The 60,948-nt window shown below is 32.8% G+C and overlaps 5 protein-coding genes across 5 annotated transcripts; all 5 read right to left on the minus strand.

The window, feature by feature from the left end:
* Positions 1-9,224: 9,224 nt before the first annotated feature.
* On the minus strand, positions 9,225-11,704 carry LOC126847686 (testis-specific serine/threonine-protein kinase 3-like). Its single transcript, XM_050588064.1, has 5 exons — positions 11,522-11,704; positions 10,373-10,542; positions 10,130-10,279; positions 9,498-9,771; positions 9,225-9,419 (listed from the first exon to the last, which is right to left on the minus strand). Exons 1-5 carry the CDS (start codon positions 11,702-11,704, stop codon positions 9,225-9,227), a joined length of 972 nt encoding a protein of 323 aa, XP_050444021.1.
* A 4,599-nt stretch (positions 11,705-16,303) lies between these two features.
* LOC126847687 (sialin-like) lies at positions 16,304-17,827 on the minus strand. The gene has a single exon (XM_050588065.1). The coding sequence runs from the start codon at positions 17,825-17,827 to the stop codon at positions 16,304-16,306; it is 1,524 nt and encodes a 507-aa protein (XP_050444022.1).
* A 698-nt stretch (positions 17,828-18,525) lies between these two features.
* LOC126847688 (uncharacterized protein DDB_G0287625-like) lies at positions 18,526-18,948 on the minus strand. The gene has a single exon (XM_050588066.1). The coding sequence runs from the start codon at positions 18,946-18,948 to the stop codon at positions 18,526-18,528; it is 423 nt and encodes a 140-aa protein (XP_050444023.1).
* Positions 18,949-35,427: 16,479 nt separating this feature from the next.
* On the minus strand, positions 35,428-39,393 carry LOC126847689 (uncharacterized). Its single transcript, XM_050588067.1, has 7 exons — positions 39,225-39,393; positions 37,633-38,089; positions 36,648-36,707; positions 36,423-36,569; positions 35,972-36,123; positions 35,637-35,910; positions 35,428-35,569 (listed from the first exon to the last, which is right to left on the minus strand). Exons 1-7 carry the CDS (start codon positions 39,391-39,393, stop codon positions 35,428-35,430), a joined length of 1,401 nt encoding a protein of 466 aa, XP_050444024.1.
* Positions 39,394-43,173: 3,780 nt separating this feature from the next.
* LOC126847690 (pre-mRNA-splicing factor CWC22 homolog) lies at positions 43,174-43,896 on the minus strand. The gene has a single exon (XM_050588068.1). The coding sequence runs from the start codon at positions 43,894-43,896 to the stop codon at positions 43,174-43,176; it is 723 nt and encodes a 240-aa protein (XP_050444025.1).
* Positions 43,897-60,948: the final 17,052 nt, after the last annotated feature.

Here is a 60,948-nt window from a genome sequence, read left to right on the forward strand (position 1 = left end):
CACATAGTCTCAGGCACAACAGTGAAGCATCAGAAGGCTAAGTATTTTATGTAGTTAAAATCACTTATTCCAATTGTTCAGTAAGTACTATTTTTAAGTACGTTATCTTTTAACTATGGACGAGTCACTGAAGATTACAAAGCTGAGTAACTCGGAAGGCTGGACACTTTGGAAATTTCAAATGAAGGTAATAATTAATTCATTTGAGATAAGCGGTATACTTACAGGAGATTATAAAAAGCCAGTATATACAATAGCAACCTCCGAGAAAGAAGAGGATGCCAAGAAAAGGTTTCAGTTAGAACGAATAGCGTGGTCAAGGGCTGATAGTAAATGTCAAAGATTAATCGTCACGTCATTGGAAAATGGACCGTTACAATATTTGCTAAATCGTAGTACAGCATATGATATGTGGAACAAATTATTAAGTATCTACGAGCAAAAATCTGAAGCAGGTATACATTTATTACAAAATAAATTTTTCAGTTATGTAAAAGAGCCTACAGATGACATTTCGACGCATATCAGCAAACTACAGAATCTTCAAAACCAACTCGCTCTATCGGGAGAGAAAATCTCTGACAATATGTTGCTAACTAAAATTCTTATGACTTTACCGCCATCTTATAAACATTTTTACAGTGCATGGGACAGTGTACCTCAAGCAAGTAAAAATTTAAATGAACTTACATCTCGGTTGAAAATAGAAGAATCGAGAATGTCTCAAGGAGGTTCAGAAGTTGAAGCAGAGGAATCCAATGCTTTGACTGTCAAAAGATTTCAAAAGAAATTTTTTAAGAAGAATGGTGGTAATGTTGGTAATGAACGTAATTTTAGTAATAATAATACTAAAAAGAAAGGTCCCTGTTTTTGGTGCAAGAAACTAGGTCATCTCAAGAAAGACTGTAGGAAGTATCAAAATTACCAGAAGGATCAGGGTGAGGCGAAATCAGATTCGCCAAGTACAAGTTTAACAGGTCAAGCGTTCTATAGTGAATCTTTGGTCTGACGGATTCAGGAGCTACTGAACACATGACAAGCAACAGAGAGTGGTTTGTGAACTATAAAAAATTCAGGTCGCCAGTGGAAATAAGGATTGGCGATGGTACAAATTTACAGGCAGAAGGTTCGGGTAATATAAACATAATATGTTATGTGGGAAATAACATGAATACAAATTATTTGTCTAATGTGTTATATGTACCAAATTTAAAGTATAATTTATTTAGTACGGGCAAAGCATTAGATAAAGGTTTGAAAATGGAATCAGATAGTAAAAAGTGTATTTTTTTGAAAAACAATAAGGTCGTTTGCACCGGTGAACGCAAAAACGGGTTATACAATATGAACATTGAGATTGTACAGCAAATAGCCGACGACATGACATTGACCGAGCAAGGTAAAACCGGAGAGTTAATTTATGCAGATTTATGCGGACCGATGGAAAAAATTTCTCTGGGCGGGTCCCAATATTTTTTATTGTTCAAGGATGATTACACACATTATCGGACGGTCTTTTACTTGAAAAATAAAAATGAGGTCAAAAATAAATTAGAGTTATTTATAAGATCTGTTAAAAATGATTCTGGGAATAAAGTAAAAGCTTTAAGAAGTGATAATGGTTTAGAGTTTGTTTCTAAAGAAGTAACAAGTATTTTGCAGAAATATGGCATTCGACATGAAAAAACAATAGCGTACACACCAGAGCAAAATTCTGGGGCGGAACGTGAAATGAGAACTATTGTGGAAGCAGCACGAACATTACTTCATTCAAAGAAGATGGACTTATCATTTTGGGCAGAAGCAGTTAATACATCAGTGTATGTACTCAATCTTACTGGTAAGAGTACTGTTGAAGGTAAAAGTCCATATGAGCTTTATTTTAACAAAGAACCAGATATAAGGCATTTAAGGGTATTTGGAACAGAAATGTATGTTCATATTCCAAAGGCCAAGAGACGAAAATGGGACGCTAAAAGTAAATTGTGTATTTTTGTCGGGTATTCTTTAGATAAACGTGGGTATAGGGCTTATTGTCCAAAAACTAAAACTATAAGAGATTATAGAGATGTTGTGTTTAAAAAAGAAATAAATACTAATGAATTAACATTTAGCGAAAGTGTAAGTCAAGATTATAATGTCGACGAGGAAACACCTCAGGCGGTAGAGGTACAACCAGAAAAACAACTCGAAGTCACGCCAACAGAACTACCAAGTTACAATCTTCGCGATCGAGGTCAATTGCGTAAACCGGCCAGATATGCATGTATTACGTCGTGTATTACAGAACCGATTAACTATAAAGAAGCTGTGAGCTGTCAGAATAAAAATGATTGGATTTTAGCCATGGACGACGAGATAAATTCATTGCATACTAATGACACCTGGACGTTGGTGCCAATTCCAGAAGGAAAGCAAGTATTAAATAATTCATGGGTTTACAAAATCAAGTACAATGGTAACGGGCAGGTTGATCGATTTAAGGCTCGATTAGTTGTTAGCGGGTCTCGACAGATACATGGGATAAATTATAACGAAACATTTTCACCTGTAGTTAGATTTGAATCTATTAGAACAATTTTAGCCATTAGTGCGGCTCAGAAATTGGAATTATGCCAATTTGATATTCGTACAGCATTTATATATGGTATGTTAGAAGACGAACTGTATATGGAACAACCGATCGGATATGACGACAATTCTGGACGGGTCTGCAAATTACGTAAGTCGTTAAATGGATTAAAACAATCTCCACGGTGTTGGAATACACGGTTTAAGAATTTCCTTTTGTAATTCAATTTAAATCAAAGTAAATATGATTCGTGTGTTTTCACTAATCATGATAATAATGAAAAATTGATTTTAGCTATTTTTTATTGATGATGGTCTTATTGCGTCAATCAATAAAACAAAAATACAGGTATTATTGTCTAAATTAGAAAAAGAATTTGAAGTTAAATATGGTAACTTAGATTATTTTCTAGGAATGGGAATTAAGAAATTAGATGATGGATCGTTATTTATTAATCAAACTAATTATTCTAGAAATATTATTAAACGATTTAACATGTTAGATGCAAAGGATATCTCAATACCCATTGATAAATCAACGACATTAGATGTTCACACGGATTCGATAGTACTAAAAGAAGGTCAAGTACCGTATCGAGAAGCAGTGGGAAGTTTATTATTCCTGTCACAATTAACAAGACTAGATTTGGCATTTGCAGTTAATTTTGCATCACGATTTTTGACAAAACCAACTAATGCTCCTTGGTCGATGGTCAAACGCATTATACGTTACGTTAAACATACAATTGATTATGGATTGGTGTATAAATCTGATAATAATTTAGATTTAAGAATATTTACAGATTCTGATTATGCTGGAGATTTAGAAACAAGGAGATCAACTTCGGGACATCTATTCATGTTGGGTTCATCTACAATCTCTTGGCAAGCTCAACGTCAAGCAACGGTCTCTCTTAGCAGTACGGAAGCGGAGTTCATTGCAGCGTCAGTCATTACGAAAGGACTAATTTGGTTTAAAAGTTTCTTACGAGAACTCACTAATAATAATATGTATGATAAACCTACATTATTCATTGATAATCAAAGTACCATTCGTTTAGTTAAAAATCCGGAGTTTCATCGAAAAACCATGCACATCGATGTACGATATCATTTCATTCGTGAAAAATATGAAGAAGGTCAATTCGAAGTTCAATACATAAACACAGAAGAAATGTTGGCAGATATCTTCACAAAAGCACTTCTAAAGGACAGATTTGGGATGATTCGATCAAGCATCGGAATACAGAAGATATCACAGTAGAATAAGTTAATTTAAGGGAATATTAATTAAGGGGGTGTATTGAATATAATTAATATTGTTTATCTGGGTCATGGAATATAAGTAATAAATATTATATAACCTTATATGGTAGTATATGTGTACACTGAAGAAATCATGAGTAATATTTAAGTTGTTTATACAAGGACCAATTACGTCTGTAACCTAGATTGTATCGTATATAAGACATAGTATTAAGGTGTTGGATTTACCATTCTATTACGGCTGCTGTTATAATTGAAACGTACGTTGTATATATATATTATTCTCTATACTGTGTGTGTTTTTTATATTTAATAGTATTGTGTTAAACATATTATTGTTGTGTTTTATTTTCTACTTAAATACTAACTTCCACCAAGATATACAGGCGTATATCGCAATATAAACAATTGCAATTAGTAGGTGATGGCAAACCTAATTGTTGTAGGGGATAGTCTAAAGCGCCAGTCGCGATAATAGCCATATCTCTTTTAACAGTAAAGTACCATATTGAGTAATACTTAAAAAAAGTTACACGACTAAACAATTATTATTCACATTATATTGTTAAACATTTAATTATGCTTTCCTAAAATTGAAAACAATTTTTTTGAATTGTGTTGAAACTTAAGAGCCATTTTATTAGGAGAGTACTTTACTCATCATCATAAAAAAGTATTATTTTTATTATATTTAAAAATATTTATTTTCCATACCTGTTTAAAATCCATTTTTTGGAAACTTGCAGAATTTTAGGATTCCCACGTGCAGATTTATTACAATCCATGTAAAAACATTTGCTTCTAAAACTACGAGACATGTTGCTTAAAGATGTGTTTGACACAAGTCACAAGTCACAAAGAAGTAGCCAGTTAATATTTACGAGTACAAGTAAAAACAAAAACACGGCAAAATGCAGTCAACACGAGGATGAGTAGGATTCACATTTATTCTTTATGGCCTACAGGTATTTGCTGATGGTAATTATACAATGGAGAGGTAAAATATTGTGATCCCTCAAAAATGTGTGACTTTGTTAAGCGTAATTTGTATTCGATATTATCGTCTGATAAGCCGATCATTTACTTTTTATCTGTTATCATCCATATTATTTTCCAACATTTTTCGTAGACTATTATTATTTTACTTTTCATTATTATACATTCATTTGTATTTGTGAATCAAGAGTAAGTACATATTAAACTTGTTAAATTTTGTTTAATTATATTTATTATTTTATTAAAAAAAAATAAAATAGTAATAATAAAACAGTTCAACAACTTGTTGATGATTTATCTAGTGTAACAGCTGGCCAGCATGAAGGCTTAGGAAAATCTTTCATTGAACCACTTTTACGATCCTCTGGCAGCACCTCATCTAAAAAAAAGTTGTAAATTCTATGTGGAATCAATGGTTTTCTCTTATCTATACTATAATTAGTTACCTCTAATCCATTTGACCAATAGCGATTTTTCGATAGTTTAATGACGCGGGCATCAGAATCGGTGGTTTTTGTGATGTTTTGTAATACCTCCGCAGTCAGAATGCTTCGGACACCACCATACATCGCACTTTAAAGTAGTTATTATTGTTTAACAATAATTTAATTATAAATTAAAATTATAACTTACGTTTTTACCTAACCTTTGTTACCGTCTTATTATTATCGAGTTTTAATACATTAATGTCCTTTATGATAAGGTCCAATTTTTTATGTATACTACAATTTAAAATGTCCTCATCATTTAAACTTTAAAATTGCTTGAATAGGAGTTTTCCAATTGTAATAATAATTTTTGTTTATAATTTTATTAACAAAACAGTTAGCCCTGGATCTCAAGCCCGATTTCCATTCTCACTTCAATAAATAGTGACTTAGGTAAACTTTTCAAGTTGTCACACAACTACAATATTATGATATAATTTGTAATATCTTAATAATTATTTACAAGCATGGAAATTGTCCATGTTATTATTTGTCCGTTAGAAAATTATAGTTTCTCAGTGCTTTACAAAAAAAAAAATCAAAAAAATTAATGACTATAATGTATCGAATTTGCATGAAAAAGATTTTTGTAAAAAAGTAAAATATTCCAAAAGATATTACATGTTAACGTTATATATGATGAATAAAAATATAAATATTAGAACTTCTAAGTAGGTAATTTCCCAACAAAAAAAGTACTGTATTTTATTTTGGCTGTCCTGTACAATTACAAAAATGTCGTTTACGACCTTTTGCCTTATATGCGTCTATATATTAAATTTAAATGAGATATGCATCGGATATAATTGAAGAAAGTGGTAAAATGTTGACTTCTAGCAGCTCACAAAACGTAATGCATCCCAGTTTTGGTAGTCGACAGCTGAACTTATTTTAAGCTCTGCCACTAATCGGTCATGGCTAAAGCCAATCTTTTTTTTCAACTATTCCTTCATCCACAATGCTTTCTTTTCTGTTTTAATTTTTTTCCCCGTCAAACAAACAATAACTATTGGGGCATCCTCTGTGTTTCACATCACGTGATATTCTTGGACAGAGTCTCAACTGAAGTTTGAACCTCCCAAATATATGGGAGGTGTATGTACTACAGTTTGCGCAGCTAATATGATAATGCACAAATATAGTAGTTGCACAAATGGCTTGATTGTGTAAAGCCAATCCTCGTTTGCATAAAAACTTAATAACATAAGTCTGATCAACATTTTTTCCAATATAGGTAATCTATATCTTGCTTCATTCTTTTTCTTAAATACAGAACGGGAATTCAATTATAATAAATTGTTTAATTGCGGGCCTTGGGAGCACCTAAAAATTTGGGGACCCGGGGCATATGCCTTTAATGCCCTCCGTCAAATCCGGCCTGATTATACTCGAAAAAAAGTAATTTAAATATAGAGCAGGAAGTTTCATTGTCAACGCAACCGACGACTGTGGTAAATATTACAAATTAAAAAAAAAAAAAGCCAGTACAGTGGGGTCGGGGCATAGTGGGGACGGAGAGGTCGCAGGTCTACAAATTGTATTATAACTGCAAGTGATAAAATCACCTTTAAATAAACGCTTCGATGCGAATCTGTGAATAGTATGTTCAAACTAGTTATAGTGGTTTAGAAGATATCGTGGGACCAGTAATAATGTACTTAAAATGTAATATTTAGTCTTGTGCAGAGTGGATACGATAAGGGTTGATCGTCTGTCTATAAAAATGTACTGTCAATATTTTCATTACCTGTTGACTGTTGATTCACTCGCGCATAGCAACCTAGAAACTGACTACGGATAAAGTGTAAATTTACCCTTTTTTTGGGGGTTTTTCTTAATAAAATAAAAATTTGACTAGATTTTTGAGAAAATTGTATATGTTATAGTTCCATTTTAGATCTACCTTTGGTCTAATTTTCAGATCTACATCTCTAAAACTCTGCTTGAAAAAGTGAAATAAAGAAAAAAATTATATCCCTTCTAAGGGAAAGGGTTTATGATATTTTTTTGGTTTGTTAATGTTTATCGATAGTACTATGTTTAAAGAACAATACATATAAATTAGAGAACATTTTCGACTATTTTTAAAAAAGTTGTAGAGCATCGTAATTTTAAGTTGAAAATGTTGTACATTTTTTAGGTGTTTTTCTCGATTTTGATGGGGAAGGGGTGACTTTTTTTAATTTTCGGCATGTTCAAGTACCTTCCAGGTATGATTTCTGACCTATAAAGTTGCTACACGAAGAAATCGGTTCAGAGGTTTACTAGATATCGTGGGTCCAGACACAAAAAAATAAAGACATATCATTGTAAAAACAATACCTTCTCAGCTCCGCATCGAAGCTAAAAGTAACAAAATATTATAAATAGAATGCGAGCGGTAAATTTTTGGGGCCATTTTATGTAAGAGTCTATGAATTCAGTTCTCAGCAACATAAAATGCCCTATTTGCCGCTGTCGAGTAAGATATTAGTAAACAAATGAAATGGTATTATTAAAACGTATTTTCTCAAAGCTTATTGAATATTTGTAAACTCGAGTAACCCCAAAATAGTTTTTATCTTTGCAGTTTCGATAAAATCCAATAAATGTATGTAATACATTTTGTAAATAAACAATAGTATAATTCACCTACATACATTGATCATTACATTATAACAATATAATATTCAGAGCAATCATCAAACAAAAATAAAAGACAAAAAGAAATTAATTTTTTTATTTTTAAACGTATGACCGGAGATTTATAAAGTGCAATTTGTTTGTTATTATAAGACGATAGTATTTTATAATAGTTGAATATTATTTTGCTACACCGTCTGGCATCAACATTTTCTTGATTAATTGTTGTGTAACGTTTTCCGGATCCGCCTAACAAAACAAACACAATATTAATACGGACTAAATAAGTATGAAAATAATGGATTATCGTACAAAATATTTATTTTTATTCATGTTATAAAAAAAAACCTTTAATTATAAAAATATTTGTTTATTATTACAAATTATAGGGTTTTTAATCATTATAAAAATGTACTCGATATTATTTTGTATTAATATTTGAATGTGTTATTGCTGTTGACAAACATTTTTTTTAAGGTTAAGCAATTAATGATAGTTATGTATTTGCTGAACTAAATAACGACACCTAATTTGTAGTAAATTTATTTAAAAAAATAATTATCCTACCTGTTGTCACGAGATAATTTTAATTTCTACTTAAATTATTATTTGTGTTTCTTCTCGCTTAACTGATTAATAATAACGAAAAAAAATAGTGAATAAATAATAATACAGTAAAGACAAAATCAAAGACAAATATACATCGTATAAATTGTAGTACTAAAGCAAATTTAGACTCAGATGTAAATAATATAACTATATTATATTTAATATGTTTTTTTACCAAAATATTAATGACATTATTTTTACGAAAATCACTTTTAATAACAATCAAATCAAGTAACAATACAAAATATGAACATAAAAAAGGTTTAGATATTTTATAATATAAAATGTTTTTAAATTATTTGATTGGTACCATAAAAGAGTGTTAAGTGTATATTATTATTTACGCGTTTAAAAAGTATAATGAAATCTGTGCAATTCACAATGTAAAATTATTCATTGAAATTAACCAAATAGTAATGAAAAAGAAAAATTTTTTTTTATTAACTTTTCATTTGTATGGCTTAGCAAAACCTTACAAGTTACTAATACATTTTGGTGGAAGACTGTTGATTGGCCGATAGAGCCGATTGATAAGAAACAAAGTTCAACTTATTGTAAGACGTGTTTTTTTGGAAGATGAAACGGAAGGCAATTCGGGTGTGCGTTGACATTCGCCCTGCAACTACCTGCGGCAATTGCCTGGCCAATGACAAATACAGATTAAATTACCTGTTACGGTACCTTTGGCGCAGCAGAAGGTTCTTTTTTCTTTTGTATTTTAACTTTGGACGTCTGACACCACGGGTCTTTTTTAATTTGCGATATCCTATAGCGCACCCGGAGCGGTGCCAGTATCTTGACGATCAGCTGTTTGACTTCCTCCGATGCCTTTATGTCTTTCGGGAACGACACTTTGTTTTGCACTTGCTGCGCACACACAAAGCAAATATAAGATGTTAAGTCGAACACAAAAGGCCACTAGTAGCCACACAAACACACACACACTTTCAATAACTTCTGGTAGTTGGTGTCGTCGAACGGAAGGGTGCCGAACACCATGGCGTACAGCACTACCCCGACGGACCAGACGTCAGAAGCGTCCGGTTGATATGGCGTGCCCTTGAGTATTTCCGGCGACGCGTACGCGTAACTTCCGCAGAACGTGTTGCTCGTGGCCATCTGACCGTTTTTGTTGAGCATGTTGGCCCGGGCGAAACCGAAATCCGACAGCTTGATGTTGTAGCCGACGTCCATCAATAAGTTTTCGCATTTGATGTCTCTGTAACCACGCGGGGGGGGGAGGGGAAGCTGTATTTAATTACATTTTGACTTTGGTAAGGGGTAAACTGAGTTCTAAGACCGAAAAAACGTGTTGCGACTAGCTCGAGGACAAGATGTGACACGTCGTGGGGGATGGTAATTATTTGGGGTTAAGACAAGGATTAAGTACTGACAAACTTACAGAGTCTGCCTGTTATTAGATAGGTACTAATGTCGTGACACCCGGGGTGCCGCAGCAACTCCACAGTGCGGGTTTATTAATATAAATCTTTTTTTTTAAGTTATGCCTACTAAGGTCTTCTCACACCTGGATTACTCCCTGTGGAGCATTGTTTATATGAAATTGTAGTTGTCACCTGTGCACAACTCCGTTCTCGTGACAGTATCCGACGGCGCCGACGAGTTGCTTCAACCATTTTCGCGAACGATCCTCGTCTATTCGACCGTCGCGCTTGATGATATCCAGCAGGCTGCCATTGGGCGCCAACTCCATAACGATGTACACCCTGTAAAATAGCCCTGATGTACTGATCATGTGTATACTCGCTGCACAAAGCACAACGTCTCCCGTACCAATCCTCTTGTCTAAAATCACTCACCGGTGCGTGGTCTCGATGGCCTGATAATATCTAATCAAGTTCTCGTGTTTCAGACCTTTGACAACTTCGATTTCGCGTGGCAAAAATTTTTCCAGGTAGTCGGCAGCTTCTTGGACTTTCGATACAATTTTGATGGCCACGTCGCCTTTGTGCCGTTCCGAATGGGCAATCTTAAAAACATTGGAAAAGGATTATATATACTACGGCTAGGCCGTTTGCTTGGCGAATTTCAAGCTATAACCAAGTGTAATAATGTCGTAACTTGACTTTATTCTGTTTACACCAACTACAAGTTACAAAGAGAGAGAGAGTTACATTAAGGAGATCAACCTGGCAAAACAACCTGAACCGGAAATCGCTTTCACAGATATGACCAAAAGCCACAACACATATAACATGTCGCACATCATAGGTCAAAAGACACCTTCTTAGCTCTAAATAAACACACCATAATGACTCAACATGGAAATAGTCCAAGTAGAAGCCATTCCATTCTTCAAAGATTCTTAACAATCCACTTAAAATAATCAAAATACATTCACACTGATTGCTGTCAAATGGCTTCAAACTGTTATTATATTAATTGTATCGATTCATTAGCAGTTGCAAAAAAAAACCGTATTATAAGTATAAATGTTGTTGTCATTATTTGCTTATTGTGATGTTTGTTTATCGTTTTTTTAGTATTTTTTTTCTTTTCGAAAATCGTATTGTGCAGCGACTGATTACCTAACTTCAGCTGATAAGATATGTGATAGCTATAAGAAAAATTATTGTTCTTCCTCCTTTTCTCTAGATATACAGTGTCAAGTTATTGTTCAAACCTTTTTCAGCTTAATTTTAAATCAAAAATCGGGTGGCATTGTTTTTCTTAATTTTTCAACGATGCAAAACAAGATTTTTCAACTTAACCTAGTAGGGAATTATATTGCACAGGAGGTGTAGGAACGTTAAGGTGATTTCAATGACATTATGCATCTAAACTTAGTGGCGATCGATTCGAGTTAACCACACTGTAAACGTTGAAGACATTTTTCGCATAGTGTAAACATATTTAGTTTGGTATTTATAATTAACGGATAACTCAAGTGTTATTTATACGCTGTGATATGTTAATCGATACAGTCTTAGACCATTTTACGCAAGTACCTTTACTGTAGCGTACGATCCGCTGCCGATGCTGCGGCCTACTGTGTACCCGTGGCTCTCTAAGACCGTCAATTTTTTTTCTTTCGATTTACCGCTCTCTTTTGTTTTGTTCTTGCTACTCTCTCGTTTCGTCTTGTTGCCAGCAGTATTTGGTTTGTTTTGATTGGCATTTTCATTAGACATCCAAATCGAATTTTCAAGTTGATTTTTTGTGTAATTATTTGTCCTTCGCACCTAATTTGAATCTAAAATATTGTTTACTATTTATTAGTTTATACAACAATACACGCACTTTTAAGTGGTGGTTTCTAAGGTTACACAACCCGCGATAATATTTAGAAATAACGAAACTGATTTTCATAATGTTACTACTTTTTAATGTTGGATAATTATTTGCGTGTTTTTCAATGGTAGAGCGGTGATTTTTTTTTAACGTTTGACTTAAAAAAGTACCTACGTTTTGTATACGACTTCTGGGACTTGTTTCCAACGACCAATTTTTTAATTTTTACTTTATTTAATCCCTCGTTAACTATTAATTAGTAAATGAGAGTATAATTGTACAATATAAAAATAGTCGATGTTAAAACTACAACTTAACTTGTTTATGTACGTAACTAAAGTTTTAAAAGCCAGATTATTTTATTGCAGCTAGACCAGAAATCTTAGTCTTGAGTTTAATGTTGGACGTAAAATTTTACTATTACACAATTTTTTGTTTTTTAGTGATATTTCTAGCTCTAGCTCTTGCTTTTTTAAGCTCGATATGATCTGCTGTAAATTTGGTTTTTCTAAAACGATTTAGAGCTTTTTTTTATATTTTTGAATAGCTTCTTGGCAATCTTTATTCCACAATGGAACTGTTTTAATTTAGAGGGTTTGTAACACTTATTGATTTGTTTGCTGCATCTATAACTCTGTGAATTTTGTAACTATTAAATCTATTATGCTTTGATTTACGGAAGTGTACATTTTAATAGGGTATTTTGTTCGATAATTTCAGTAAAAAGTTCCCAATTAAAGTTGTTGAGGTTCCATTTTTGGGTAGGTGTGATTGAGGGGATGTGTGATTGAGATATTGTATTCCAAAAAGCTAGTGGTCTCTGGTGTTGTATGCTGTCTAAACTTGCAAGTCAAATAGTGTTGCAGAATTTATGTTTGTTATGCTGAGATCTTTTGATAAGAAACTTCCATTAGCTACATTGTATCTGGTGGGTTCATTGGAGTTAAAAAGGATCGGTGACTCTTCGTCTAGAAGTTGTTTTAATTCTTCTCCATCTGTGTAGTTGCATCCCCATGTTATATCGCGATTGTACACACATAATTGTTTTTGATAATTAATAATATTTCTAATGCTTCGTGGTAAGTTATAAGTGGTATGTTTTTCTTTCTATATTATTTCTTACAAAAGTGGCTACATCTCCGCTTGCCCTGCGTTGTTCTGTTTTTAAAATATCCTGCGTAATTTTTAATCTGAGCGATGTGGTTGTTTTTTAGATTGGTTTCTTGTAAGCGTAGTACGTGAGGGCGTAGGTTACGTTTAGGTCGGCTGAGCGACGAGTATTTACAGAAACCGTTCATGTTCTACTGAATTGATATGCTCATTTAATATAAGTAAATTATTGTTATTATTATGTTGAGGGGTGAAAGCATGCATTAAGGGATCGAGATGTTAAATTAAATTTATAAATTATAAATTGGCAGTTCTAGAAAGGAAAGTCCTACGACGCATTTTTGGTCCAAAAAAAAAATGATCAAACACGTGAATATGAAATAAGATCTCATAAGGAAATTAAAGACCTGTGGGGGGGAAGAAGACATTGCACAAATACTTTGAGGAAGAAAAATGAGCAGGCCAGGACATCGTGGAATAAAGAAGGATGCGCTTAACTGGAAACTAGGTAGAAGGTAAAAGACCACTGGGTAGGCCGAAGAAAATGTGGATAGACGAGCTCAACCAAAATTTCCGTAGTCTTGGGGTTGATAACCCGGAGGATTTGGTAAACGATAGAGAGGAATAGTTGTTGGTGTGACCTGTGGTATAATCGCTTTTGTCGTCGCTGGAGTGGCACCGGAGTGAACATGGAGTGTACATGGAGTGTACTGGAGTGAACCTGAAGTGCACCTGGAATGTACTTCGGTTGTCTGCAAGAGAGTGAGCTCTGAATTAGTGTCGACCTCCTTATATAGTCACAGGTAAAGCGTGAATGCCGGTGATTGGCCGAGGGCGTGTCGGTTTCGAACACTCTCATTGGTCGGAGGTGGGCTGATTATGATAACCACCGGTGTTGATTGTGTTGCCGTAGCCGTGTCAGCAAACGGCGTAAGCAAACCACGTCATAGAGAAACCCTGTTTTTGTTCTATTTCTTGTTTTTATATTAATTGAATACATACATTGTAAAATGCGTAAACGCATATAATAAAAATAATTACTTAAAAGAAGATTCCGCTTCTGGTTTTTCTTTTATTACAGCCAAATTATTCATTTCAGAAATTTTAATGCCACACACGTAACACACCATAGATGAGGTTTGGGTTATTGCATTGCACACCTATTGAATTAATATATTGTTAGTAGTTAACAAGTATTAAAAACAAAATATTATATTATACCTTTCCATCAATCATCATGAACTCCATATTAAAATTGACAATTCCAAATTCAGTTTTCAATGGACAAACATTACTAATTTGTTCACCTATATATGTTTCTTCATATTGGGATACCTCAGTAGTTTCTTTTATATATTGTAATCGAATTGGCCTACAATATCTAACTGAGAACAAGTGGGATTCTACCATATTATTTTATTTGTCAATTCGTTCATTAAACAAATAGGTACCATTGATGATACAAACAAAGTATTATCCTCGGAACTTTCAGTAGTTACTTGCTTGTATTTTGAAAATCCTGAGGTACCATCAAAACCCCATTTGCAGTGTAAAATAACATTAGTTTCTATGTTTATAGAAATACTTTGCAAAAGCCCCTTTGCAGTGATTTAAAAGTAATTGTAATGGTACCTAATAATATATTAATATTAAAAAAAAATTAGATTATTTATTTATAATTTATGAATTTTATTACCTCACATTACTCCTCTGTGATTATTACATCATCAGGATACGCATTATTTTTAGCAGCAAGAACTTGATTATAGGAAGGGTATAATTCGTGGTTATATTTTTTTTGCGTTACTTCGTAGAAGATTATACTGAAACTTTGATAAAGAAGCAGTTATAATTATCGAAAGCGCTTCCTTTGTTGACATCAAGGATGGATTTTTATTTTGCTTTTGTTTTTCCCACAATGCTCGAATCTTTTGGGCTCTACTTTGTGTAGTTTGCGTGATTTCATTAACAAGCTTAGCAGCGTCTTCATTACCGTTTTCCTTAATGCCGTAGATGTAGTGTAGCTTAGTTGACTTAAACTATGTGATTTGAACAACGACAGCTATAAGTAGTTATTATGTGGCTTTTATCTAGGAAGGCCTTTTCGCCTGTGCTATCCTGCAGATTATATTTGTTTTGCTGCGGCCATCTTGTGTTCTTCATCTTGCTTCTTAGGTATGTAAAACTTTGCAGATCCCCTCAGGGTCGCCACCCTGGACAGGTGGGAGGGGCGACCTTATTATTTTGATAGGAAAACCCCAAAGACATCGAGTGGGTGGTGAGCGTATTGTAAGGAATACATTTTCAAGGAATTTGATAAATCGAATTTTAAATAATAAAACTTTTTTAAATAAAATACTATTTACGAATAAAGCTTCATTTAATAAAGATGGTATATTCATCCAACACAACTTATATAACTGGGCAACCGAAAATCCACATATCTGGGTCGCAATACAAATTTCGGTGAATATTTGATGCGGCATTGTGGACGATTAATTGATCGGTCCATTTATTTTACCTAATAGGGTAATTGGACAAGTTTTCTACAATTTAATTAAAAAATGATTTGCCTAACTTATTTGAATGTGGTTTATGACGAACGGTGCACCACCACACCACACAAATGCCGCCAGAGAATTTTTATATCACAAATTCCCTGGAAAAATAATTGACTAACCGGCAGGAAGTATAATCGGGCAGTTTACAGGCTAGATATTGTGTGGCTACCGAGGAGCCCCGACTTGAAGCCCTATGACTTTTTTTTATGGGGCTATTTAAATGAAAAAAATGTATGCAAATTAAGTTACTACCAGAGACGAATTAATAGACCGCATAAATACTGTAACCAGAGAATTAAATGATTTACTAGATATTTACTCAAAAGTAAGAGCGTCAACAAGGCTAGAAATGTGTATTAAAAAAGATGGCGGCCATATTGAGCAATTTTTGTAACTGTAATAATGTAATTTACTTTACATGTGTAAAATAAAAAATTACTCCAGTCTTGGTGTGTTTATGATTGGAATTATTTAGTTGTTTTTAACCCAATACCAAACAACACCGAACATGTACACCACAAGAGTATAAATATGCCATTTCAGACTTTAGGCTCTATCCCATTGGAATATTTTTAACCGAATCGTCGTGAAACGTGTACGAAAAATTAATCACTGCAGCTATGTTCTAAAGAAAACGATAAAAACAAAAGACAATATTTTGATTGTGTTATTAACATTTTCGAATGTAAATTAAACAAATTTAATGATACAGACATATAAAAATCACTCCGACCTCTTGTACTTTGATTTGGGCGTAGAATATAATTGGGATACATTGTGTATATAATAGATTTTTATATACATATATATATTTTTTTTTTTGAAATTTTAAAACATGTGTGTAGGTCGTCTCATCGACATTGTTCTGGACATGCCGTACGAACGTGTCATCAGCAAAGTGGAACGCGAACGTCCCGATTCGCTTACTGGGTGCTGCACCGTAGACCATTTTTGCACCGACGCCGAACCGAATATCCAATAAAACACCATGGTGAACACGAACATGCCGGCGACAAACCAGAACAGATTATTCCAATCGTTTTTGGTGGATTCTTTGACAATCATGCTGTTGACCACGGACGACGAACTGCTGATCGCGTACGACACGAACGTGGCTATTCCCGAAAGCAGCCCGACGTAGTTGGGTGCCAACTCGAGTAGCGTCGGGAAGAAGCCGCCGGTGTAAGCCAAATCGCCCAACGATAGAATGGCCGTCATCGCGGCGACCACGTGCCACTTGGTGAGGTTCGGTTCCATTACCATGTACACGTACGACGTTATTATCAGCATACAACCGGCGGTGTGATAGAGTTTTCTGCCGACTGTGTTGGACACGCCCAGCGCGTTTCTCACGGCCGTGTAGGTCTGGGCGTTTATTAGACGCGTGACGAACGAACACGAGTACGGTATGCTGTTCATGATTCCGTTCTCGCGGGAATGGACGTTCAACATGGTCTGCATGTATATCGGCATGCTGTTGATCATTGTCAGGTAGTTCCACATGAACACCGTGTAGGACACCATGTACGCGATGAACGGCATCGAGGTGAAAATCGAGAACCACGGGATCACGGCCGGCTCGTCGCTAATGCCGACGTTCTCCAACAGGTAATCGTATTCCTCTTGGCTGATGTTCGGATGGTTGTCGGGCACGTCGTACAGGTACTTGTACCAGTAGACGACGAACAACACGCTGATGGCGGTCGGCACGTAGAATATCAACGGCCAACCGCCGTAGCCGTACACCTCGGCGGTGCACAGCATGCCGCTCATCGGATAAGTGACGATCGTGCCCAGGGCGAACCCGCTGAAGCCGAAATTGAACAGGCACGTGCCTTCGTCGTCGGTGGTCCACGGGCTGAACAGTTGGAACAACGGGCCTATGGTCAGACCGGACAGCAGACCCTGCACGACACGGCACGCGAAAAACAATTCGGTGTGTACCACGGCGGCGGTTGGGCAAAGCGCGTGCACCACCAAGTTGCCGATACCGCCCCACATGAACGGCGTTTTGGCCCCGTACCGGGTGGCCATGTAGCCGCCGACCATCGTGGTCAGTATGTAACCGTAGAAGAACGCGCTGAGCAAACGGCCGCGGAGCTCCATGTCCCAGTCGAATTCGCAATTTTTCTTGTGCCCGAAACCCGGAATGGACGGCATGACGGCATCGCTCGTGTCGCACGTCGTGTTACCGGTCGGTTTGGACATGCACAGCAACGCGAGTCCCAAGTTGTCCCGGAGCAACGACGATTGTATTGCCGCCAAGAACACACAGAACGCAATCGACAAACGACAAGAACCGATTATCTTTGGTTTCGGCGGCCTGTCCGTCGTTTTCGGCGCAATCGCCATGGTTGAAATTTGCTCGAACGGGTTTAACACATAACCATCACTACGCACGCCCACCGGATGTGTTATGTTGTTATGCGCAACTATTGAATTTATTTTTTCTTGCCGTTCACAAAAATAAAACATGTACACCACCACTAGTCTAGTTTATTATAAATTAAACGGTTAGATAGCGCTGTTTTTGGTTGGATATTTTTAATTTGTCTCCCTCCCCCCCCCCAGAATTTTTCCTAGGGTTGAGACGCAGCTGACCAGATTGCATTTTAACATGTCGGATATGACGAGTAACGGTGATAAGTGAAATTGATAATCCTTGGATAACTAATAACAGATAGAAAATCAGCGGACCACAGCGAAAAATCAGACATGTTCACGATCCAATATCTTTCCTTCAAGACTACTATTAATTATAGATTACTATTCCATTCAATTTAAAAACACAGTCGATGGCGTTAAAGAATGCACTAACATTTATCAAGACTGACGACTGTATTTCTTATCCTAAATAGACTATATTATAAACCTTGTCTAACCTTTGACGCTAAAATTATCTAAAGAGTAGTGATAAATGCCGTCTGGATTGTTCGTCTGATTGTCCATAATGCAAAGTACTAAATAAACTATACATTTTACAAATATTGGTGGTAAAAATCATTTAATGTACATTGAACATATACGATTTCAAGAGGTATTTTTTTGGTTTAAATGTTATTGTTGTTGGTCTCGTTGCTGGTTTGTCCGCTGTTGGCATGTTCATTTGACCGGTGTTGTTCGGAATTGTTTTGTTGTGTCTCAGTGTTGGTTTTGTTGTCAGAATGCTGAGTTTTGTTTTCCGTTTCCCTTGCCTTTGTATGCTTTTCGTCCTTCTTGTTAGCTCCTGTAGTAGAAGTCGATTCACCGAAAGTGACCATAATGCAATCTTGGTCGTCCGTCTTCGAACGCTTGCTTTGTTTTTTCTTACTGGACGTCGATCTACGTTTCCTGCCTCTCGATCTATTACTTTTAGATCTTCTTGTCGTCCTAGCACGTCTTTGGCTAGAAGATCTGGATCTGCTTTTTTTGGAGGTGGATTTTGAACGACGTCTTTTACTAGCCGACACTGACTTTTTATAGGTCGTCTTCATACGTCGACCACTTCTAGACGATCTACCCTGACACTTACTGGACGTGGCACGGCGACTTTTACCTTTAGACCTTGACAGCGATCGTCTACCGGTAGACCTACAACCACTGCGACTCCTTCTAGAAGCTGTAGATCTGGATCTTCTGCGCATAGAATGTCTATTGTTTAATCTGCCTCTTGGTCTTGAACAAGTATGTATCAGATCGGACCACATTCCTTCGTTAGGCTCCACTCTCATTGCCGAGGTCTCCGAACGCTTGCCAGCCCCATGAGCTAAGCTATTGAGCTTACGGTTGACCATAGATACTTCTTAGTAGACTAAATTTCTTTAAAAACTTAATTATTAAAATTCTCTAGTTGAAATTAATAAACTGTTATATTTTATTCGACATAAACAATAGTGTTTGTTTATAATGGCCAGCCATAACAGTTTAAAACTTTTTTAAAAATAGCTGTCCGATTATTCGTTGGATGATTATATTCAGATTTGTAATGCCACATGTTTCCACCATCCTTCTTACTATTGATCGCATCCAGTGACACGAATGTACACTAAATTTTGTGTGGATATGCGTTGCTAATCATAACATGAACATTGTCTGTCTACAATATATTTCTATGCCTGCGGTTATGATGGAAAGCGTGACCGATCGGACGAACTGTAATAAACACTTCCGTAATTAATTTGTTATTGTAAGTAATATGTTTCTTTTTTCTTTGTCATTTCATCACTTAGGGCTGTACAGAGTTTTCGCACGTCACAACGTGCTTTACCGATGAATTTTACTTATAAATAGAGCTCGGAAGTAAGTTGATGACCTAAAAAATCAACAAAAATTACCTGATAACGGTAATTAATGTGTATTAATGAACTAAAAAATTAAATAATGCAAAAAAATGATCATCATTTTATTTTAATTCAATAAAACCATTTTTTAATAATACAAAAAAGCTACAAAAACTTTTTAACCTATTTAAAATTACAAAATACTCTTTTTGATCACTTAATTATTTAAAAAAAATCAATTTTACAATTTAATACAAATTATTACATTGAACGATAATTGTATGCTTAATATTTTAGCTTCGATGCAAAGCGAGAAGGTATTGGTTTTACTTTGATGTGTGTTTTTTTTTATCTGTATACACTGTAACTTTTTTAATACTAGACCAATTCCTTCGAATAGCAACTCTATAAATCGCAAATTTCATCTAGTTGGTACTTTGGGGGGAAAAAGTTTAATTCTTCACAGACGAAAGTTAAAAAAAAAAAAAAAAAAACCGTAAGAGTTTTTAAGTTAGAACTTTTACTGGCTATAATTTCGAAAAAAAGAGTCGGATCAACTTGAAATGTATAAGAAATAATTATTTGGTATGCCCGCACACGTCAGTCGTGTCAAACTTAAACTACACCCATTCCCCACCCCCCTAGGGGGAGTACAAGTTTTTTTTGTTTTTCGGGGTTTTTAGCCGTAATTTTAAAATTTTTGGGTTGAAAATTTGCCAGTAGTTGGAACTCATATGTATCCATAACATATTAAACGGGAAAAAAATTCGGCACTACAGTTTTTTTTAATTGCCGGGAAACTGTGTTTTCGCAGATTTCGTATATTTTAACAAAAACACCTAAAATCTATCAAATCATTAAAACAATTTTATATATATCTATGCAGAATAATACTATTAAGTTTTGTGCTCAAGTACCACTTTTGACTTTAAGTTTACACAAATTCAATTTTTTTTTTTTTTTTAACTAAAAACCCAGTGCACCAGATGTGAGAAACGAACATACTCTAAAAACTATCAGTTGGTAACGTCTATCCGTGTTAGGTTAGATTAGGGCCCTTTGGTCGTTATCATAATATTGTATTTATTACATGATATCACAGACGACTAAATCGTGTAACTGATTATAGGAGACACACGATTTATTGGGAAAAGAACCTATCCGTGTACTTGTTATTAAGACACTTAATGATTCTGATACAACAAAACCACTGTCGTTATTTTATCGTCTGCGTTATATTACCTTAACGAAGGTCAACTATGAGTATATAAGGTCCAACTACCTGCAAATTATGAAGAGGACTGTTGTTTTTTGGATTCAGATTAAGTGTTGGTTTTTATGCAGTTCACCGCCCCAAAATGTATTTTTTATTACACAATTTTTTTAAAGGAAAACTATTGTTTTGCATATTGTTATACTGTTATTCATTTAAAGTGATTCACGCTTGATTGTTCAAATAATCTTTTATGAGATATGTAATCTGTTTCGTGCTAGTTTTAATTTTTTAGTTTATAATTTTGTAGCTCTAATTTTGTATAAAATATTTCATTATTTTATTACTGTGTTCAAGTTAAGACATATTTTAATAGTATTTAAGTCATGAATGATAGTACTTTATTTTATGACTAGATCAAATCTCGTGACCATTTAACATCATGATACTGCTGCTATACTATTATTAAAATCTCCATAAAAGGTTATTGTATAACAGGTAACAGCCGACCGCTAGTGGCTATACACGTTAGTAATATTTAACTAATAAGTAATATATGTAGGTAAAATTTATTGTTTTCTCCACCACAGTACCAGTATACGATTTATTTCAATTTAAATGTAAGAAAATCAATTTTTCTTTAGAAAATAACAAGAAATTAATATACAGGATGGTGTAGTAAAACGGCGATTTTCTAATGTATTTAAATGGGACCCGTTTAGGGAACCTACCCGTTTCACTATCCCACCCTTTACATTTTAAGGATCTATGAAAAGGTTTTTTTAGTTGCATTTTATTTTGTACATTGTCAATCTAGTAAAATAGAAGTATGATATAGCTTCGAAATAATATAATCTATGAAGTATAAATAGTTTGTATGAGATTGCTCTAATGGAAGTATATAATACATAAATATTAATTTTATTGAGAATAAGCAATTATAATTTAAACTATGGAGTACAAACGATTGAAACCATTCCACGTCAACCATTCCATCAAAATATAACAAGACATTGTATATGTGTTATTTGGTCCACTACGGTTTTGCAAAAAAAAAACAGTACAGTGGGGTCGGGGCATAGTGGGGACAGGGAGGTCACAGGTTTACAGGAATTTTTAAATCTGAAAGTGATAAAATCACTTTCGAAAAAACGCTTCGATGCAAATCGGTAGTTTTCAAGCCTGTACAGTCCAAACCAAACACAGTATAAACCAGCAAAGTAAGAAAGTTTTAAATTAAGGTTCTGTATTTACAAATGAGCATCAAAGCGTTTATTTGAAAGTGATTTTATTCAATTTTATCACTTTTATTTATAAAAATTCCTGTAGACCTGTGACCTCTCTGTTTCCTCATTGCTTTGATTACATAATGCCTATACTGTACTAGTCCTCTCGGATAAAATCGCTTTTAAATTAATGGCACAAGTTTTTTATACTTGCTATTATTGCACTTAGAAATAGCCAAACCGAACGATGATGCCTGAAATTAAAAAATGTGTTTCCTAAATAACCTAGAAAAGGTGCCAAAGTTACTATCATAAGTAGTCAATATTTTGCCTGGCTTTTTGGTACAAAATCCTTTAATAAGTGATTTTCTTAAAAATAATCATTGAAATTAAATTTACAAACAAGACTTGTTCATTCCGTGTAAGTAAACTGAGTTTAGACACAAAACCCAAATTACTATCTTTTTTTGAAATCTTAACGTATACAATCGCTAAGTACACAAAAAAGTAAAACCGTTTTAACTTTTGAGTGCTAAAGCCTCCTATAATATCATTTTACTTTAAAATCTCTTCAGATTTTTTTGATTTTTTTTACCTCAAACAAAAACCGGATAAGACTTTCTGGAAGTTCGGATAGTACTGGAATTACGTAACGATTAAAAATCAGTAAATAATATTGAGATAGGTTTAGATAACTAACGAAACTTTCATCCAAAATAATAATATCTATTTTCTTTTATTTTTAAATTGAAATTGTGGTTTTCAAGATTTGTGTAATAATTGACTTATTTTAATTAATAAAACTGTTGAAAATGGTTTATTTAATTTTGACAAGTATTTTGTATACATTCTGAATAATTGAAGAGTAAAACTAAAGTACAGGGGGAAATCAGTCAGTAGTACTAACAATTTTTCAGGTAATTGATACAGTTCATTGAAAAATATTATAATTCCTGGAGGTGTGATTTTCATAACATCAGGGACATGTGTATTCTTAAAAGTGAACAAAATTGCTGCGTTTACTCCTGGAATCCGTCTGCATTTATAATGTGTGAAATTACTCCTATTCTCGGCACGTGCAATAGGAGTTTTTATACCAACTGGCCACGAGTCTTCCGTGCAGCGATTTAGATAAGGTGGCACAATATCAGGTGGACATTTTCTGTCCTCCAACGCATGCTTTAGCGTAGACTGTAAATAAAAAATAAATCCAATTAATTTATGTAATTTTCGAATAATGCATTGTCTACAAAAATTACCATTTGTTTAGGATGCGACACGATTTTACGCCAATATTTTTCGGGAACTTTTATTGGTTGCACATTTTTTGGTCATTCAAGCATTACTACACTTGTACTGCTTTCCTCTTCAGCGGTCTATAAAAATAATTAATGCGGTAATTAATTAGAAAAAAAATGTTCTTAAAATTAGTATTAGGGTGGAAGCGATGAACAATAAGACGGTTGATCTTTGCATTGTTGATTGTTGTAGCCTAACCGATTAACTCCACTTTTTCAAATTGCGAATAATAGTATGGTTGGATTAAAAAAGTGTATAATTTTCAGTGGCCAAGATAAATAACTCCATAGTTGAATTTTTCACCGCTACAGTGCGCTAAGTATACATTGGCAATTGTACTTGGCGCACTAAGTACATACATTGTTTCAAATAACTTTAACTGCCTATCCTGCAAATTTTCATTTTATGGAGTTCATCAGTTTGGCTCCTGAGCGCATCATTTGACAATTTGTTTATATCTATTTCTATTAAATTACTGATTTGAATATTTTCCAAAACCTTCAAACACATTTTGGGCACTTTATAGTTGGAAGTTGGATGCTAGGTTATGCGTTTTTTTTCAGTACAGAAAAATTGTTATTATTAATCCGAAATTCGACAAAAGACTGAGATTCCAGAGAGATTCCACTGTTAAAACTCAACCTATCAATTTAATTAAATAAAAAACGGTATAACACTGATTATCAGAAAATTAAAACATACATATTTCTTGAAAATTACTTAGCTTTAGTAATAATAGCGTTAAGAATTGAATAAATTATAATTACCTCTTTCGAAGAATCCATTGTATTTGTCGCCGGTATGTAATATGTTAAACATATCAGAATAATGATATTTATATTAATTTTTGCGGTAATAATAAATGCTACTAATTCTCATATGACACTTAACTCTATCAAATCTACTACACGAAGGTTTCATACGCTCTCAAGAACAGTCAGCTTTGTAAAAGTTGTTGCCAAAATAATATTTGCTTAGTTTTGTCAAAGAAAGACACGTTACATTTTACTGCACAAACACGAGCAATAATAATAATAAACACTTTTATCTGTTGAATATAATGTATTACGGTATTTTAATAAAAATAAAAAAACCGATTCTTCGTGCCTTTTTTTAGTGTAGTAAAACATTATACTACACCTTATATAATAGAAAATCGTTTTTCTTTAAATATATTTTTATTTATCGCACATATCAGTTACAGTCTGGGGAAATTTAGGCCATTTAAAAACTCTTACAAGGGTAGGTCACAGTGAAAGAGTGACGGTTTTTCTTCGAATTCTTCTTCTTCCATAGATATAAATCGCAATTCATCTTAATCGTTGTCATTTATAGTTCTCATGTCATACAAAACCCTCTGTGAGGGTCTTAACTGAATTTGACTCATCGTCAACACGTTTTATAAATTTTAATAAAATGTTTTGTAATGGATTTAAGTCCTAGTTTAACAAGTTGTTTCTATTTTTCAACATTTCTATTGATTCCCTAGTATTAAGGTCTTAAGAGTTATTTACATATTTTAGTAATTTACTGTGCAAACATATTAAATAGGGTTTATGATAAATTGTTAAAAAAAAACAACTTCAAGAAGACATTTTAAATGAAAATACCTATAAAAATGTTAGGTCGGTATATAGGTAGTTATAAATTAAATGTTTTTCCCTCCCATTTTTATATAGACAATCTGTACCTAACTCTAGACGCAATAAGAGTATAAGCTAAGAGAAATATGAAAAAGAACAGCTTGACGAAAGCAGTCACCCATTGAAGACAATTCCTATTTGTGTTTATTTTATTATTATTATTATTATTATTATTATTAATGTCTAGAAAATGTGTGTTTGTGTTTGTTGCATGTGTTATATGTATAATAATAATAGATAGATTTAATATCATGCATTAATAAGAAAAAATAATTATAAACTCAATAAACTTGCTATAAATAATTTTTATTTACAATATAAAACAATATGTGTAAATAGAAACAATAAGAACATAATATATTTTTGTAACTTTAGTAAGTAATGCAAGAATGATGTTTGAACACAATTAAGTAACATTGTTTATAAGAATTAATTATAATATTAAACCTAATTTTTTTACTGCATGTTGTTTGGCTGTGCAATGTACAATGCTGCGTTTTCATACAAATTCCTAGTTGACTAATATGATAAGAGTTTCACTGGATTTGTTGGGTTGGTGCTTGCTTGTAGATTAGACTAGTTGAGTGACTAGTTGAGTCAACAATGGTATCATCAGATACGGGTTTGTGAAACGTTTGAGGTCAATTTTGGTATTTTTTAGCAGATCCGTTTAGGAATCACGCAAGTTGTTCCATTTATGCTTCACAGTTTCACCTGTTAATCAGAACAAAACATAAAGATATTATGATTTTTGTTTTTTTTTTTAGATTACTTACAGAATTGTATTTGTGTAGTAACCTTGTAGTCAATTTTCAAAACTTTTTCCCAAAAATTTAAATTTCTATTGTACAAAAAATGAAAAAATAAAGTCAACAAGACGTTTTTTAATTACAATTATGATTTTTACTTACTTGTTTGATTGAGTTGCTAAGAAATTTCAATATATAGCACAATGCAGCACAACAAAAACATAGAAAACGCTCCTGGGGCAATCCAAGACCTGAAGGCACAGAAAATCAGACACATTCCTCAAAACTCGAGGACCAAATGGAGAGTTCTCCACAAAATACTTCAACAGCATCATCCGAAGAGAACAAACCAAAATAAAGAGAGAAAACCAAAAAAAGAATTGAGCAAACACCTTAGATGATGAAATTTGGCAAACGGCAATGCTTCTGGGCGTTCTTTCACTGACGGCTTGGAAAAACTAATTTCATCGCCTGTTTCAGAAGTTCGAAATTAATTTAATTGGGTTACAAATTGGCCACAAATAGTAATTATTATAAAATCTTAGGTATATAATACCGCAACATGATTAGCAAAAATATTAAGCTACAAAATTAATGGTGTGTGTTATTAGACAAATTTTGGAAAATATTGTACTTACTCGCTCTACGATAGCTAGTTTAGCTTCCAATTCTTCTATCCGATCGGCTGCTTTGGCTAAGTGGTGTTCGGATATAGCCTGAACCGCTCTGATCACGTGAGACTTGGCTCTCAAGTTGGCTTTAAGCTCGGCCATCTCTTCTTCTTTGGCCATATCTAATACAAAAAAAAAATACTAATAATAAAATACGGTTTATTATCCAAATCTTTCCAAAGACTTTTAAACTGACATAAACATAATGTATTAAAACAACTCTTTTGTTTACTTTTTTCAAACTTTTATAAACAATCGCTCGCTATTACATTAAAATTAATTAATATTATAATAATTTTGTTTTAAATATTATATAAGGAACTTGGCATAAAAACTGTAGCTTAAACATACCTATCTACTATTCGACGAAAACCACCATTGTTGTTGTGCGAATTTCTATTTATTTAGCATTTTAATATATTAAACACTTATTATAACGACAATTTTATAATAAGCTACAAAATTAATGGTGTGTGTTGTATTAGACAAATTTTGGAAATTATTGTACTTACTCGTTCGGGCTAGTTGCAATTATTCTATCCGACCGGCTGCTTTGGCTAAGTGGTGTTCGGATATAGCTTGAACGGCTCTAACCACGTGAGACTTAGCTCTCAAGTTGGCTTTAAGCTCAGCGATCTTCTCTTCTTTGGCCATATCTAATACAAAAAAAAAAAAATATACTAATAATGAAATACGGTTTATTTTCCAAATCCTCCCTGATAAACCTTGTCGAATATATTGTACTTACCGTCCTTGACCATGTTCGCAATGTCGCGTTCAAGTTTAAGTGCAAGTACACTGCGGTCGGTCATGATTGATTGGCATTGTGCAGCTTTTGCAACGATGCCAGTTAAACCGGCCTTGATCACCTGCAGTTTTTTTTTCAGCATTGCGTTTTCTTTCTGGACTTTAGCATTTTTCATGCGCAGTCTTTTCATTTTTAGCTGGCCGCGTACTTGAAGCAGGAAAAAAATTGTTCAAAATTAAATTTTTACAGTTTTTTTTATTTTAACATTTACCAATGTGTTGGCCGCTTGACAGTCGTCAGTGTCATTTTAAGACTTTGGTTTTCGTCGACAAGTTTTTCGTTGTCGTTCTTGACATGGGCCAAATTCGATTGAAGTCCTTTTAATTGGTCTTTGATTTGGTCTCGTTCTTGAAGCACATCATCTATGGCTCGATTGCTTTGCAGAACATACCTGGCTTCGTCGCATTGGGCCTTTAACCCAACGATAACGTTAACAAGCTGTTGCCTGTTAAAGTTTTTGTTGGGTTATATGCCCAATGCGACGCATAAGTTCTCTACAAGCCAATCCAACTGTTTTCTCGCCTCTCTCAATGGCTCCTGGTCCTTCATTTTGTGGTCTACAGCTCCAATTGCGTTTGACATTGTTGAAGATACAGTTATAGTTTCGAGTTCAGTCCAAGAACTAAAAATCTAAGAATATCTAAACAATTAATATAGCAAAGAAAGAATTATACCAAGACTATAATGAAGTCAAAAATACTTTTGTTTGTTATAAATATAACCACGAAACTTGTGTTTGACAACGACGCTTGTAAACGGATAAATTTGAACCAACAAATTGTTTATCAAATTTATTTAAAAGCTGTTTCAATTTTTAATTAGAACCCCCCCCCCCAAAAAAAAAAAAAAAATATTGTAGATGTCTACATTCGGTGTGCGCTGGACAGTAATACAAGTATAAATGAATTTGACTTCGGATTTTTGGGAAAATTGTCTATTATGTTATAGCCCCGTCGTTAATCTGCTTTAAGCTCTTAACATAGTGAAAAAAAAGACAAGGTTACATTTCGTCTACCACTAAGGGTACAATTATTATTGTATTGATAAATACATAATAATATTTTATGTAAGAAATAACATTCACACGATTCATCAAATCAAAACATATTTTATTAGTACAATTATAATATTTTTTTTACAAGTACAGTATGATTTAAATTTAAATTGAAATAAAGATACATGTTTTGAACGTTTTACATTAACGAATAAAGTGTAACCAAATTAGGTGTAAATGATTAATAAAAAAAAAATTTTAAAAATGATTTCCAATGCAATTGTGCAGTTAAAAACCAACATTTCATCATGTTGTTGTACTGCAGTATTGCAAAAACATGGAAATGCGAACGCTATAGTCATTGATAAACTTTATGTAAGATTGATATAAATCGAATTCAAGAGTATCTTTATAGTACAGTTGAATTTCACCAATAACCTTTGTTGCTTTTTCCGATTGGCGCTGAACCGAGTGTGTCGAATATTCTAATAGTGGGATATTTAAAACACGGCATAACCTTTTGTGTTCATGTTGGAATTTTCCAGACATATAGTCTGTGTTTTGTTTAAAATAATCTGCACCATTTTTCAAGATGATACTGTTGAGTTCACAAAAGACATCGTCGTCGTTTAAGTGTAACGCATTAATAACGCGCGGTAAAACCATTTGGAAATCTTCAATCAAAAAATCAATGTCTTCGTCTGTATCATAAGCGGCTAGTTTTGGCCTTGAGCTTATCATACGACTTATTTGCATCAGGAATTCCCACGTGAGTCGTACCAACATAAAACTAAATATGCCAACAATGATAATGTTAAGATTGCCAAACATGAGTAATCCTTGCAACCCACTGTTTTTGGGAAACTTTATACAACAATTCATCGTTTGATTCAATGCATTCCAAGTGTCCGAATCCACGAGCGAAGGTGAATACAATTGGAATCTGTTGATGACCGCATTTAAGCAGGTCGAATCTGAGAGATATGTTTTCCCTTAGCTGTTCATTGGATAAACTAGAGAAATCGGGTCCCAACTCTTCGGTCTTATGGCCACTTTTAAATGAACTCACTTGCTTCCACTGTGTTACTAGTTTCCCATGCTCGACCTGTTCGACATCTTCGCACAACAGCGGCTCGTGTTGGATCATGAAAATAATTACAAAGAGTACACAACATTTTGTGAAAATCATTTTCAACGTAATGTCGCTTTCCAATATAACACAAGCCAATTTATATGCTTTGAACAAATTTGCCTTTCAGATGCAAAAATATGTAGAATCCAAAATTGTTTATTTTATTATCTGAGTGGAAATACGATTAGTTAAATAGATTTAGTTACAGTCCATTTTTGTTTATAACATTTATCCGTTTAAACTGATGTTGTGCATTTTTTGTGTCTTCGTCGAACAAATAATCCCCCCCTGAACCGGTCAGTTTTGTTTATTTTTACAATATAACATGTTGATAAAACATGTTAACTGAAATGGCTTTTATACTCATAAGAAAAAATTTTTAAATCATAAATAATACCTTGAAACCTTTTTTTTTGTCAATATTGCCTATACAAAACTTCTTAAAAACGGACAACTTAAAGTAAACTTAAATTTAAGATACTGTAGATGAGGCTGTTGTCGAAGATGAAGAGGATTATGCCGAAGATGAAGAGAGTATTGGCGAAGATGAAGAGGGTACTGACGAAGCTGGATCAGGTTTTGTCGAAGATGCAACGGATTTTGTCGAAGATAGACCGGGGTACTGACGATGATGACTAAAAATAGTAGTGTATTACGTAATATTTGATATTATGTATTGTGTACCTACTATATAATATGTTTTGAAAATATGTATACTTCAATATTACAAGAATAATCGTTGTACTTAATTTTAACTGGCCCAATATATCATAAAATCTTTCTTTTGTGTACTATAATGTAAACTCAAACAGTCGCCGCTAATGTAGTAGATTGAAAGTACGGAAAGCCAAAATGTCGGTTGGTACTGATCAGTTAATACAAGTCTATTAACTCATAAATGATATAACTAACTCACACAAAGTCTTAACAAGCCAAATAGAGTCTGTAAAACTGTTTTTTTACTACTACTACTAACTGTTTTAGCTTCGATGCAAAGCGAGAAGGTATTGGTTTTACTCTGATGTGGGCTTTTTTTTTATTTGTATACACTGTAACTTTTTTAATACTGGACCAATTCCTTCGAATAGCAACTCTATAAATCACAAATTTTATCTAGTTGGTACTTTGGGGAGGTAAAAGTTGAAAAAGTTTGCTTCTTCACAGACGAAATTTGAAAAAAACAAAAAAAAACCTTAAAAGTTTTTAAGTTACAGTGTATACAGATAAAAAAAAAGCCCACACGATATCACGATATGTTATTCCTTTAAAATTAGGTCAATTGTATTACAATTTTAAAACATATTATTTCTTGGTGCTCACATGCATAGCTTTTGTAGGTAGTCTAGGCGGTACCGTGTTTTTTTGTTTCTTTATTTGTTCTTGACAATTGAATACACAGTTTGGTATAATATACATATTTAAAAACACCTTTACATACGTAGACTAGTGTAAAATATGATGTCAACTTGTATGTTACGATAAACCACAATAGATTTACAAGACAAACATGACTAAACTTTTTGTAGACAATATCAATATTATATTACTATCGAAAATTATAGGCTTAACATGTATAGACTTTGTAGAGATTTTTGTAATATTACAATTAGTATAAATGATTTATATATAATATTATTTTGTGTGTAACATTTTGTATAGCACATATTACATGGTGAATATAGTTTTATCCGAGATGACTAGTACAGTAGAGTATAGGCATAATGTAATCATAGCAATGAGGAAACGGAGAGGTCACAGGTCCACAGGAATTATTATAAATAAAAGTGATAAAATTGAATAAAATCACTTTCAAATAAATGGTTTGATGCTCATTTGTAAATACAGAACCTTCATTTAAAACTTTCTAACTTTGCTGGTTTATACTGTGCTTGGTTTGGACTGCACTGGCTTGAAAATACTAACAACCGATTTGCATCGAAGCGTTTTTTCGAAAGTGATTTTATCACTTTCAGATTTAAAAATTCCTGTAAACCTGTGACCTCCCCGTTCCCACTATGCCCCGACTCAACTATGCTCCGTCCCCACTATACCCCGACCCCACTGTACTGGTTTTTTTATATTAAATAAACAGCGACTATCGGTTATCGATTATCGCATTTTTTCTAGCAGTGATTTAATTTTTTTTTTAATCTCCTGTCCAATTATATTTTTATCTTATTGAATTTTATTTTCTACTTTTTTTACAATTTGTAATTCGAGTGATCGAATTAGGCTAAGTACCAAAATTTGCATAAATATAAATTAAATTAAGTTTCATAACGATTGTTAAGGAGATCTTGTGTTTTTTCAATTGATGTAACATCATCCTTGTTTAGGCACAAAATAATATCTTTTAAAATTTCAGAATGTTCATAAAAATAGACGGCTAAGATACAGGCTGAGGAGGTAAAGGTATATTAGAGGCCTTTTCTCAAAAATATTGAGCTCGTGAAGGAAAAAAATTATTTTAACACCTTTTCCATTTTTCATCGTGTGGTGCTGCAACACTTAAAAACAACAAAATGATGTTATTTTTTTTCCTCAGTTATCACCACTCGATAATGAAACAAAATATCTTGGTTTAATACTGGACATACGTCTAAACTGGGGACATCACCTCAAACAAAAAATTAAATATTAGATTGCATCTTTTCTGCTTGATGCTTAAATCCAACGTGCCACTCAAGACTAATTGATTGGGGAGACTTTGAAAAAAAATTGTGTTACGTGACTTGACAAGGGAACTTCACCCCATTGGACCCCTGTCTATTTTATTTTATCTATACTGTAAAAAATAAATGTTCAAAAACTAGAAACTAAACATATGCATGGGTATTTTAGAAAACGTACAAGTTTTCTAACCAATTAAGTATATTAAAAATGAAACATTACAGTGCAAATGTTGTAAGCAAACCGCTAATTAACAAAAAAAATTTTAAAAAAAAAATCTATATTAATTTATAGGCTAAATCAATTTTTCTGTTTTTTGATTGAGAAAAAAAATCAATTACATTGTCAATGAATGTTGGATCACTTGCCAATTCGCTCAACATTATTTTCTCAATAGCCATAGTACAGACATTTATAAATCGATCGTTGTTCATTGTATTTCTTAGGAAAGTCTTGATTACTTTTAAAGTACTCATACTTCTTTCACTAGAAGCCGACGTTACGGGAATACACAATACAAATTGTAACAATTTTGTAAGTTCCACGTACACTTCTTGTAACTGAGCTAAAATGTAAAATAGCACAAACATGATTAAATAATTTGGTATAAATCTAGTTTACCGGGCACCCTTAATAATTAAATATACATTTAAAAAAAAAAAAGTGATCAACTAAATATAATATATTATGTTCCTACCTTTAATAATAAAATCCAGCAAATCCTTAGGCGGAAGATATTTGTCGTTGTTATTGTAAATAATTATTAATTAATTTTGTAATCTCTCTTGTTCGAATACATACTCCAGGGAAAACTTTTAATAGTTGATCTAGTTCCTCCATCAGAATATCTTTTTTTGTAATTCTTAAACTCGTTGTTATTTGTGGGTTCAATTAATTTCAAAATGTGAAAACCTTTCCAATACACTTTCATTATCTATAATGTCACGATAATTATTATGGCTACTCCTATTACTCATATTATTGTGAGTCCTTTACATATTATAGTTATTATTCTAATTGTGTTAATACTAAATGTTTATTTCAAAAAAATAATAACTATCTCGTTATCGTTTACGCGAAAAGATAACTGCAATTTACTTAAATTGGTTTACCATCTTAGATTGTTAAAAAATCCATGCCTAAAAGACTATAAGATTATATTATATTACCTTTCAAATTTTTCACCACTGCACATTCTATTTCGAACGGCACATTAACAAAAATACACTATAATATTTGTTTTTCCTACAAAATGTAGTTGCGAACCATTTGCTGTGTATAACTTTGTTCGCCTAAATAAAGTAATATATTGATTTTTTGTACGTACAGATTCATTAATAACGCTTACGCTTACTCCTGAGTCAATAGTAGACTTATAACCTATGTTATTTAAAATACCTCTAATTACTAGGTTATTATATTATATTACTTACACTATTTTTGCTATTCATAACACAGCTACTTTTATTTTCTAATAACAGGGGTGGTCTTTGACTATTGTCATTAGACCTGCCATTATAATTACTACCATTAGGATTTATACTATTATACCCTTGTTGATTGTATAGATTTTTTTAGTAATATTACGATCATCATCATAACTATTAATGTTATAACTACCATTATTATGCCTGTTTATGCCGTTATTCAAACTATCCTTAAAATCATTGTTGTTTCTCTGCACTAATTGAATATGATTTATTCCATAGGCCAATTGAGTTAAAGCAGACTTTTTTTTCCCTTCCAGTGTTTTTTATTTTAGCGTGTTTTTACGGGTTACTCTATTAAACGCTTTTTTTAATTCATCTTTGATATTATTCTAGCCATGCTTCAAACTAGAAACAAATACGTACGACAGAAGAAAACGAAGAACTACCGAAATTATACAACATACCAAGCATTCTAGCTTTTATCAGGAATAAACGACTAGAGTGGTTTGGACAAACTTGGAGAGCGGATGACCAATTAATAAAAAAAGTACTCGTAGAAAAAATGAACAGAAAAAGACCCCTTGGAAGACCCAGGACCCGGTGGATCGATGTAATTGCCAAAGACCTAAAAGCTATAGACCAGAATGTGACATATGAGACGACTTATAATAGAGAGAGATGGAGAGACATGTTGAAGGCAGCAATGGTCCTTAATGGACAGGTAAGCTGAGAAGAAGAAGAAAAAGAAGGACAGAATCGCTAAATACTTTCTCAGCATAAATGTTAAAGACATTGGGTGCCGTGTTGTCGAAATGGTTGAAAACCACTGATCAATATCATCTTCTTCTGTTGAATTTTCCTTCTCTAATTTACTTTCACTGTCTGACAATTGATTTAGCACCCGGGTAATATCTATATCATTATCTCTGCATATAAAATTATAAAATAAAACTTGATGTACGAAAAAATAACAAAGTTGATAATAGAAAACGATTTTACGTGTATCGGTAACTTTACGATTTTTTCACGTATACATGTTTACGTTTGATAGTAACAATACGTAAAAGTTACGTGATGTTTTCAAAGATAAATTTGTGCACGAAATGAAATGATAGATATAAAAAATGATTATCTAATATTGATGTCAACTAACTAGAAACAGCATATCAAGAATTTCAATTTATTATAAACCATACATACAGTGTTACTACTTATTGAATATAGAATGTACGTAATAATTACGTACATTTCTATTCTAGGATTAAATTTCAATTGTTGTTTACTTTAAGATAGACTATATTGTAAGAAAAAAAATTGGGAGGGCTATATTACTGTTTTTGGTGGGGGGGGGGAAGCCCCTTAGTGGCGTCAACGGATTAAATCAATGCGTCAAATTAATAGTATTAATGATTTTGCAAAATTGGTTAATTTTTTTATTGTTTTTAAATAGAATGTCATTGTATAGTTAATTAAATAATATTTTATTTTAGTTAAGGCCCTTGCTTACCACATCCGTGTTTAAAATATTGGGTTCAATGTTTGCAATTTTACATATATATATTTTTTTATAGTTCTTAAAATGCATTGTAGTATTTTATAGTAATTTCATTATTGCTTTACGAGTTTAATTACTCTTTGCTAGATAGAAATTGAAAACAATTTGTTCAATCTATAAAAGTGTGTTCTTTGTAAAAATAATAATAACATATAATTTGTAAACAAATCCTTTTAAAATATAGACTAACTATAGATATCATCGTTATGCATAGCTATTATAGCTACTGATATTTATTTTTAAGAGACAAGAATGACAATTTCAATATAATTTTACAACCATACGTTTTCTATATAGTATAGATTATTTTTGTTTCTCTTTGTCTTTCACCCAGTTATTGACTTCTTTAATGGTAATTTCTGCCTTATTTGCTACAGCGTTGAAAAATTTTGCTGCTTCGGCGAACGACAGTATTGTCGGTGTTAAGTCTGTACTCGTAAGTCTACTTGGAAAAAAATGGTTATATTAAAACATGATTTGAGAGCCACGACTACCCGACACGACCGACATACCTTTCGGCTTCTTCCATTTTTTTAGTCGGCGTGAAACGTAATGACACCAAAGAATCTGCTGGAGATATTTTACAATCATTTAACTCCTTTGTGTCATCCATTTCTGACAAATCTGTTATCGATTCTTCGGGTTGTTCGGTCGACATAAAGTCGATGTCCCAATGACTTCTTTTGACTTGTCTAAAGTATTTCAAGACTGGACCTTGATCGTTGCCTGCACACTGTCTGGGTGGAGGCGCTTCATTTTTCTTACACTGGTTGTCCATCCAATTCACTTGAGAGAATTTAAAAATGATGTGAATTGTTCGATAAAAATCAGCAAAAATACAACCCACAATTTTCACTGGCGCACTGCAATTTCTTGTATATTCCCTCCAATAATTCTGGATTAGCTATCAAGCGGAAATTTCCTGGATACAATTTGTCAAACGATCTCAGAATGTCTTCGTCGATCTCCAATTGCGTTTTCTCGTGTTCGTGAACCATCCTGCAGTAAGTATACATTTTATTACCTTTCCCGCAATAAGTGGTTAGTCTTCAGTGGATTTAAAGTCCCCGAGGCCACAATCATACTCCAGAGTTCGGCAAAATAAAACACTTTAATTAAAAACATAAATAATTGGAACTTTTGGGGGGTACTTTGGGAAGTATTGGAGAAAGAAGAAAAGACAACAGATTAAGAGATTATTTACATTTGTAAATAATTTCATACAATTCTATTTGCCATTGTTTAATAAAACATGTTTTAGTTCATGTATTTTTCTAATAAAATTAAACGTTGTTTACCAATCGATACATAATTCTGTGCCGGGTATACTTTCGCCCGTCAACAGACTTTTGTCGTTCCATTTGAATACGTTTGTGCCTAAGTCGATGCTCTCCGGGAACAAGACGTTGATTATTTTGCACGCTTCATTCGCGTCTTTCAGAGCACTAAAAAATATATGGTTTAATTGTTTTTTTTACAACTAGATAACGGTAAATAATAATATAGAAAAACTGCCTACTGACAATTTGACGTGTTTCGATTCGGCTGTCATGGTTGATATTGTATCGATGTTGTATGCGTTCCTGTAATAATTTTAGGTTCGTTCAACATAAATTTGGACAAAGGATTTTTTAAAATTATTGCTGTTACAACCACAATTAAAATCGAAACTAAGAGAGGGGAGAAATTTTGGAGATTGAATTGATAGGACATGAATAAGAAAAATATTTCTGGAGAAAAAGGCTGGGTTAGAGATAATATATATTATATATTATGATAAGGGAATCGTCTGATTTGAGTTATTAACTTAGTGATTGATGAGCGGAGTTTGGCAACATTTGATTAAATAACAAATAACATCTACAACAAATCAAATGACGTATTAGTTTGAATAAAAAAATAAATATTTTTTTAAAGTACTTTTAGTTTTAATGATATCATCTAACCGACTTAAATTGGCCAAATTCTAAAAGCAAAAATACAATTATTCAAATAAACTATCAACAAATTTATAATGCCAAACTCTTAATAGAGGATGACGAGCTGCTAATACATATTAGTTTTAAGGATAGTGGTTGATACTTGATAGAGACTGGATGGAAAACATATTTTACAATTAAAAAGCATTTTGAGAGTTGTTATTAAAGTGAAACTTCTTGTATCGCGGTAGAGTAAGTTGAAAATTGAAGCATACCATAAAGTGAAACGGTCAGGAAGGGGGGCGCGAAAAATGTCTTATTGGCTGATTCAGTTATCAATAAACTCTTATCAATTGTTCGGGATTATCGATTTACCTTTATGGCCATATCATGTCTATCTCTTCTCCTCCACTCCCAATACCTTAAAAAGGTAATCCGAATACATTGTATGTGATTTTTTAAAAGATGCTCCTACTTTTTAACAATAAATATCCTATTCCTTCAAGTTTCACTTCAAACGCGCGTGGTGATCATGCACTGTTCTTTTTGTTTCTACATACAATATAATATTATCCATTCACACATTTACCCGGACGCGGTCGAGATGGGTTTTCTGAAAATACCGGCCAGGGAACGTTCCCAGTCCAGAGGAGAAGCGTGCATTGGTTTCGGCGGTTTTGTCGACGCATACGAAAAATTCCAATCACTCAAAGGATAGTCAGCTCTGGCATAATAACACTGAATGCCCACCTTGGGAACTACTTGCGATGCCGCGTACTGGCACCTGTCTTCCGACACAGCCGATATGACAGGTGGATTCAACACTACTCCTTTGCAAGAGGGGTCAGCGGATTGAATTATAGTTATAGCTTTGTCCATCAATGTGCAGTCCAGAGGATCGATGACGGCGGGCGGGTACTCGTTGAACGGGCACACCGACTCGGGATGTTGCAAACTCATCACGAGCAGCTTGACATAGGCTCGCTTGGTCTCGTTGTTGGTGTGATTTTTCAGGGCTTTCAACCACGTCGAGTATTTAGACGCCACTGTAAAGAAAAACCGTCTTAGGCTAAGGTAATAAACGATACCAATTTTAGAGAGACGAAATTTTCTCTTTCAAAGGAAACCTGGGACCAAATAGAACCGGGAACACAACAAGAAACTACTAATAACGAAAATAAAAATCAAGTCATGCGGTAGCCGGCCAAAGCGAAAGGAGTGTGGCCGGATTAAACAGCTAGCAGCGGCAAGAGGAGGTGGAAACTACTATTCACCTGATAGTAAGGAGAATAAAGAAAAGAATACATTTAATAAAAAAAAGAGTGATAAGAGATAATAAGGCACATAGGTCAAAACGTTGTAGGTAAAAAATGGGACAGAGAAGTGTTAACAACATTTTGGACTGACTCCCAGCTATAAAACATAATCATGTTAAAAATTTCAAAACGACTATTAAGTATACAAAATCATAAAAGACAATTAACGAAGAAAGACATGTGAAAAAGCACACTCATTCTCCCTCGGAATTTGGAAAAATGCCTTTAAAACAAACATAATGGGATGCGTTGGTAGAAATCGGTAGTTCAATTTACTCAATATTTAAAATAAACGATGAGAAAAATCAATTAATCATGTGTCGTATTTATCATCTAATTAATGTATTTGTATTGAGACAGATGAACAGATTAAATATACTGTACAACTGATCACTAAATTAATATCAATACAATCAGTGTAAGTGAATTAAATGTATCTAATTAAGTTTCTTAACATCCGTATCATACTGATTTTTATGTATAAAATTTGTAAGAATAATTAAATAAGCAGTAAGTAATAAAAACCAAAAATTACAAGTGATTTTTGTATAATTTTACAAGAAAAAAATGAAAGTTATAATTTCAATGTGTTCTAAAAAATGATCATTAATGCCTTTATTTAATATTTCTTTTGAAAATTGTAAAATACATAAAATACAGATAAAACAAATTTACTTAGAGAAGTTGTGTAGGTATGTTGAAAAACTTGTTTTCGGTTAAATTATGTCATTAAAAATTGTGTCTTTACAAAATCACTTCTTGTTAAGTCGGTAAATTTCTACCAATCCCATTAGGTCAATAAAAGTCCTTGAACTACACCTTTCTACTACTCGGTTAAAATGCAAGGGTAATTTATCATCCGCACCTTCGGTGTCGTCCTTCCTGAGGATCATCAATTTGGCCAGTTGGGCGTAAAAGTCAAAATCGTCAATAACAGGAAGGCTGCGTTTACGACTGTCCATTTCAGCTACACTTTTATTGACAGATTGCACCGCTGGGACGGATTTCGGGTTTTTCCCAGATTTCGCTGCCATGTTCTATATATATACAATTATGTACTCAATAGCAATTTTTAAAATTTTATATTAAACACTTCAAAATATTGTTAAATCATAAATTATATTTTCAATTTTGCATGTTGACGCGAAACAGCTACGCACACTTGTGTATTAAAACGAGTTGGTCGTTGCGAGAGTAACGAAAAAACAATTTATTATCTATAACTGTAATACCAGCAAGGAGATTCCCTAAAAATATCTGGATGTACATGCTCTTCACCAACAATGACTGGTTCCACCGATTCTACAAAATCGAAAATATTATAATACTTAATTGGTATACCCATTCAAATATAGAAATGTTGTAGACTATTATGACCTACCTTCAGACGTGGGACTGATTTAAAATGTGTAATGAATTATAATCAGGGTCCTCTACATAATCATCAAAGTCAGAAAAATCTTCATTTTCAGTATTAAAATTTGATATTTTCGCCTTAATTAATTAAATTTAAGAGGTCAAGTTAAAAACAGTAACCTATTAAACATAGTAAATTGTAGTTTATAGTCTTACTTGTAGTGAGATACTCTTCGGACAATGCCGGCAAAGTGTAAGTGTCATCTACCATAAATAAAAAAAAGCCAGTACATTAGGGTTGGGGCATAGTGGGGACGGAGAGGTCTATAAAAACGTACTATCATATCCCAGATAGCAAAAACATAATAATAAAACGTCATTTAAATATTACGACTGTAGTGAGAAATATTACATTAATATTATTTCTTCATATCTTAAAGGCAACATTAATATTTGAGTAATATTATTTGCCCACCGCAATCAAATTTTAATAATATTTCTACCATAATTATAATATTACTCTTGTAATATATCGTTTATAATGTTAAAATAATATAATAACGTTAACATAATAATGTAAAGAAAATATTATATTTACATTATAGCATACTTTTTATAATATTTTAATAACGCTATTTTTGTATACAGAGAATGACCATTTATCTTGTTTTATTTAAAATAATAATTGTTGTAAATTATATTAATTAAATTCACAACAATTGAATGTGTAGACTGCAGTCACTCTATTTAATTTTTTCAAATTATGGATAGATGAATTAATGAATTAACTAGGTTATAGAAAGATTATTATATGAACAAATAATGACAATATAATACATAAAACAAAACAAATCTTCTTTTTATTTTAAATAACAATTTTGTTCAAATACATAATACATGTTAATATAATTTTACATTTTATATTTTACATTTTTTTTTTCCACAAGTCGAGATAGCGCACCAGACAAATGCGTTTTTATAGAACCTGCAATTTTGTCATTAGTGGCTTCTTTGTGGTTTTTCATATTTTTGATAGATTCTGTAAAACAAAGTGCAATAATTATTTTAAAAAAATCAGTTTACTTAAAAAGTATTAAGTAACTTCTATAGGTGTTGACATATAAGTCTTAATGGTATCAGGCATTCAATATTGTACTAGCGCAATAGCTGGTTAGATTCCACTGTCAATTTGTTAACCAACCCTTACATTTGTTTTGTTTTGCAGGACATTTACCCTGTTTAAATTATTGGTAGGTACAAATAATTAAATATTAATACACCGTACCATTACTTTTCAAGCATATTAGTACACATTTTTATTAAAATGTAAGCAAATAATAAATGTTGGACATTATTTATTATACTATTAAAAATAGTATATAATCATAGTGCATGTTGCTAAACTGCTAAACACTTTTTTTCCTTTTTGGCCAACACAACTATAATTTTTCAGTAGTTCATCTTAAAAAACCTGCCTTAATACTTCTCGAACTGTTAAAGTTAACTGTTTTTTTCGAAAAGCGTTTGATTTCAGCTATCTAAAATTTAAAAAAAAAAATGAATAAATAAACATAATTTTAAAAGCAATACATCTAAAAAAATAATTAAAAAAACATTAAGGTACAATATTATGTTATTAAACTATATATTACGATTAACTTACAACACTTGATCTGAATGTCCTTTCACTTAGTTTTCTTTCAAATTCAAACTATTAATATTAATTAATTAAATAAATAATATTTAATTAATATTATTTATTAACCTAACCTAACCGAAGGACGCGTCTCTTCGGTTGTTTTCGCCGAAGGTTTCGGTTCTCCGGTAGTTTTCGCCGGAAGTCACGCGCGTTCGCTTCTAACCGTACATTTCCTCGGGGAACGTCTCTCTCTCCGGACAATTCTTTCTGGAGGTCGGTTACTTCCCGACGAAGACCCGCAATCGCCGCGTTTTGTCCGGTGATTATGACATTTTGTCCACGTATACATTTGTCCATCGTCCCCATACGCGTGAACAGCTCTGTAAATCACCTCATATACGCTGGTTAGCTTGTCCCCAAACGTACTAATCTCCTCTCCTCCCCGATTACTCTGGTTATCGGAGTCCGACTGTTACTTTTGCTGTCACTTAAAATGCACTTACATGTTGCCGGTGGCCAATTTTTCAATTTTAAAATGACCACTGGCTCCACGTGAAGCCGGCGGCCTGTGTAGTCATAACACTCATAACAAACTGGCTATCCAGGGAGCCGGTGGTGGCGAACGTGTTAAGCTCGATACTGTTTCTGTAAATTATTAAATTATTATTATTATTATTATTCAATAGGCAACAATTTTAAAATTTTAAAATGCTTATTTTATTATATATACACAAAAAATACGCAATATGCAGTTGCATATGCAAAAACATATTTTTATGCAAAATATGCTCAAATAAATAGTGTCTGTATGGTATAAAAATGTCTGAAACGGATTTTGGTAAGGAAAATTCTTTGATAGGAGGACCCATAAATTACATACAATTGCATAATATGTACATGATGTAGTATGATGCATAAATCCGCGGTCTAGTTATTATAATAGGAAAGAAATTAATCTAATAGTTGTGTAATATTCCATAGATAAAATACTGTACAATTGATAGTGGTAAACTAATACTAAAAAAAACGCATGATTATTTTTACCAAGTCCAGGGGCGACTTCATGTAACTAAAAAAAATAAGTGTTATTTTATTATTTATACTCCACAATGGACATCGTCCAAGAAATTTATTACGACCACGATCCACGATTTTGGATGTCTAATATGGTGGAAAAATTAAAATTGTAAGTAATATTATACTGTATGTAGTATGTACAAATTATAATATACATAGGTTATAATAAATTCCTTTTTTTTTTTTAGTTTTTACTTGAATTTTCTTCCTTACGGAAATCGTAGACCCCGTATATAAACACCGTTTAATAGTGTCAGATATTAGAGAACCTGCAAAAAAGACAGAAGATAAAAAAGCGAAAAAGAAATTATTTGAAATTATTATATATGTCCAGCACTTAAAGTTTATAGCGCATACTCGTACCATTATACAATTATTATTCGATTGATGAATTATTATAAATATATTTTCAATTATTAATTTTGGATTTATAAATTAATAATCTTTTCAGAAAGCATAAAATACTGATTTTTAATAATTTTGTTTGATGGCCAATAATTTCTTGTTGAACTCAATTGAGGTGTATACTTTTTAAGATTTTCAATAAAAAAATTGTTTTCTTATAATGTAGAATTTCCCTCATCCATCTTTTTAGATTATTAAAATTGCCACCTTTACTGTTCGCTATTTTTAGCCCTCCCATCCATTTAATAAATAAAACTATCAACATTACAAATATTGATGGTCACAACCGTTTTATTGTACATTGAACATATACGATTTCAAGAGGTATTTTTTTGGTTTAAATGTTATTGTTGTTGGTTTCCTTGTTGGTTTGTCCGCTGTTGGCATGTTCATTTGACCGGTGTTGTTCGGAATTGTTTTGTTGTGTCTCGGTGTTGATCTTGTTGTCAGACTGCTGATTTTTGCTTTCCGTTTCGTTTTTCTTTGCATGCTTTTCGTCCTTCTTGTTAGCTCTTGTAGTAGAAGTCGATTCACCGAAATTGACCATAACGCAATCTTGGTCGTCCGTTTTTGAACGCTTGCGTTGATTTTTCTTACTGGACGTCGATCTACGTTTTCTGCCTCTCGATCTATTACTTCTAGATCTTCTTGTCGTCCTAGCACGTCTTTGACTAGAAGATCTGGATCTACTTTTTTTGGAGGTGGATTTTGAACGACGGCTTTTACTAGCCGACACTGACTTTTTATAGGTCGTCTTCATACGTCGACCACTTCTAGACGATCTACCCTGACATTTACTGGACGTGGCACGGCGACTTATACCTTTAGATCTTGACAGCGATCGTCGGCCGGTAGACCTACAACCACTGCGACTTCTTCTAGAAGCTTTAGATCTAAATCTTCTGCGCATACATTGTCTGTTATTTAATCTGCCTCTTGGTCTTGAACAAGTATGTATCAGATCGGACCACATTTCTTCGTTAGACTCTACTCTCATTGCCGATGTCTCCGAACGCTTGCCAGCCCCATGAGCTAAGCTATTGAGCTTGCGATTGACCATAGATACTTCTTATTCGACTAAATTTCTTTAAAAACTTAATTTTTTTAATTCTTTAGTTGAAATAAACAAAGTATAATATTGATATTCGATATAAACAAGTATTTATGGCCAGTTATAATAGTTAAATAGTTTTTAATATCATTTATTAATTTAATAGTAACACATCATAGGGAATTTTTAAGCTTAAATGACGAATCAAAACCATTAAATATAAATGAAAATGTCTGATATGGGTGGTGGATTCTTCGCGTTATTGTAAAATAATAACAACTATTCTTCAGTATCGCGGTTGGTATTTTATTTAACGGAAGTGTTTTTTAGTACGTGAAATAAAATACAAAATAAAAGTCGCCAGAGGTTGACTTGAATAAGCTCAAGGGGAAGGGACTTATAAATTCATACAAAAAGGTTCCTTATTATGATGGGAGTGAACACTGTACAATGAGCATTGGGGATTTTGGGAGACTTGTTGATGAATAGGGTAGCTTGAATATGCGCCTAGACATATATGTTGGCGGGATAGTATTATGATGTAATTCTTTCAATAAAACACTCCAAAATACTTTTACTTCCAGATGCTGCAAACATATTTAAAATATAATTTATAATAGACGAGGCAGATTTATTGCAGAAAGATGAATGTTGAGTGGATATAGACAAAATAAGAATTAACACATTATTGCTCAAATAATGAGCTATGGGTAATTGATTTATTTGAATCCCAAAAAAGTGCCTTCATCTCTTACTGTTAATAGACCATCGTCGACAAACATGCTTTTAATTTCTGTAATAAATACACAAGGATCTGCGTTTAAAATTATACTTAAGCACTTAATAAATTCCGCTGATGTTAATTGTACTGGGCAAATGTGGAATTAACCAAACTTTCCTTCAAAAAACAGGTTAGAAAAACATTTGACATCAATCCTACCTTCGCAACTGTCCAATAGTGTAGCGTTTACTTTCAATGTTTGATGCAAGGCACTGATTAGCACGCTCTGTCGTTTCTCATGTAATGGAAGTATGAATAGAATGAATATTCATCGCTCGTATATTGTTCTTCCTCTTCAGAAATTTGGGTTAATAATGCCTCCCTGACGCGTCTACTACATTTTTTTCAATCGTAATACTGTTATCTACAACTTCATGCAAGATGAACTGAATATCATCGTTTATATTAGCTAACAGGTCATCTAGATTGTAATGAAGAATAATATAGCGTAATAGACATCATTTGATTTCGAATATACGAGTGCTCTGTATACCGGGTGATTCTCTACGGGACACTCGATATCTTAGAATATATATATTTTTTTATTCTATTATAGTTATTAGTTGAGACAAATTTTATATATTTTTCAAAATTATAACACCATACGCTATGCGTTAATACCATATCAACTTTAGACTTTTCAATGACAGCCCCCAATTTTTTTTTTTGGTTATTGTGTTTATTTTTTAAAATTTTAATTTTAGACGAAAAAACTAGCTAAATTTGAGAAGTTTTTTAAAAGTTACCAAACCATGGCTATAAAGGAAATTTAATCTAGTTTTTAAATATTACCATTTCTTTTGCATAAATTAGTGTTTTATTTTCATTTTTCGTAAAATGAGATTAAATAGAGTCTTTAAAGTGGAGGCCCAAGAACAGGGAGCTGTGTAATAAATTGAATGTTAAGAGTTATATAAGGCAAACATTTTAAGTAGACTATTTTGAAAACAGGTTTTAAACATAGAAAAATTGCAAGGAACCTTAAAACTCATGAATTTGACCTTACTAATCCAATTCTGTGTGTGAGCAACATGAATCTGATATTCATTTTGTTTAAAAAGTAATTGACTAAATTTCAGCCAAATTTCTTTAATTTGTATTAAAATTTCCCAAATTTCGGCAGGGATGACAGTTTTTTTTTTAATTCTTTCAGATTTTTTTATAAATAGTGGATACTTCCTCATATTTTGCTTGTTTCACGAAAAAATTCAGTATAAGTAAGAAATAACGTGTTTTGTGAGATTTTGTTAGTTTTGGCGAACTTAAAATAATAATTGTTAAACAAAATTAAATTTTGAAAACGAAATTTAACTTCAAAATTGTTGTAGTTGTAATAATTATTACAGCTGATAAGCAACCGAATTGACGTTGAAAACAATGCGAGATAACATAAATTTGTTCGACCATGTCTTAGAACCGTCATATATAAAGAATTATGAACAACTTTTCAACGGGAGCTATGCTGTTTCTGGGTTTCCCAACTATCAAAAAAAAAACAACTAGCTAAAAATGGAGAACAATTCTGAGAATGACTTATGTCCGCCTAAATCTGCTATTTTGCCCACTGTGCGTCGTCTGATGGGTACTAGAAGAATTAGCCATTTGTGCTAGGTGTATGTTCGTGGTTACTTTGTTAACTGATTTTTACCGCTGACCCTCAAAAACAATACTATTGAGAACGAATTTACGTGCAACCTTGCCATAGCGTTTATTTAGCTATCGAACTATTCAGCACATTGTATGTTAATAAAATATTCATAAGTTATAATGATTATACCAACATTTAATAATTATGAATCTGCATGTTGTATTTTTTTGGTCATAAATTATCACTGGTTTGCAAAAAAAATTTTTTTTTCTCCTTATTATTCTCATGCATGATAACATATTTGGTGCTCTAAACACGGAATTTAACATACAAATAAATACAGCACATATATTTTGAATATCATGTCTATTTAATCAAAAAACAATATCATCAAAGTAACAACAAATATAAAAAAGTGAAAAAAGACTACGGTCTAAGTTTTACAGTGAAAAATGCTAATTTTACAGTCACAAGTTATAGAAATATCAGTATATTTCTCTCATTATGGTAATATAATTCAAATTATTTTGTAGTTTTTTTCCTTTTCATCGTTTCCATCGAAGTTTCTCGGCGAATCGACCAACAAAAATCAGCAAGCATTGCGGCTGACCATTTTCCATTGTAGCGTCTTTCAATATGTATAATATCCTGATGAAACCTTTCACCATGCTCATCTAATACGGCACCAAGATTTTCCGGAAAGAAATCTACATGAGAGTCCAAAAAAATGAACTTTGAGTGACATATTGCACCTTAAAGCTTTATAAGCAGAAAGAAGCTCTCGAATGATTTGTCGGTAGTTATCAGCTTTTGTACTACGAAAATTCATATCGAAAAATCTAGACGTGATAGAAAAAATCGACAACCGGGAACAGATTCAGAGCATCAAAATCTTCATATTTATGACATCATTTTTTGAAGGAGGATTTTGTTGCAGACCAGTGAAATTAACGTATATAAATAAAATGCGTAATAAAAATAAACATATCATAATCTTAAGTTTAGTTGTAATAATATAAGAAAAAATGAGACACTGAGTAAAAGCATTTGCCTTAAAATCATAAAAAAGTATTTGTAAAAAAAGTTCATACAAATAGTTTTTGTTCTATATACCTGGATATCGTAAGCCAACATACTTCAAATATTTTAATAAATTACCCGAATTCGTATTTTCTACATCACTTATATTATGTATTATGAATGTCTAAAAATGCATCTTCGACTTTCTTATGATTTAAAAACTGAAGACCAAAAAACATTTTAAGCCACTTTCCTAGGTAATCAGACTTTGTATATGCGTTTCGAAGTTTATTTTCGCTATTTAACTAAACAAATTAAATGTGTTAACTAAATTATAATATGTACCTATATTTTATCGTAATAATTTTTTAAGTTTTTTACTTTTTTGTATATTATTTTGATGTATATCTTTTTACCAAAAAACAAAACTTAAACTACCATATTGTACAGGATTCATTCTTTCAGAAACGCAATATAGGGGAGAGGCTTCGGTTGTGCTTATGAAACCTTTAACTGTATGTATATTTAATAGTTTATTTATTATCGGTAAGGACGATGTGTCGGCTGAGTGGTAAATGTGTGATGCGTCAGTGTAACAGTTAGTTGACTAATAACAGTTTGTTTATTTACATTATTAGTGGTTTTTAAGTTTTATTTATAAGATATATTTTTTAAAGTGATTATCTAGAAAAAAAAGTTTTCAAAAAGGGAAAAAATTAATTTAAAAAATTAAATTTACTACTAACGTCCATACTTCATTGTCGCGTGGGTCTATCAGACCCCATTTCTAAAAATTCGTAAAATATGGATAGAAAGTTCATTTTTTTTTAATTCAAAGACAGTAGTTTATCATATGATACATAAATATGGATAAAAATTGAATAATAAAAAAATAAAATACAAAACTATGTGCGTTACTAAAAATTGTGTTACGAAAAACAACATAAACTTCAAAATTTCATTAAAAAAATGTTGGTTTGTAAAAAATAATATTTTAACTTAAAAATCTTATTTTTAAGACAATAAACAAAATTACATAAATGTGAGAGTATTCACATTTATACAACCCCTTTTCTTAGTTTAGTTTTATTATTATATATAAATCCTTACATACTGTTTCAATATATTTGTGGCACATAATTATTTTACATGTTGGATATGAATTTGTTGCTTTTATATCCTTGTTTCTTAGACAAACTGCACATCTTATTCGTTTTCCTAAAACTGAACCGTTCAGGAAGTTTTTCTTCACCAACTAAATGAGACGCCTTTTGTCTGAGAGATCTGGGAAGATATTTTTAAACCGCTCGTTTTTTTAGTTGAACCTGTAGTAATGATAAGCCCACTTCTTCTAAACATTTTCTTTGAATTAGTTTATTGTTTCTGGTATTACGAGCTATACCAGCTCTTTAGCAAAGATATTTAGGTTTAATATACTGTAATGGATTACTGAATCCAGCCAAGTTTACGACATAACCGATTTCTCCTTGAATATTAATAATGTGCACGACCTAAATGAGTTATTCTATACTTTGTATGTAACCAAAAGGTAAAAAACGTCATAAATTGTAAAATCCAATTATAAATTGTAAAAACCAATTTATTTATGCAACTATAAGAAATCATATATTTTGTACAACTAAAGATTGTAAAAACACACAAACAAACACATTAAATATTGTATAAATCATCTATCCGACAATGTTCCGCAATTAACAGTGGACAGCTTAGCCATTCACCAACAACCCGGACTCGAGGATTAACGATTGCACAACTGGGAAAAGGTCACCGAGGCGGAGATTCGAAGGACTCCTTCCACTACAACCGGATGGCCATTTTGTGTAAATACCAGCCGTTTCACCAGAGCGAGTCAGAGTGTTCTGGCTGCGTATTATCTATGATATACCTGAAACAAAACACTCATTTTACTGTTTGTGTATTAAATTAATGCTTGTTATAATACATATCTTACCTTATTTTGTGATTGAAAGTATTCATTTCATTTAAAAAACTTCCAACTTCCTTCTTGAACTTTTGTGTACTAAGTCTCCAAAGGCCACAGACTTGAGAGAACTTTACAATACGTATAAAAATCTAGAAACCATCATCTCACGATGGCAGGGCTGGTCCTTAAAGACCCGTTAAGCTTGATGAGGATATGTATAAAAGTTGGGACTCTGGGATGACCCTATTTTACTTATCTTTTCCTGAACAGCCTGGAAAGTACTTCAATTATTTTTAGTATTTGGAAATTGACCTATACCAAAATTTGGCATAATCTAAATTCGGCATTTATAGTATGTTTTGTAAGGGAGTGTATTAAAAAGTCACGCATTGTAAAAAATGTAGTTTTGTTAATTTTAAAAGTGTAGTGTTAATGTTAAAAAATGTCAAATGAACAATATTTATTATCGTCTAGCGATAATTACTATAGTGATAAGGGTAGCAGACGTATACGGCAAAGAAATTAAATTATACATATTTCATATTTTTTTTATTAAAAAAATATTTGACATTTCCATGTCGGGAATAGGGATGGAGATGGGGGTGGTGATGGGGATGGGGATGTTAAGTTTTTTAAAAAATTTATTCGTTACTTCAACGAGACATGAAAATGCTCTTACGTGGTTGCAGACTCATCTAAAAAATGATTTTCTTTCTCTTTAGAAGCATAGCTTCTGCCAGGGGTCCCGTGATTCACACAGCTTAATTTGTATTATTTTTTAATATATCTTAAATTATTTTTAACCAAAAAACAGCAATTACAGGGTAGTAAGTATAATTACAATAATAACTTTACATTACAATAATAATTTGAATTTAATTATAAATGATAAATTCGCTTTTTAAATTTATAATAATAATTAGCTCGCTCCAGCATTTATAAAAAAACTCACCTTTACATTTGTAAAGAACATTTCATTCACAGATCAGACAAGCTACTTAGGTACTTGGGGGAAAGGTAGAAATCCCAAATACGTTTAGGTTAAGTTAGTTGTTAAAAATATATAGCTTGAAAGCGCGCACTTAACTGTTTATAGAAATAGATATTAATTAAATGTAGATACTGAAAATTAATAATAATAATACCGTAAATTAGGGTGAATAGCAACACTTTTGAACTTTGAAGTGTAATTAAAACTGTTCTATTTGAGATACATAGTTCATCAATACGTCAAAATACTGGTCTCTGCGAGTATTTTAAGTATGTTTTATCAACATTTTTTCATATATCAAAAGAATATTTTATATATTTTTAATGTGCTCTGTTTCTATTCACTCGCAAGATGGTGTCAATAGAAACATTCATGGTTTTCTTATGCATCATTATTGTATTTTACAAACGGAATGATGAATAGAAGCAATTTTTGATATTTAAAAAAAAAAAAGACAAAATTGTCAATGTAATAAAATATTTTATTTGATTTTACACCAAATATATGTTATATGAACCTTCTTGGTAATATTTGGTAAACTTAATATTTAAATAAACAATCAAATAATAAATATAGATAAAATCAATGATTACAATTGTTAATTAACATGTAAGTTTCGGCAGCAAAAACTTGAAAATTTCTATTCGACAGTAAAATATTAAACAAAAGGTATTTAAACATTTTACAGTTATAAATATTCTAATTATTTTATTTTTGTCTTTAAATGAACATTTCTTAGTTATTATATAAATATTTATACTAACAAAATATATTAGTATAACGAATAAAAATACTTTATTCGAACATTTAAATAAGTGGGGTTATTATAAAAATAAAATTGTATAAGCCCATCAAAAAAAAAATAATTTAAAAAAATCGAATGAGCGGATCACAGAACAGCGTACGGTAATCCGTAACAGACTAAACACACCGATGACCACGGCACTTAGTGAGCAGCGCTGTTGACACAGATATAAATGACAATTACTTTTAAATTATTCTATACTTCGTGTACATGGTTACCATCTAATGCAGCTCCACAGTGAGCCATTTGCCGTTTGGTCTCAAATTCATTTGTCAATGTAGCTGCTAACATTTCTCCAACACTGAGAATATTTGGTCGTAAAGGAACCTAACCTAACCGTTATAAGGAAGGACCAACAAGTACAAATAAATCTTCAAATGCGCGTGAACAAAATTTGATTATAGCTAACCGCAACGGTTGAACAATGTCCTACATTAGTATACAGCGCTACAAACAAATTAATGAATCAATAATCACACTACATCGTGTCGTGTTGTGTGATTATCTTATCGCATATACATAATATAAAAACACCAATATAAAAATGATTAAAATACCAATAATAGTATGATTTCATCTTATCCCCTGTCAATCCCATCACTTTTCATCGATGACGGCTTAAGAATTATGTAAAACATGTGCATGTCAAAAAACGTTAGCAACAGAGCCAGAAATTCAGATCAGAAATGTTTTTCAATTAAGTAGGTATTCTAGTAAACCATTTTTTTTTTGTTGCAAAGTTGAAAACATTTAAATTTAACATGTAACAACAACTTAATTAGTTGTTATAAGGTTTTCTTTAAGTAACTATGAGGTGTTTAAAGTAAAAATTAATCAAAAATTAAAACTGTTAAAAAACATATTTTTTATTAAAAGCTTCAGTTCTAACTACATCACTTTACTAATTGGTTTAACGAATAATCAAGTTTAGTACACTCAACCAAACTGTCTAGAAATAACGTCAACCGCCATAGGCCGTAAAATAATGAAACACGCATCTCTGCCAGCTAGAGCACGTCGGTCGTTTTCAGTCCACTATTGTTCGATTGTTAATAAATTATATTATATTATGATAGTGATCACTGTGTTGGATGCTCATATATTATATTATATAAATATTGGTCATGGTGCGAGTGTGTTTCGGTTTGTTGTCGTTCGCCATAATATATATTAGTCAACAATAATAAAGTATAATATGGTTATAGTATAAATACTAGTATAATAAAATATAGTCTAAATGGTTAAATAGTACGCGTCAGCTGAATCAAGACGATTGCGGCGACGAATTTCCAGCACGATATTGTGTTGCGAAGACACCCGCTGATTGTGAGGGTGGCAAATTCCAATTTGTTTCGCACGAAGATGGACAGGTATTGGTTTGACCTACATTGGCTGGGCTTCTTCCGGAGTATGTCGTAGTCTTGCAAAGCGTAGTAGTCGGGCAATTTTGTCGTAGTAATTCTCGTAGAATTGGTTGCTGGCGATGTCGACAAAGTAATAACCGTTGTAGTGGTAAAATTGTCCGATGCTGTGGTATTCGTAAGTGTCACATTAGACGTCACACTAGTCCCATTAGTTCTTTGTGATTTTACAATCTTATTCATCGTGTACTTGATAGTCTCGTTGATCCAAGCGGAGTATCGAAATATCGATACAATATAAATAAAACTATCTTTTCGGGAATTTACTAGTGTATGATTGGTGCACTTATACTTTGTCGAAAACTTATCCATCAAGCTAAAACCGAACAACCCGATGGGGGCTTGATCGTTTTTCCACGTGTGATTTGTCAACGGATCGTTTATGTCATTCAGATGGCAAAATACTGGGCCTCCGTAATCGCCTAATTCGCATAAAACCAACGTTGATTTCCAATCGCTTGGATTGAATCTTGCGCATACGTATTCCGTCCATTCATAAATCCTAAAATACAGTCAAATCGTTATAATTTACATAATACATTATCGCTGGTATTATCTGCTATAGGAATAATGCGTGTAGCATATGCGTTCTAGCATGTTATCAGGACAGAACAGTCATAAGAGTGCAGAGAATATTTCTCTCATTTGCGGATTATGGGCATACCTCACCCACTTCACAATCACTTACCAGTGTAAGATCTGTGTTAGTCTATATAATCTTTCAGATAGGTGTCCTAAAGAACTCCGCTGCGGCCCTGATGGCTCTCAAGGGAGAATGAGGAAGCGGAGAGAACAGTCTGCCGATTATGTAAATAAATTACACCATTATTCACAATTGTATGAAGTAGTTTTAAGAGAAATTGTATATATATAAATTCTTCCGAGATCCGATGTGAATATTATTATTGGACCCCAACCCCGGAGATGGTGTGTTAGAATAAGGCAAATATTTTAGTCTTATGTAGAAAGGGTGTGTGGAACACCCTCTCAACAAAGTTGTATATCGTTTGTTTGAATGCAATAAAGAACATAGGGGGGGAAAAAAGGTGTGCTAAAATAAACAATGCCTTTCTATATTAAGCCATAATGTAATTTTAATTTAAAATATTTTGTGTGCTTATGTTTCTTGGAGATTTAGCACGTATAGAATAATTATAATAATGCGTTGCAAATATTTTAGTTAAAAGTTACCTACTTAACCAACCCTAGGTCTTGGCTTAACAATATATTAGCTTCGTTACGTAGCTGATGAAGTAATATTATTATAAAGTAATATTATTATGAAGTAATATTATTAGTATTCTTGTTTATTTTTGTACTGGACCCTTAATATCTCATAAACCGCTAAATCGATTTCTTCATTTATCAAGTCTATACATTAGAAATCGTTCTTAATTAAATGAACAATTTAAAATGTTTTCCCTTTTTACATGAAAATCGAGAAAAACATCCTAAAATTTGATATATTTTTTAAAAACTGTGTTTTTTTTTAAAAAATAACATTAGTTATAAGTTTGAATGGAGTATTTTTTAGATAAGTAATTACAAAAACCATTTTAGTTAAAAAACGTGAAACCTTTATATTTCTTCACTAATTCGACTGTAATATAGGAATCAAAGTCTTAAACTTAGACTGAAGTAATCTGGATAGGGGCTGTCTTATTTACGATTTTTACCAAGTATCAAATCGCTTTTTACAGAATAATTTTTTTACCAATTAATACTGATCGTTTATACAGTACTGTGACTACCTCGATTTTTTGAAAATTACAAAATTACTCTGAAAATTCAGCTAAGTACTTTTATAAGTAAAAAACTCCCATTTGGGAACCTTAATTGGTCCTAGCGTGACAATCCTACGGGCCCCAGTCAGCGGGCTTGGAAAAGATTCGCACAGTACATTTTTAATGTACTGCAATAGTTTCATTTCTAATCTTAATTGGTAGGAAGGAACTGGTCCTCCAAGTTGAAAGTTGAGCGACCGGCTAACGACCTTTACTGGTTAAAAATCGATTGTGAAGATTTTTACAAAATTTCGGAAATATGATTATATAAACGGGAACGAATAGAAACCGGAACGGAAAAAACATGGCCCGTTAAGCTACATGATGATGATTAGGCAAAAAAAGTCTGCATGAAGCATCCAATGATAATGGAAGCAATTTAATCAATTGTGCAATCTCCAGATAGCTTGTGATAAGTAGTACATATTTTCAAAGGAAAAACATACATAAGCATACGTGATCAGTTCCAAACAAAGACACAGATGATCATGTCATTATAGATAAACGTTATCAGGTGCGGATGAAGACTTAGACGACTATTTAGTGGTAACAAATTTTTCGCTCAAACTTAAGCTTAATGAAAAGACACCAACAAACAAGTAAAGGTGCTCTAGACAGAGACAAGATCAAACGTAATGCTGAAATTAAAAACATTTAAATGGTTAGTAACTGTGAAACTCACCAAACACAACCTCAACCTCAGCCTGGGAAAAAATCAAAGACTCGCAAATTAAAGCAGCAGAAAGCTTGAGGCTAGGAAAAACAAGTAAGAAAAACCACTGGTTCAATGTTGAATGATTGCCAAGAAGCAATCAGAAAACGTCAGAAAGCAAAATCAAACATGATAAAATACCCTACTAAAGATAATGCCAAAGATAATTTTTTAAAAATGTAAAATTCTTTAAGAAACGATTTAAAGCACGGACGACTATTATGAAAGATCCAAAATGAGATCCTAAGATGATTGTAGAAAACTTTAATGAGTACTTTGAAATTCTTCTAAACGACAGCGCAGTAAAAGTACTACCGTTCATATAAAAAGGTGGTGTATCAAACCGCCGAACCAGAATTATCCGAACCCAGTATAGACGAAATTGAGCTAATAGTAAAATCCTTAAAAAATAACAAAGCGCCCAGGGTAAAGCAATACCAACCTAAAACTACTGAAAATTGCAGGAAAATATCTTTTAAAATCCCTTCATAACCTTATTTCGTATGTATGGAATATTTGACAAAATTAAAAATTACTGGAACACAGCTATCCTGTGCCCAATCTTTAAGAAAGCCGACCCAACAAACCCACTCCACCAAGTCCGGAATTAGGCTGTATGTCCAGTAGCCTTTCACGCTACTGTACCAGAGCTCCTATTTTTAGTTTCCACTTGTCCTCGCCTTTTATTATTATGGCTACGTTGTCCGCAAAAGCCGGTTACTGCTGAGGAGTCATAGGGCCAGTGTTGGGTGTTTTTCTGGGTCTTCTTATGATGTCCGATGCTGGACTTAATAAATACTAATTTCATTAATAATATAAATATAAAATAAAATAAAATACATTAAATAGTCTTTAAAAATAAATAAAAATGTAAGTGTGTTAGATATTTTGCTTCAGCCAATGGGTGGCTACTGGATTTTTTCTGGGTGTCTGGAAACTATATAATGCAGTCAAGCCAGGTAACTAAGTTTCAGGGCTGGTGAACTTCCATCCAGCTTACCCATGATGACTGACCTCATAGGGCATGCTCCACGGATCGCGCTCTATCTGGTCGCAAAGTTCCTTCCACTTGAGATCTTTCGCTCTTTTGATTGCCTTGACCAGCTCTAATTTAGCCTCTTTGAACTTCTCCAGCTTGTTGCCACACTCTCCAGGATCCTTTTCTTCTTTTATTTCTTAGCACGTTTATTGTCGTAGACCACCAGTGTACCGATCTCCTCTTGCTGGAAATGGACGTCGCTTTTGTACTGCAACACTAAGTTATGGCTCTCGAAACGTTGATGCTCTCTTCCGGGGTTAGGGCGTCCGTGTTGAGTAGAGATCTGGTCTCTAATACTTTCTCCGGTCGGTAGTAGTCCAGCTTAACTTTGGGCCTACCTTTCTGGTCTCTGCTTGGGGTTAGCTGGTGGGCAACTTATTGTATACTTAATCTCTACTGCTATATTAAATAGAATCAAAAAGTAAACCTATAAGACTAATTAGAAATTGTAATTCGAACATTTTCTGTAAAGTACGTTAATTAGGAGAAATATTAAGACAGTTTGAGGTTAAGTATGGACTAAGGCAAGGGGATGCGCTGTCTCTTATTATTTTCAACTTAGCCTTGACAAGAGTAATAAGAGAAACGCAAAATAATAGGAAAGTTTACGTGATCGGAAACAATACGTTGTTAGTTTACGCTATTATTATCTTTGGATAATTCAAAGCAGAGTTAATAACGAGCAAACTGGTAGAAAATAGTAGAAAAGTGGGACTTGGAATTATTAAAAATAAAATAAAATATATGATTATTACGAAAAAGCCGACAATCATGCAACACCACAGAGTTTAACAATCCATATTTGAACAAGTTGAAGATCTTAAATATTTGGGGGTTAATATAAACCAAAAAAATAACATGCATAATGAAGTAAGTCTCGGCAAATAGAGGATATCACACTATGAGAAGTATGCTGACATCAATGTTGCTATCAAGAGAAACTAAATTGAAGCTTTATATATCCTATCTACTCTCTATTGATATGTATACCCGTGAGACCTAGACAAAAACGGAAGGCGATTAACTAAGACTTCAAATAGTTGAGAGAAAAATCCTAAAGACTATATGTACACTAACAGGACCTATACCAAACCAGGAGTCAGAAAGTTATGAAAGAAAATGAAGAAATCAAAAGCATTCTCAATGGACCAAATAAACAAAAAAGGCCAAAAGCTTAAAGACTGGAGTGGGCTGGTCATTTATGGTGGGCAAAAGATAGGCTAATACATAAGGCATTAATTAATAAACCCAACGAAAAGAGGCCAAGAAGTAGGCCACCTTGAGCGTTGGCTTGACAGAGTAAACAAAGACTTGGATAGCCCGGTAACAACGAGAATTGAAGATGCTGATGACCGGGAACATTGAAAAAACTTGGTGGAAGAGGCAAAAGGCCTTAATGACATGTAAGCCATTATAAAACAAATGTAATAATACACACCTATGCAGTAGCAAAAATGAATTCCTACCCATACATTCAAACGATACCCAAAAAAGTTATTCTAAAGAGGTTTAAAAACTGAATGCTTTTCATTATATAAAAATTATTTTGTAAGCTGCTCGATATTTTAATACATCTGTACGGTTGCAAATATATTACACTCATACATAAATGATTGCTAGTTAGACTGAATAAAATGTAATTTCCCATTTTGAATTTGGTTCCCATTCTGCCCTCGACTGCGAATTCTTTATCAGCAATTATGTTGTTAGTAGTACGCGCCAATAGAAGGTAATATACTACTAACTAGTTGGTACTTACGATACATGACAGCCAGCTCCTTTCTTTATGGTCATGGTTTTAGAATTGAATCGCGGTTTAATCATTGGATTTCCCGATGTGTTAGCGAACCCACCGAAAGGACTGAACCCGATAAGTTTACAGTTCTTTAACTGCATAAAATCTTCAGGAGCTTGCAGATACATCGCAAAAGAGGATATGTTGCCAAAAGTAGCGTTCATTAGGATTATGGCTGGCTCGTGCATTCTATTTTGTTTTAAATTGTCAGCTAAAGCAAGCGTTTTTAGTGGTTTGGTAATGTTTAACACCGTGTTGTAACTTTTGTGTTCTAGTTTTCCTTCAACATCGTAATTGGTAGGACACGCTTGTAAGTATATCTAAAACAGAGAAACAAGCAAGTTAACCTATCCTAGCTTATACGTAGTTTTATTAATCTGGCAAATGCACAGGCCCAAATTGAGGTATGATGACTACTTATTACAAATTTTTCAACTTGATTGCTTGTATTTAATACGTTTGTCACTTGTTCGTTGCTTACTTTAAAGTTAGTTACATTTTCAAAGAAACGACTGCCGTTAAGTTTCTAGGGCAATATAGTAAATTTCGAAAGGGAACTTTAGAGTTGTTTTAGTGTAGATACAGCCTAGCCATCTGTTCCAAGAACCCACTAACTATTTTGCACAGTCGCTTCAACCTAGCCTAGTCAACTAGCAAACCAAAAACGTTATAATATAACTAAGCATTTTCGTCAGCTTTATGGGATACCGACAATTTCAAAGGAGTTTTGTATAGGCAATAATTTTTGTGCATACGAAAGTGTCGATTGTTATGTTAGTGTGTAAAACAATATTAGTGTGCGTGCAATTTTACTTCTTTGATCGCACTACTCTTATTATCGTTCATTAAATATAGCAATAAATCCGTCACACCACTTTTCAGCGCGTAAAAAATGTCTAAGGATAATCAAGTTCCTGGTGAACGGAGCAGTCTTAGCGCATACTTACCTATAAACAAATATCAGATTAAATGTATCTAGGGTTTAACAAAGTTTTTTTCGATAATAAGTATCAAAAAAAGGTACCAAGTCATAGATCATAAAATTATTTATTTTGCCTAACCTAACATAACCTATCCAGTCCTCAACAGTACTATCGATAAACGTTGACAAATCAAAAAAACTCTGACCATCATCCAGCTTTCTGGTTGATATCCAAATGCTAGGCATGCTCTGTATATTTAACATTGTGTGAAAGGATTATGTCCAATTCTTCCTATAAGAGACTGGAAATAATTCAACATTCTGCAGATTTATACTTTTTAAAGTATTTAATAGCCCATTTGATGCCGTCCGGTGTATTCACTTTTCTAGATAATTCTGGGAGTGCAAAACTGGAAGAAAATTGTTCAAGATCAAGAGAGATGAAGGGATGTAATGATGACGGTAAAGACTATAATAGAGTAGTAAATGCAATCAAGATAATGATCATGTGTTTTTTTGTTATTTACACGTTAAATATGTTCAATGATGACAGCGTTTACCTAACAATTCAATTAGTCTGAGGAATTAACCGTTATTTTTTATTATACAAAACATCTGAACATATTATTCAGAAATTGTTTTAATGAATATTAATTAAAAAATGTTATTAATGGTATAATAAGATATATTAAATTATTAGTTATTATTATAGCCAACTTGTATCAATGATAGGAAAACAATAATTTACGACCAAAGTGCATTTCAAAAAAGTTTCAAAATTAGGGCAGGAGGAAAGGTGAAGTTCAGTATAATTTTTATCTGCTCGGATAAAAATCCTGTCCTAACTTTTAAACTGTTCTAACTTTAAAAATAGTGATTCAAAATGGGTTATCAACCGGTCAATATTTTTAGTAAAATATTCTTAATTTAAAAAGTTAATAAAATATATAAGTTACCATCTAAAATTCAAAAGTTGCTATCAAAAAAAAAACAATTTGGGAGGAGGTAGGGACATAAAAGTTTGTTGAAAACTGAGATTACATTATATAAAATCATTATGAAGAAAAACAATTAAATTATTAATTAAACCCAGTGAGATATTGAGTGGACCATAAATTATATAACTATAAGTTGCTTATACTTTTTTCTAGGCTACTAAGTACTATTGCCCAGATAGTAAGGGGAGGCCTTTCCATAAAAAACCATAAATATATCCTAGTTGAGCCTATGAAATTAAATGAGAGAACGACGTTCACCCTGATGTCCTCCGGCATTACTTCCTCCAACATGGATGATAAGACCAATACAAATCGTTCATGAACCAACACACCTGCAAAGTACCACGTGTCGGGAAAGTCCGTAACTGTTTGCGACGCCGACACGCAAACTATATACGGGTAATTTTCAATTTTAACCTCTACGTTTTCGGACATCCTTTTGTTTCGTCGCGATAGGTGATCATACGTCCTAAAAATTGAAGGTATAGTTATTAGCAGTAAGTCATACCAAAAGCGAAATAACCAAGGAATATCACATTTTAAGTTAGCTTATAAAGTAATCTCTAAGATAATGTGAACCGATAGAAAACATAGGTAAGTATCTACTATCTAGTGTGATTTTCAAAAAGAGACGTCAACAACAACTGCTTTTAGTCATAGTTCAAATAATGAAACGCAAATAAATATGCATACGCCTACTCAAAAAGGAAATATAACAGTAGGTATACATTGATAAAGTCTTTGTAGTATAATAAAAGAGGTTAGGATTCTAAAGAAGTTATTAGCAATGAAAATATTTACACGGCCACCAACGTAAAGTAAGTTTGGACCTTAAAATATCTGAGGCGTTCGATGAACAGACCTAAAATACTATCTTGGGAAAACCCTCATTATAGCCTCCCTATAGCCCAACGTGGTACCAACAACACCTTTATTAGGACTTGTGACGAGGGTTAAAACGCCAGCGAGAAAAAACCAAAACCCCGTACATGGCTTAGAGCGTACTCATGAGATTGAAACCTCGGTTAAGCTCCCTGATGAGGAACAAAAATGCTCATGTTAATTAGTCGGCGTCATTGCTAGTATGATCATCATCGATTATACCCTGACAGGGGTGGCTCTCACCTTAATTGGTCGGAGTTATCACCAGCATAATCGTATTGGTTTTGCCCTGGCTTGCGGATTTGCAATTGGTTGAATTGGGCTGGCACTTGTTTGTCTGGTTTACAGGTTGGCAGGGAAGATAAAAAGGCTGTGGGT

The sequence above is a fragment of the Adelges cooleyi genome, unplaced genomic scaffold (assembly GCF_023614345.1).
Source record: "Adelges cooleyi isolate 19-005CV unplaced genomic scaffold, UGA_ACOO_1.1 ACOO_flye_CR_arks_rails_tigmint_CR_PRNA_117, whole genome shotgun sequence".
In the NCBI taxonomy this organism is placed as follows: domain Eukaryota; kingdom Metazoa; phylum Arthropoda; class Insecta; order Hemiptera; family Adelgidae; genus Adelges; species Adelges cooleyi.

What these genes read in the sequence shown, in the direction of transcription:
- LOC126847690 (XM_050588068.1), bottom strand. Translation starts at nt 43,896, where the DNA reads ATGGTCAATCGCAAGCTCAATAGCTTAGCTCATGGGGCTGGCAAGCGT.
- LOC126847686 (XM_050588064.1), bottom strand. Translation starts at nt 11,704, where the DNA reads ATGTCTAATGAAAATGCCAATCAAAACAAACCAAATACTGCTGGCAAC. An exon ending in GATCGTACGCTACAGTAAAG is followed by an intron (nt 10,543 to 11,521) that starts GTACTTGCGTAA and finishes AATGTTTTTAAG; the next exon opens with ATTGCCCATTCGGAACGGCA. An exon ending in GCCATCGAGACCACGCACCG is followed by an intron (nt 10,280 to 10,372) that starts GTGAGTGATTTT and finishes GCTATTTTACAG; the next exon opens with GGTGTACATCGTTATGGAGT.
- LOC126847687 (XM_050588065.1), bottom strand. Translation starts at nt 17,827, where the DNA reads ATGGCGATTGCGCCGAAAACGACGGACAGGCCGCCGAAACCAAAGATA.
- LOC126847689 (XM_050588067.1), bottom strand. Translation starts at nt 39,393, where the DNA reads ATGGCAGCGAAATCTGGGAAAAACCCGAAATCCGTCCCAGCGGTGCAA. An exon ending in CAGGAAGGACGACACCGAAG is followed by an intron (nt 38,090 to 39,224) that starts GTGCGGATGATA and finishes TTTTCTTTACAG; the next exon opens with TGGCGTCTAAATACTCGACG. An exon ending in AAAATGGAAGAAGCCGAAAG is followed by an intron (nt 35,570 to 35,636) that starts GTATGTCGGTCG and finishes TTTTTTTCCAAG; the next exon opens with TAGACTTACGAGTACAGACT.
- LOC126847688 (XM_050588066.1), bottom strand. Translation starts at nt 18,948, where the DNA reads ATGAAGACGACCTATAAAAAGTCAGTGTCGGCTAGTAAAAGACGTCGT.